Source organism: Pyrgilauda ruficollis, unplaced genomic scaffold, assembly GCF_017590135.1.
Source record: "Pyrgilauda ruficollis isolate IOZ18807 unplaced genomic scaffold, ASM1759013v1 scaffold80, whole genome shotgun sequence".
In the NCBI taxonomy this organism is placed as follows: domain Eukaryota; kingdom Metazoa; phylum Chordata; class Aves; order Passeriformes; family Passeridae; genus Pyrgilauda; species Pyrgilauda ruficollis.
In genome coordinates, this window is record NW_024529933.1 from 2,779,790 (window position 1) to 2,851,878 (window position 72,089).

The 72,089-nt window shown below is 39.1% G+C and overlaps 1 protein-coding gene across 3 annotated transcripts; it reads right to left on the bottom strand.

Moving 5' to 3' along the window:
* Positions 1-5,436: 5,436 nt before the first annotated feature.
* On the bottom strand, positions 5,437-55,177 carry LOC121364333 (protein bicaudal D homolog 1). Of its 3 annotated transcripts, XM_041487517.1 has the most exons (7): positions 55,051-55,177; positions 51,493-51,930; positions 44,062-45,156; positions 38,811-38,962; positions 31,815-32,132; positions 30,651-30,841; positions 5,437-11,222 (listed from the first exon to the last, which is right to left on the bottom strand). In XM_041487517.1, the coding sequence occupies exons 1-7, from the start codon at positions 55,168-55,170 to the stop codon at positions 10,990-10,992; spliced, it is 2,547 nt and encodes an 848-aa protein (XP_041343451.1). In that variant the 5' UTR covers positions 55,171-55,177; the 3' UTR covers positions 5,437-10,989. The 3 variants fall into 3 exon arrangements, with proteins under 3 accessions (XP_041343451.1, XP_041343452.1, XP_041343453.1); XM_041487518.1 differs by lacking the exon at positions 30,651-30,841 and having other exon boundaries at positions 11,017-11,222; XM_041487519.1 differs by lacking the exon at positions 30,651-30,841 and having other exon boundaries at positions 11,093-11,222; positions 31,925-32,132.
* Between the last annotated feature and the right edge of the window lie 16,912 nt (positions 55,178-72,089).

Sequence of the window (72,089 nt, forward strand, 5' to 3'; positions counted from 1 at the left end):
ATGCATGAACTCAGCACCCAACACAAGAAGATTTCTAAAACTTTCTAAACATTAAAAACATTGAATAGTTTATAGCTTATTTTGAACTGATTTAGACAGTAACTTCTCAGAGGTCTGAGAAAACGCTGCCTTTCTAATAGGTATGAAACTCCAAATAAAAACTGAATTAGAATATAGGCTATAATATAGAAAATTCACATTAGATACATAGGTAACCAAGCCAAGTCCTGCCTAAGTTATTCTTTAATTCATCAGACAGTTTGAATCTTCTGTGAACTGCATTTAAGCCAACAAACCAGTTCTGCCAGCAGGGAAGCATAATGAAGAACAAGAACCGGTAGAGCAGAAGATTGAGTAGGAGACTAATTAGAGAAGAATTTCACTCATCTCAGACCCTCATGCACATTCCAGATGAAAAGTCTCTTCCAATAGCAGCAGCAGCTACAATGCACAAAGCCACTGCAGTGTGTAACATTGATACTCAGGCTAAGCAATCGCATTTGAGGCAGATACTCGACCTCCCCCAAACCCTGATGCAGGCAAACGCAGCACCCAGCACACAAAGCCACAATGTGACTTTCAGCCGGAGGCTGCAGGCTCTGCTTCTTAGCCTGGGGAGTGGCTTGCTCAGAGGAAAGGGACTGAGACCTTGTATTTGTTCCCTGCACAGCACCCAGTGTGTGTGTGTGTCAGAGGCTCAGTATGTGGCATTATGCTGGTTTCCAGCAAAAAATGCATTTGGGCTATTTTGTGACTTACTGCCATATCTTAGGAAGGAGCTGCGGGGTCAACAGGAATTGGGGTTAAACATCAGAAGTAACCCACGACAAGCAATCTCAGAGGGGTCAGACAAATCCCAAGTATTAACTGCTGGAACAAAACTGGATGGGTAGATAGGCCTCAGAAGAAAATCCATGGCAGGCTTCTTTCATCCAAACCATGCATCTCATACAATATAATACAATACAAATCTCTGTTCTGCATTGCTTGACTGGGAAAGAGGGAACAATATTATGTTTAATCTCTTTCTCCCTGTTGTCGTTTTGGGCCCCATTGAAGATAATGATGGGCACTATCCAGCAGCAGTTTTTGTCCACTCTCAGCTACTGCAATAAAGAATCCTATTTATATCCCCCTAGAACAAAGATTTCTCCCTCTGTCACACAGATGGGTGCTAACATGTAGCTTTGCAAGAACAGCAGTATGAGAATTAAAGGAAGAAACATCCCTGCTACACATTGCTTTGTTGGTAATTTTGTCTCACCCCTTTTTTCACAGCACAGAAGCATTTGGTATATTGCAAGCAAATTTACTGAAAATAGGTTGAGATACACATCCCTTGAGTTTTACTAAGGATTGCTGCTTAGGGGGAGTAATTGCTCCCTCTAATCAGTTTTGTTAGATAAGCCTTGCAGAGCAGCACTCATTTAACAGAGACTGATTGCTTTCAGAAGTTGGAATATTCTTCATTATCATCGCCACAGATTAATGAAATGTGTCTCACTATCCAGTTGATGTCAGTCATTTAGATACCATTAGCAACAGTGCTTTAGCTTTGACTTGCATTAACTACAGGCAACAACAAACTTCCATAAGGTCATGTTAGAAGAAAGGAGAAAGAAAGCAAGCTATGCTCCAGAAAATGTTATACTTTTCAATTTCATCTTTTATTCTGTAGTGACAATCAACAGCCAGGTTGGAAAAAAAAGTTAAAAAAATTAAAAGGCCTGGTCATTTGAGACACTTTAAGTGGGGTTTAGGGGGAAGATGCTCTAGGATTTCCTTGGAGCCTTCACTCCTCCAGGCTGAACATCCCCAACTCCCTCTGTCTGTCTCCATACGAGAGGTGCTTTGTTTGAAGAGTTATGTACTGCTAAGGTGCTGGATACATTAAATATTAACCATTGTCCCTCTGTGAATGCTTACCTAAACAGTAAAGCAAAATGTTTTGGTTCTCTGCTTAACAAATCAGAGATAGAGCATATGGCTGATAAAACATGTGACAATAAAGGCCTAATTATAACTTCCAACTCTGGAAGAAAATATACCAGTCTCAATATTGTAATACTGCCCTTTGTTTTTTTTCCTTGTTGTAAAAACCAAGCTTTCAGGTACTTCATATTACTTCTAAAAAGGCATATGGTACATGCACAGGAGTTTCAGCATACTTCTTCTTAATAATTTATGGTGACTGAAAACAGAAAGACTTCAAAGCTGTTGCTGCATTTGCATACTCCTCTTAAGTTTTCCTCCCTTGCTTTCCTCCATTCTGTTCTGCATTCCACACACTCCCTTGGATGTTTCTGGGATAAAATGCTATTATATGACTGTGAAAAGGGTATAAATGTTGCTCATATTCAACTTCAACTTGCTGCTTTAACCTGAATCTAAAAAGAAATAACATTCTATTCATACTTATAATTTTTAAAACTTATTTTTAACCCCAGATATCTAATGCTGTCTAATTTTGGAACTTAGTACTTCAAACTATCTTTATAGCGTGTATCTATGCTTGACTTCATGCACTGCAAATGTCTGTACCTTTCCATAATGAAATGTGCCATGTGTTTATATTCCAGCAGAGATAAACTAGGCATAATTGCACAGATGAGGGGTCTGAAACTCCAGAACCTCCAGAATCTCCATTTGTGCTTTGTTACCGATTTATACTCATGGTTTTGAACACCCTTTTAATGGGTCATAGTCACTTAAAAGGAAATTAATGTTCTTTACCAGAATAAGAGCATCTATATTTTACTGAGCTATCATTGTTGGGGAAAGAAAATTTTCCCATGTTCAAGCATTATTTTTGTCTTGGATCTGGTGAGTCAAATTGCCATTTTGGTTTGCAAGCCTGGCAGACAGTCAGAAGGAGGGCATAGGTCTACAGAAATTAAAACCAGCAAGAGGATGTTAAACTCCAGCTATTTATAGTGAATCTCTATCAATACTAAGCACTGCAGAAATAGGAATAAAAGCCCTGAACCAACTCCAGCCCTAGAGCAATGCAGCTTCTGGGGCAGTGTATGTACCACATAATTAACTCACCTTCCTGCCCACATCTAAAACCACTTTGGTATTTAGTGTGTGCAGGGTGAGGTATGTGGAGAGGTGAAGGATTACACGTAATCACTTCATTGAGTCTTGATGTTTTCCCATCACACACTCTTAATTTGCCTATCTGCAGGTGAGAGATAACAGCACCCAACTTGCAGAGATGTTTTGGGAAAGAATTAATATGCATAGAGTGCTCTGAAGATAAAAAGAGTTACCCTGCATTTGTCTAAGATAACAAAAACCTTTGAAAGCCATGGTGGCTTTACAGAGGCATTTTCCTTTTCAATAGTGTAGGAATTCAAGATTGTTGGTATTTTTATAGAGTGCATTTATGTAAATTCTAATGTTATGGTTTGCAAGGCTGAAGTTGAATCACCAAATATTGGGCTCACATCCTCTACATTCAGAATTTGCTCTTCAAGGAAGCTCTGCAATGTCGCCTTCCATAACATGTTTCCAATCTGAGTAAATAGCTTCAGTTTTAGTACTTCAACCATTATGACAGCATTGAATAGCAAAAATCAATTTCCTTGAGAGACATAATCAATGCTTAAAAATATTAAAACCCTCCACAGGTAGAAAATCCTATGCATTAATGTAAATGGAAACAACTGTCTCATTATTTATTTCCAAAGTTCCCTTACAACTCAGTTAAAGGATATGAAAGTCGTTCTTTCCCCCCCTCATAGAGAGCTTTCTCACAAATAATATTTTCTCAATCATAAATTGTTATTACAATAAATTAAACTTTTTTTCTCTAAAACCAGCCAAGAAATCATATTCCTGAAGTTGGATACTTCCACTGTGATACAAGAGAATATATAAATAATAATGAAGTAAATACATGTTTTCTAATATACCACTCTAGTCAAGAAGGATAGAAAATCCGTCTTGCAAAGGTCAATATTTTTTATTGGTTTATTAAGCTTCTGCTGAGTTGACAACTATAGAACTGAGCCTTATTTTTGTGCAAAGTTAAGACTTTTTTCTTCCATCCAGGCAATCGCTCAAACATTCTACTGAAAAGAAAGCAGTTGTGCCTGTGCCTTTACCATAAACAACTAGATGAGAACTGGCTTTATTCCAAATAACTTTTCCCAGGATGCACATAATTATGACTATCTATTTTAGCTCCATTTCCCCCCTCCATCTTGTTCTCTATAAAAATCTTCCATGTTTGTCATTCATGGGCTGTCAGGCCCTCTCCATAATTAGTATCTCTGTTCTTATTATTGGTCAAATGAAACCAAGGTTTCAACATTGTTTAAAATTATGCTGTAATTTTTTTTTTCCTGCACACCTCACTTGCCAGTGCCCTGTCAGTGTTTTATTAGTGTTAGGAGAGTCAAACCACAGCTCCTGCTGCCTTTAGGTACAACTGGAAGTGCTCTGCATTTCTTTATGCATAACTGCAGGATTTATTAAGGCAGGTAGCTAGAAACAAGAATTCCTGCAACAGTCATTGTAAACTTTAGCTTCAGGATCTTTCCCACTAAAATCTGCTGTGTATATAGCACAAAACCAACAGTTCAATGGTCAGAAGTTACCTCCTGCTCCAGAATATGGAGTAATACTTCTTCCCAAGGCAGAAATTACCTAGACGTTTTCTGCTAGGTGAGAAAAAGGAAAAAAATAGACAAGTGGGAAGAACCCAGACAAATACAGCTCTTGGACTCCATTTCTGTCACCATGCACAATTTGTGTTTCTATCCAAAGCACCTCCCCAGCCAGCCAAAAACCAACCCAGCTGTCCAACAGCTCCCGTTGAGTCAAACACCACAGCAAGCTTGGAGATGCAATGCTTCCTCCACAATCTTCCTGACCCACTTGTAAAAGCTGGACATTTTCTACCCCTCAGGGACCCTAAGAGCAGCAAGGTTCACTGGAGGAGCTGCAGCAGCCACCTTCCTGCCAGGGCCGAGCTCCTGGATCAATGTGGGGTGATTTTCACCTCTCTGCTTTCAGAGCATGGCTCTTCTGCAAGGGAAAAGGACATTTTTTTACTGTAAAAAAGCACGTATGGTACAGCATTCCCAAGCCAAATTTATGTTGACTTCAGGTCTCTTGCTTCCACATCCCCAGAGGATGGAGATCTGCATCTTACAGAGCGTCCTTGTGCTGAAAGTTTATGCAGGTGTTGCAGCATTTCAGAGATCACTCAAATTGCTGGAAACACTACATGGGGAAACCGTATCTGCCACAAACTCAGAAAACAGAGGAAGCATCTTGGCTTTAATTCTGATTCCCTTTTCCTTTAATGTGGATTTTCCTTCTTAATTTCCTTTTTGATACCTTTGATTGATCTCTAAGAATAAAATGATTGTGAAATTCTAAGCACTGCAAAGTGCTGTAAATAGAAGTAGACCAGACAGAATGGTGTTAAATGAACAAAAATGGCCAGTTTATTCACTGGAACAGTTATGCATTACACTGTAATTTTAATTGGAACATAAAGATGTAAGAACCAGTATATCAGCTTCTTTTAATTATTTTCTTCAGCACTAGAGTGTTTTTCCCAACCATTTGACTGCATGATCATATTACACATGTACAAGCACAGACTTTATGAATCCCTCACAAGGTATTAATCTAGGATTGTCTACTAGGACAAGGAAAAGTTAACATGAGAATTACTTCAATTTTAAAAAATAAATGATGCATTTTTGGAAACAAGAATTATTTAACTTTTTTGCTTTTAGCATAAAGTAGCAACAAGAAGAGTTTCCAATATTCAGTTTTTAGCAAATGAACATACATACTTTTGTATTCTTCACCACCTAGAAACACTTCATCATTTAACCCCAAGAAGGCAGGACAACATAATGTCAATTCAACATAGGAGTAGCTGAGTTATTACAGCAGTAAACATACAGTATACAAATTTGTGTTTGTCACACACTCCACCAATGCCAAAACTCTTTTGAAAGGAACACAGCAATCTGTATGGTTCATTAAATACAGAACATCATGCAAATGGAAACATTCAATAGATTACAAAAATCACAAAACATCAGTTTTCTTTTTTTTTTAAATTGTTTACAAAGGATCAAGTTAATTAACCCTTTAACAGTCAAACCACAGGGCTGAAAATCAATAGGGAAATAAGTAATAAAATGGACTTAATTTAACCACTGGCATAGCACACATAGCCATATCTGTGAACAGGAGAAATAATAATAAAATAAGCTAGATTACTCTTATTTCTTGTTCATAGCTGATAAAATACCAACTAGATAGCAAGCCAGTCTACTTGAAACTTTTATCAAATGCTTCTCTTTATTGATTTTCCAAAATATTTTTGAAATTAAGCAATCACATATTCAATAAAAACTCAGATTACTAACACTGAGAAAAAACATACACGCTTATCCACTCTTTTACAGCAAATCATGATAATCAAAACAAATAGCTTTGTAGAAAGACATTTTTGAAATACAAGGCTCTATCACCCAGAGTCTGCCCACACATTAACTCCAGTAATGAAATATTGGATTTTTCCTTTACCTTTTGTCACTTTGTCACTTGGTTGCCATTACACTTCACAAAGGGGATTTTCAAGAACTCCACAGGAAACAGATTAAAAACCAATGATTTAAGCTGTGCACCTCCAAATGAAAGATACAGACTCTCTGTGATAGTTCTCTTGCCCTCCTAGCAAGAGGAATATGCATATCACACAAGAAATAAGAATTTTCTAGCTTAGTTATGGATATGTAGAAGCTACACGATGTTAACAATGTCATGCACACATTTTCCATTGCATATTTTGATGTATTTGTGCCTGAAGGCGAAAGGCAATTACTTTGTTATTTCTTTTCCATAGGATGCTTAATTACACTAAAAAAAAAAAACAAAAAAAAACCAACCCCTTAATGGTTAAAAAACGTCTGAATAGTATCTATCCCTTTCAGACTCACTGCACACACAGCAAAGGAAAACTGAAGAAGAGATGACTGGAATTTTTAAAGAGGTAACTATAGCAATTATCATACTTCAAAGGTAAAACATCAGTCCCTGCCATTCTCAAATGAAGATTTCCAAGGAACAAAAGAAAGAAATTTACTGTAACTTCAGTGGATATGCATCTTCTGCCAAAGAAAGGAACAGACCTCAGAAAGGCTGATGTAATCTATGCCTTATGATGATGATGGTCAGTCCAGCTGTAAGTGGAGCTGGCAGCACAGCTACTGACTTTGGCAATGCAGGATGAATGATCAGATTGGTACCAAAATTAGGGCCCGGACTCTGGGTGCCGTTCCCAGTGGGATAAGGATTGGGTCAGGATTGGATTTTACCAACAGCTTGCTTAAGTAAATCCAACATGATTATGGTGAGCAGCCTTCATAGGTGAGATCATATTTCCTAAATGAGGTTGTATTTCATAACATAATCTCCTTTACGTACACACATTAATATGGTAAATGGCTTAAACAACTTCGTCATTGCTTTTAAAACAAAAAACAAACTGAAAATTCACTTGGCATTAAAACTTGCAGCGTTAATTACAGTTTCATTCTATGAACTCTGCTATATAGCTATGATTACATTAATTTACGGTGAAAAATGTGGATAGAGAAAGCACAGAGATGCCAACCTGTCAATCAGATCAATCAGAAAGAATATCATTACTGCCCCTATTTAGAAGGCAGAAAATTCTATACCATTAGCATGAAAAACAGGTATGTCCTCTTTCTTTAAAACCTCCATATACGTTCTGACTGATAGAAAATATATTTTTACATACTATTACATTTTACAATTTATTTTTCATCTTTTTCTCCCATTGTATTTGTGGGTTTTCTTTCCTTTTCTTCTTTTCCTCACACATTTCCTATAAACTGGATTTCCACAAGCAGATAATTTCACTGAACAAGGAATAATTTTTCACTACATCAGAAAATAAAACCCAAACCAAAATGCTCCTGTTTTGACCTAAATTACTCTATTTTGAGTATGCTATTTCAAATCCAAAGAAATTTCAAGGCCATCATAGGGAACAAAAGCTGTGTTTCAGACACAAAAGTCAGAGCAGGATTTGAATTCCTCCTTACTGAGTAGTAGTGTTTCTAAGTATACTAAGACATAGTAGTGTTTCTAAGTATACTCAACCATCACAAATATATGTATCATTTTTTCTTAATCCTTAAAAATCAGAATAGATATCAACACAACAGAAACTGATTTTAAATGGGCAAAATGTAATATTTTGCAACCCTTTAAAAACCCCAGGCTTTTGTTTCTGGTTTTGTCTGCATGTAAATATTTCCTACAAAATCTCTCATGAAGTTTTATATTATCAATCAATATATAACAAAGAAGAGGTTTTCATCTTAAGTTCAAGGTATGTATTTTATTTTATTTTATACTGGTTAACTGACAAAAGTTGTCCCAGGGACCTACAGAGTTTTGTAACTTACAATGCAATAACTACAACCATTTGTACATCAAAGTTGGTTTGTTTCTAGTTCTCTCACATTTCCAACAATTACATTTTATTACATATTAAAAAAATGTAAATTGAAAACTTAAGAATTAAAAATTTAAAACTTAAGAGAATAAAAACATTTATTTATATAAAACAGGGCCACAACTTCTGTACCACTGGATGTTCTTTCATAAGTCTTGATCCACATGGACATGCATATGTTTTTAAACTGTCTTGATACCTTTTCTTTTCTCCAATAAATTTGTATCTATATAGAAAGGAAATGTATTTCACTGAATTACTGCTTAACTAAAGTTTAGGAAAATGCCTTTGATTTGGATACAAAAATAGGAAAAACTATTCCAAGTGCAGTCAGTGGTAACTGCATTCAAAGTGCTATGCAAACTCCTTCTCTTATTAACAATATACAGTACCTGTTTTTGTTGGACACAGATATTCTTACACCAGTCAGACAATGTCAGGAATCTGGAGATGCTTTTTGAAAGCTGAATTTGCTTCAGACAAAATACTGTGGGGATTTTTTAAAAAATCAAAATCGCAGCTAAACTCAGTGTCAGACATCATGGTGGAGCTGAACAAGGTTTCACTTGAGCTTTCTATGACAAGACAACAGGCAGTTTAATTATGATACTGAATAGTGATGTAAAGGTATATGAGAAGAATCACATGAACCCCATGGAAACCAAAGTTAAAACACTGACAAGTGTTACCTGTTTGATCTGATCAGGACTGGGTATCAGTTTGTTCCTATTTTCTCTATCTCTGTTTTGTTATTATAGCTCAGCTGCTTTGCCAAGGTTACACGACAGACGTTGTTGATGACATAAAATATTTCTATTTACAGCACCTTTGTTCTTGGTACTACGGTAATAATGATTTGTTAGGCACACTGAGTGGTCACCGATTCTTTCCTCTGCTGATGTTTTCTGTATTGTAACATTTGGTAAGCACTGTTACTAAAAAGCTGACTTCATTTTCTCAGATTCAGGCAGAATTTGAAAGAATTGTTTCAGCCACGCCCGCAGCATTTTTTTTTTCCCCAGCTGCCCCATACCTTAGGCTGTTCTGCGTTTCCCACTTGTTGGTCAAACATGTGCTGCAGAGAAGGAATAAAGGCATGTGAAATATCCAAGCCTCTCTTCTGTAAATAAATTAAGGCCACCTAACAAAACAAGGAGCCTGCTAGTTACCAACAAGTAGGCAGCACTGCAGACTTGTTTCTCCAGCTGATGACCAGATAGGAAACCCACAGATGCTGAACCACAACCCTCTGTTTAGCCATTTCCCTTGCTGCCAGGTACTGTGCAAAATAAATTCCCCTATCCTTGATTTTCTTCTGAAACTCACTGTTTTCAAGAAAAAAACCAGGCTTACTCAGCTTTTACAGGAAAGAATCTTTAACTAGGAACACTGTGCACTGTTGCGATAGAGTCTGCGTAGTGTTGATCACCTGAGTATTTGTCATAAACTGACATGAGCTAAGGTTCTGTGTCTGTGATTTTTGGCAAGGAAAAAATGCACTACAGCAAAGTCCTGCTGACTTTGATCCACACCATCAACCCTACCTGCATGAGTTCTTTCTGCACAGAACACTTCACTCGAAATGCACACGACTTCCCCACTCAAACTAGTCTTTCCTGGTAAGGCCTCGAGCTAGGATCCTGAATATGGGAGTGGGAGGAAAGAATGTTTTCAATTAGCACACAGCATTTTACTTATTTTAGATTTTCTTTCTCAGATACCAAATAGAAAGTAATCCCAAAAAACAGCACCAATACACGATGCAAGAAGTATAATTACAATGCAAGCAAACAACTGAAAACAAATCAGTACATTATCCTTTAATTTCTTTCTTAGGCTTAATAATTATCTTTCAGTGAAGAGCTAGAACAAAACCAGAAGCTAGTGTAATAGGAATTAAAAAACAAGTGCATAAACAATATCAGTGCAGCAGCAAAATATACAGTCATTGTTAACATTCCAATTCAACCCATTTCCAACATTTTTGTGCAATAAAAATTGGCCATATGCTGGCCAATACAACAAGCCTTTTTTTAATATTAACACAGTCATTCTTTACTGCAGCTATTTCTGCTTGGATTTAAAAAATAAAATTAGTTAAATACAACTGTCACAAAAAAAAAAAAAAAAGGGATTGTATTTCATAAACACAAAATTCTGGTGCAAATAAAGTAAGAAATAAATATCACACCCTTGAAGACAAAAAGAAATTTGAACTGGTTCCTATGGCTGAACTTAGAGGATGTGAGGGTAGGATTTTTGTAACATATTTTTTTAACATTGGCTTCAGTCTCTCATTATTTCAGAGGTAAAGCCAAGCAGCTGGGAGGAACATTTTTGTTGAGATGTTAAATTTCACTACACTTCAGTTGTGATAGCACAGTTTGAGTACAATCAGAGGAACCACAAAAAGTCTTCTTGATAGGTTGGGCTCTGTGCTTTGTGTTCTTCTTCTCAACCTTCCCTCAGTAGCCAGAGCAGGGGACATGAATCCAGACTTGCCAATGCAGCAACAAGGCAGGATTGTCTACCCACTTGCTGGGAACAACCCCAACCTTTGTTGCATGAGCTCCACTCTGTTTGCATTTTCTCTTACGTTGCATATGAAGATTAGGGGTAAGGAGGAGGCTTAGAGAGACAGTTGAGAGGGGCACACTGAGAGCTGGAATGTGGCTGCTCTTCTGGAAGAGCATTAGGACTGAAAATTAAAAAGAAAAGAGAAAAAGTGCTTAAAATACGAGGCAAACTTTTTACAAGCATGTAAATAGTACAGAGCTGGAAATGAACTTTAAAAGGGGGTGAAGCCTCATCTCTAAATCTATATCCTCAGATACACAGTATACATACAGAAAACTCTCAGTGCACAGAGAGGCAGTGAGACCTGGATGCATTTGTGAGGTAGACCAGATATCCCACTTCACAATTCCTGTACACAATTGCTGTTTGCATGCTGGGATGACAAAGACTGTGAGGAGAAAAAAATGCATCCGTGAAATGGGAGAGCAAATTTGAAGGACAAGATGCAGGTGTCATGTCAACATGGGTATTAAAGATTTTCTATATGCAGCTGATTCACTTTTTGAAATTAAGGACTGTGCCAGGCTGGAAATCAGGTTTCATAGCTCTTTGAAAATGTGATGTCTTACTGAATTTGACCTATTTACTAGTTCATTTGTACAAATACAGTGTAGCCTTCTTCATCAGGCCCCTTAACCATTACATATTATGGAATTTACACTCCCAAAGTGTGAGGATTTCTTATGTTTTGCTTTCTTCGGGGTTTTGTGCTGTTCGAATCCTTTTCATTCTGTCATATATTTCTGTCATTTGACTGTTTTTCATGTACAATTTGTCTGATAACTGCATTCACCTGTTAATTTACCTGTCTAGAGTGCATTTATAGCACTCACTGGCACATAGTGCAGAGAGGTCTGAACCAGCTTACAGGGACTGGTGTAGCAACAAAGAAAAGGTGCAGCTAACACAACCACACCCCACTTCTTGGTGCAGAGCTGCAGAAAAACAAGATATCAAAACAAAATGCAGGAAAATTTTGTTTATAAAGAGAAGGAAAAGGAAAAAAAAAGGAGAAACAGACTCCCAGTTCTTTAATGTGTCTGGGAAGACTTTTTTCCTCTAATGCTTCAAATGTTTTACAGTGTTGAAGTTATTCCAAGCTCAACACTGTGATGTATGATAAAGCACCATCATTTATGGCTCTGTCTTCAAGAGAATTTGCCTTTTCTGTTTTCCTTCTTTAGAAACCATGCTTTTACATATTATCTCTGCAGCACAGACTATTGGAATTCTGGCTGAAGGAATGCAATTAGCCTATTGCTGGAAATTAATCAATTTGAAATGCCAGAGGTGTTTGGAAAAATGCTACTGGAAATGCCAGTGGTACTGAAAATGTCCTTAGTTTTCACACACAGCATTTACTTAAGGAAACAAAGAGATGACATTGTGTTTGACTGAAGAAAGAACGAAGTGTGCACCACCACCATTAAGTAACTTGATGGCAATGTCCACATTTTCAAATCAGACAATCTGGGAGGCTTTGACCACAAATACACAGGTATTCCACGGGAGCTACAGTCCTTGCACCTCTGGGCTGATTTGAAGATCATATAATTGCATGTTTTAAGTTAGATCCTGTTTCCCATCAGTGCTCCTGAAGATGAGTTTCCTGACTGCAAAATTGGTTGTGAGAGGAGGTTATAGAAGCTCACGATCCCACAAGCTTTGTTTTATGCTCAGCTGTCTAACAGTTCAGTCCCAAAGTGCGCAGTGTTATGGACTATGACCCCTCAGAAGAAGTAATTCTTTCCATGGCTATATCCATCCTTTCCTTCTGTCATATTCTGTCAAATGCAGATGCAGATACAGCATCCACAGAGAGATCTTATTGAGATCTTTACCTGCTCCACACCAATGACTGTGTCAGGAGTGACTGCAATTGATCAAAAGCTTTGTATTTACTCTCAAACTTAGCCACTCATCAAGAGCCAGCTCCTGGCTTCAGCACCTCCTAAGTTTTCAAGATAGGCTTAGGAGAAGCACTAGCTTTAATTCCTCCAGAGACAGAAAACTGAATTAGAATCTAAACATGCCATTTGGGGAAGACAAACAAGGAGGTGATTACACAACCCTACAAACACTGGCTTACTCTTCTCCCTTGCTGCCTTGCTTCTTTTTAAACAGGACTCCTATAATTGCCAGAGAGGAACAGAAACTCAACGCACACACCTTGCTCGTTAGCAGAGATGTGTTTGTCTTTTGGGGCTTCCTTCCTAACTTTAAAAATAAGCAACAAAAGATGCTCATGCTCCAAGGAAGAGGGCTGGTGAGGAAATGGCTGTAGTTGCAACTAGTTATGTACACCATCAGTGGCCTGAAAAAACCTCCTTGAGACACATAAGATTCTCCTCTACATAAATATAAACCATAACAACTTTATGGAGTGACCTTCAGTACAAAGCCAGTCATGACTGTAAAAGCTGTACTACAGACTATCCCACGCTATGCTCAGATTAGCAATTCTAAGCACTGTGCTTGGAGTTATATTAATTTTCTTTTCCTGGTAATTCTGCATTGCTTCTTACTTTGAAATACAAGCATACTTTGTGCACAGAAGAAATAGAAAAATTTGTCTCGCTATTTCCTTTTCAACCAATAATAAATATTAAGGGCACTAGGAAGAGAAAAAAAATGTCAAGGCTATCAGGAACATTTATAACAGCATATATAACCACATCACCTGCAGCTCCAACAGATTCAAATCTTTTTCTAAAACTCTGCTGTTATACCTTCCTCTCTTCAGAAACACAATTCATCCAGTTCATTAATGCAGATTGTTGTAGCAGTACATGAACAAAAAATGCATCAGAATCAGCAAGTGACACGTGGCATTCAATGTGCTTTTTATGGCAGGAGAGGTGCTGGTGGCAGCAGGTCCTGGAGCTGAGCTATCAGACACATTGGCAGTCACAGACAGCAGAGGATGGCAGGGCAGATTAATAACACAAAGCAACACAGAGACATGGAAGAACTTGAGTTTTTGACTATAAACAGAGAATAAGGAAGAACACTGTTACATTCACCCAATGGGATATGTGTAGTTTTAAAAATATTTGGTTTTTACAGACTTTTTGTGAACATCTCTTTAAATGCTGATATCATTTGGGGATGTATTCATTGAATTGATGAATAAAGCCTGTGCAATTTTTTTGTGTTAGTATTATTGTCTGGCTTTATGCAGCTCTTTTATTTTTTTCCCTGGCACTCAAAATACTAATCACGTATTTCTAAAATTAACTGGGAAATGGTGTGCAAAGCCCTTCAGTGTTTGCAAGTACTCTGTTGTGGCTTAGAGATGTCATTCACATGCAACATTGCCTGGCATTGATTGTAACTGTAACAAATCAGCAAAGGAAAATAAACAGACCAATGATATTTTCAGAATGCAGAAATTTTGCATGTGTTAAGTTGCATATTTTACCCTTTTTAAAATTTATTTCCTGCTTTATAAAAATAAAAGTATTATTTCATATTAAAAGGCAATATTAATTTAATTTGAGGTATGAGGGAGTTGTGGCCTTTTTTTTTATTAATAGATAATTTGGGCCTAGAGTTTTGGCATCTGATAATGAAAATTAGGTTTTCAGTGCATTCAACAGAAACTTGAATATAATCCAAACATGGACATGCTCTTTTTAATATTGGATAATGGCAATATTTTAGTCTTGTCCAATATAGTCCATCAGACAGGTGCAGGGAAGGGGGAACAGCATCCAGTAATTGTCAGGGCAGGCCTGGATTTGGTTGCTTGCTCCATATCCCTAGACCTAGAAACTGAGGTGATACATGGAAGGCAGAGTGAGACTTTTGTGAACTGTTGCATTAGTTTAATTTAAAAAAATCTCTTAAGGAAAGTTCACACAGATCCTCCTATCAAGTTTCAGTTGAAACATGCAGATTCAAGCAAAAAGACCAGTGTAAAGCTAAAATGAATTGACTACATCTACCCTGGAGTCTCATTTGGCTTGAAACTGTGCTGCTTATCTAGAGAGATTTACCAAAGCCTGTGAGCTGGAATCACAATTACTAAAGATGCCAGAGTTATAGAAGTACCACTTAAAAACCATAGTATAGCTAACGAATGAGGGAAAGCTCTCTGTGAATCTACTGTGCTATGGTCAGGTGTATTAACTGGTTTGAACACAACTGGACATTGCAGGATGTGGAAAATCTTCATTTGTGTGAAGCACAAGCCTTAACCCGCTCTTGTTTAGTCCTGGGTGAAATGCCACTGAGAGGTCACATTACTGCAAAAATTGTGTTGGAGACTTTAAAAACCAAGCACAGCTCTCTCTTAAAATGGGTGACTTTGGGGACAGTCAGAGGACAAGGAATGGTGGGACAAACTCCTGGCTTTCTTCTCTGCTGCATTTAGAAAATCCAAACCTCACTAAGTCTAATTGGTCCTTAAACGCCCTCGAACTTTATTCCAGATTCCAATTACTTTATTTAAACAACTCAACAATTTATGTCATCATACTGACTTGCATTAAATCTATTGTTATGCTTCACTGCTTTACAGAGCTGGGCAGGTAATGTGGCTGAGGCAAGCAAGGCAGCAGTGTGAATATATCAAAATCAGTTTTGTTCTACTTCACCAGATGAGTACAAATCTAGTGGTAAAAAACAATAGCCACCTGAAAGTCAATTTTTCAGCTAAGTGTGTAAGGTGTGTGCTGTTTGTAGGATGACTGATCTGAAGTTGTTAAAATATTAACCATATTTTAAATTATCAGAACAAGGTAATGTTTGCAGATTTCTGAGAAGATATTTTAAAATTACAGAAGTAATTGTTGGTTCACATCTAGAGAGGGATGGTTATTTGAGCATATTCATCACTAAGAGAGTAGCTCTGGAAGGAACTGAATAGCCTTTAATTAAATTAAGTATGGTTAAAATAAGACTTGTTGATGTTAACCTTCCGTGTCTCCAAAACACCTATTGCTAATCTCAAATTGCTCTAACATCTAAAATACAGCAGCATCACTTTACTGGCATATTAAGGATTTTAAATGTAACTTGTAGAACTCCAAACTGCAAATCAGTAAATTATACTTTCCAGTTATAATGAGTTTACACGAACTTCTTTGTAAAATTTTCATATTGCTCTTGCATAATAAAGAAGATAATAGTACTTCCAATTTGTAAGCAGTAAAAGAGAGGCACAAACTTGGTCACTGCAGTTTGAGGTAAAGGCCTAAAAACAATGTAAATTATTTCCAATGACAGCATAGACATAAGTGAATATTAGCACAGAATGTACCATGAACAGATAAAATTATTGTAATGTCCTTTTGCTTTGCTTAGGTTTGGGGTTGTGCCTTGATTAACCCAGCCATCCCAGAAGCACGATGTGGCCTTTGCACCACCTGTGAGCAAGGACACCAGGAGTTTACTTTTAAAAACAAGATTAAAAACTGATTGCTTTAGGTCTGAGTTTCCAAGTCAGGGAGAACTTATAAGTGCCTGCTAAAATCTCACAAATGCCTTTAAAATGCCACCTTACAAGAGAGAAGTCTGCACCTACCCTTGAAATTAAAAGTAAATTTAATTTAAGTAAATCTTTCTAGCAACAAAATAAATTCATTACTGCTTTGGCATCATAGAGAAACTGCATCAAAATACCAAATGAGGGCTGCAAGATCCAGCTTGGCATTTTTTCCATATTTTTACAGGGAAACAAGTGCATGAATGCTGTGACTCATGTTGGTACTGTCACTGCAGAAATTACCACTGTTCCTCAAGCTGTTAAAGGTTTGCTGTTAGAGAAAAAGTGAAGAGCTTTTGTCCGAGGAGGAGGAGGAGGGGGTGGCAGGCATGCATGCAGCTGTGTGCAAAGAGAGGAGAGTTAGTGGAGTTTACCTGACAGTCTGGCAATCTGGCCCCCTGGCTAGTTGTGAGCCGTGTGGCGGTATGGAGGCAGCAGGCTGCTGACAATCTACAAGAAACTGATAAATTAGACATATATACAGAGAGATTACAGAGCAAGGGGTTAGTAACAGCACTACACAGGCTAGGCATCTCAGGGAGAGATTTAGTGAGGAATGTGCTCTTGGTGCCTTATCTGACAGAAACACCTTTTTTCTGATAGCAGTGACATTGGCTGCTGCCTTCTTCTCCTTTTCAGAAGAAGCACTGGAAACATTTTTGTTTGTTTTCCCTTAGCACTGACAAATTTTTGTTCAAACAGACAGCAGTAATGGGCTGTATTCAGGATCTGGGTTTAAACCTTGTATTTCTCATTCTTCTGCTCATCATCTTGTTTTGCTCACATCTAATATGAAAAGTGTCAATAAAGCTAAACAAAATTTATCAAAAAAACCTCATATACATATAAAAACAATTATGTCATCTCATTACCACATAAAAGAAAAAGCGGTAAGAAAGTCTTTCCAATTTCTGAACAATGCTTGTGAGATTAAGGTTTTTTGTAGGAAAAAGGGAGAACTTGATACAGTCAGTTTCACTGTTTTGTCTCAATTATTTTATCTATTCCCTGTCAAAGAAGTTTCCACATTAATCACTTGCAAAGCTGTATTATGGTTCTTAATTTATTAAATAACAGTAAAGCCAAATAATCCTTCATTGCTATGTTTTCCTGTGACATTCAAAATATGAAGACAGCTTTAGACTGGATAATACTTGTGGGGCTTCGTGGAAGTAGTTGAACAAGGCAACACTGCTTTTTAAATCAGTAGTGTTTACTGAGATTTCCAGATCTCAAGATTTGCTCTTTTTCCCTGCAGCATTCTGGCCTTTCATTCCACTGTCTTTGTGATTCAGATTGTCACACAACAGAGACATCAGGATGTTTTCAAACATTAGAATCTATGGATGAAACTCTGACCCTATGAAAAATTACTGGAGATTATTTTTTGTCTCCAGTAAGACTTGCAGACCTATCATCCTTCCTGACTGCTTCAACCTGATTCTCAATCTGTTTGATGGAACGGGGTTATTCTCCCCTAAACCTTAAAAACAAGACAAGGGAACTCCACACACTTGGAAAGAATTTGATTTTTTTTTTTCAAGTGGTTGCTACTTAAAGCTCAATGCCAATATTCATTTCTCTTTACAATGCAGATGTGTCTCAAAACCCCCTTCTATCCTTTGCCTCAATCAGTGGAAGGACATGCAAGTGATTTGCTGTTAAGAGTGTTGAGATGACATCAGGTACTGCAGAGCAACACATCTTCATAGCACACTGAGCATCATATCCACTGTTACAACATTTCCCCTCCATAGCAGCCCACAGGGCCTCTCCCTAGTTCCTGTGAAGATCTGTGCTGACCTCCAGTGGGTAAGAAGCAAGTGGCTTCTTCCTGCTTCAGCAAAGAAGCAAGTGGCTTCTTCCTGCTTCAGCAAAGAGAGGAAGGTTTGGACCTATTTTCTAGAAAAATAAGTGCAGAGTTTGTGCTGGCACCATAGTATATGGAAGCAGAAATGAAGAAAGAATAATCTGCCACTCTCATTTACCAGGATTATCACTATAGTCCTCACTGCATCTTTTAGCAGAGGAATGCAGGAATTGGCAATGTGTTTGAGTCACGAATAGAAGGGCCTGTCATTTCAGCACAAAGCTCAACTAAAATAAGAGGTGTCTGAAGAACAGCCAGATCAGGCTAACTGCAGACAGAAAATTATGGCAAAAAAAAGTAATTAATGCTTTATTCTATACAAAATAGTTTGCAGAAGTCCAAAGTAAAGTCATGCCTGATAGGGTATACAAGGTCATCAGTGAGGAAAGAAATACAGAATAGAATGCTGTGTGATGAAAAGGTGCAGAAAGGTTTCACTAATACAGAAGAAATTGTTCTGACAAGCTTTTCCAGAACAACACAAATGCCTGATTTATGATCCTGTTCTAATATCTCAAACATGGTGCAAATATTTTATGATGCATCTTGATCTGCTACATTTGGCAGAATACTTGAATAGTGAGCCAGGTTCTGGGAGGATTACGCAAGCTGGGTAATAACTATTTCACTGAGCATACTCCCTTGACTTTGTGTGAAACACTATTCTAGCTGGTGTCAGCAAAGCTCTTGCAATCTGGCTCACGTTCACATCAGGACCAGATCTAGTGATCCACATGTCTTAAGATGACTGAATCCTCCTCCCACATCCTCCAGGAGTGAAGTTTCTGAGGATTATGCTAGGAAAGAACTAAGCAGAATGCATATGGCTTACATAGACACATTTCAAATTCAAAGGAGCTTCTTATCTACTTATGTCCAACTAGCTATGCGAGAGCTAACTTTATTCCTTCTATATTAAATCCTTTTAAGTATTTTGGAGGATTTATAACACCCTTCTCTAATGTCATAACAATCATAAAATTACTTTCTACTAAGAAACTCCTGCCTGTATTAAGTAAATGTTTGTTTCTTTCTGAAATACTCTGATGAAGGTTAAAAGTCTCAAAAAAGTTTTTACTAATTCTAATGTCACATGCCATAAAGACAAGGTAAGAAAGACATGCTTGTTTTTACTAAAAAAAAGTAAAAATAAATTTTAAAATCACATTGAAAGAACTCTGTTGCTTGTACTTTTCAAATATCAGGGCCTGTCAGTCAAGCTACAGAGTGCAAGGACAGTCTGTCATTTATGTAGAAGGTACTTGGGGTACAGACACAGATTATACTTTTTGCTGTGTCTTCTGACACTACCACCAAGAAAATTATAATCAATAAAGTTATTAAATACAGGCTATCTTATTTCTCCACACCTTCACTTGCTATTAGGAAATAAACCACTTTGGGGCAGGGGATGAGCTGATGTCAAGTCCTTTTACAATTCCATGAACCTACAACAAAGAAATTAATTTTAGTGCTCATTTCAGCCAGAGATGGCAAAGAGGAGCTACTGTACACAGAAATTCACATGCCAGTTTTCACTGAATTCAGCAGGACTTGTGCCTGCAGAGTCTTGTGACGCTATCCAACAACACCTACCACTGGCTCTATTGGAAATGTGAGGTTTGATTTGTGCTATATGTCAGTCCTGATTCAATTTTTCAGTTCCTGATATTTTAGCCACTTGCACAGTGATGATGTAAAGGGCTCCGAGATTTCCTCTCTCACAGATTAGCCACTGCTGGTTTTCCTTTGGAAACTAATGCCTAGTCCTAATCAGGCTAATCAGCTCCTGATGTAAGAGCATTTAAAAAAAAAACAGGCTCAGAGAAACTACATCTGCTCACATGAACACTGAATGTGCTGCCATGAATTATCTGCTGAGAGCAAATCTCACCAAAAAGAGAGTATTTTCCTATGTTTCCCTTTGGCTCAGCCACAAAAACAACATGTTTCTCTGGTGTCACAAGATGTGCTCTGCCCTCCAGTCTGTGACCTGGGTGACTCTAGCCAACACAGGTCTGCTTTATTGGGTTATTTGTGTCTGAGATGGGCTTGCCTTCTGTTGACATCAGCAATGTCCTCAGTGAAAAATCTACATGCAAGCATTTCCAGTCCCACCTGCTCAGGACCCAGCACACTGCAATGAACATTTCAGCACATTTTGACTCTCAGTAAATTCCTAATCTCTATACAGTGCTCTCAAACAGCTAGACTACTCAGAATCCCAAGATAAGCATAAAAGAATTTTAACTGCACTATGTTCAGTTAATCAATTAATTTTTTTAATCTCTTTTATCTGAAAGGGTAAAATTGAGAGCCAAACAGCAAACCAATCAACAGGTACTGTTACATATTTTGTATTTCTGATATGAAAACATTGGGAAAAATCTGTTCTTGATAAATGAAAATCTGTCAATAAATGTTTATGATGAAATGTTAGACTGAGGCTTTTTCAGTCTGTTAAAACAAACCTTTCCTAGTATCCCATTGATCACTTCAGGCCAACAGAAACTCCTTCTTTCCTAGGTAGAAGTTTTTAGGCTGACTTTGTGTTAAGCTACCCAATGTCAATTGAACTTGCTCCACCAAGTCTGAGGAATTTGATAACATGTCTAAGAAGCTGTTATTGAAAATCTACTTGCAAAGAGAAGTCATCTCCTTTAATATGGCCATGAATTTTTTTCATCCCTGAAATGTCAATTTAATGGGAAAGAATGAAGGGGTAATAGCATGAGTTGAAAGTACTGGGCAAAGAACTGATCAGTAGCCTTCTAGTTGTGCAGATGTAAAAACGTGTCACATCACAGAGCAAGACCTACAAAGACAATAAATCAATCCTCTCTGCTCAGAGGTGAGAAACAAGGAAAATTTCCAGACCAAAAGACAAATGTGAGATGTCAAGAAGAATGGAGCAGAGGGTACTAAGATGCTTGCCCTCCTTGCTGAGATTTGTAGAGATGCTTTCAAGCTGCAATCTGACAGGATGAGAAAAGTCCTCAAACTGTTTATATACAGGAGTGACAAGGACATAAATTTATACAATTATTTGACAGCTATTTTCACTTATAATTTATCTTCATTTTTTCAAATTAATGCCAAGAAAACTTTGATGTTCCTCAAGGCCAAGAGGAACTTTAAGACGCAATAGTTATCACAAAGAACAGCTGGTGAGAGGACAGCTGTGACTTAGCTTCAGAAAAAGCCACAAACAATGGCACAGGTCAAAGATTAGAAGAGTCTCTCCCTTCTGCTTCCAGGGTCAGTTTGAGTCTGTAAATAACACAGTTACTTCTGCCCTACACACAGCCCCAGCAGATCAGTCTGCCAGCTGAAAACTGGACACAGCTCCATGTTTCTGCAGGCTGCCCTGGAAGGAGAGGGCTCTGGTGGAGCAGCCACTGGGGAGCCTGGCTGGCCTAACTACCTCCAGTTTGCTCAGAGCAGGATTGACTCAGCTTGTCCTGTGAGCAAAAGGAGAAGTGCAGGAGGACTGTGCAGAGCCATTCTACCACTCCATGAGGGCCAGCCCCATCCTGGCACAGCTGCACATTGGCAGCCAAATCAACTTCACCAGGTGCTGCTTAGCTCCTGCACACTTTCTAGCACCCACATTATCTGTGATTTCCTACCATCTCAAGTCTACCTCAGTTCCATTAAACTGCATAATGCATCACTGCTTGGAGATAGAGAAATGTGTCAACCGAGTGTCTTTTTCAGCTTTCTTCATGCTAAAGATAATCTACTATGAAATTCCCATGTTGAGAGTGCAAGTACACAGGTAACCCACATTTTAAGCTTGCTATTCAGGAATCTTAATAGCTTACATTACTTCTAATTGGAGAAGTTACAATAACAATTAATTCTTCCTCTACTTATTTCTTAGTCTTCTTAAAAACTATTTGAAGAATAGGAGATGTGAGCATGCTGCTGAACTCCCATTAACTACCAGTATCTATACATTGCCCTAAGATGCAGTAGACCAGCAGTAGGATGCATCTAAAATCCTCATCTCCTATCATCTCCCCATGCCCATCTTTTTCTTGCAAAGCAGGCTCAGGAAGGTCCCACTGTTTCTACAGTCTCCTGACACAAGGTCCTGACACAGGTCCTCCTTCTGCTCCTCCTCCTCTGGACTTTAGGACAAGATCAGGCAGAGTTAAACTAACAGAGGGCTTGCTGTTAAATGCTTCTCAAGAGTAAGAGCAGGTAGAGAGTTTAACTTCTATTTTCTTCTGGCATTTAGGGAAATGCTGTCTGTCTTGGTGATTTCCACAGGCAGACTCATGGAGCATCACTAAACGCTTCATGCCCTGCTTGGCACACAGCACAGACAGCCATGGTTTAGCAGGTCACTGATTCAGGGGCTTTCCACAACACATCAGGTTTCTTGGCTATGTCCTAGTGAGTTCTTTCATCTATACAGCAGCTATGCTATATGGAGTGCTTTCACCCTTAATTTCCTTATTCTGCATGACTTCACCTATATTTTCCTTTTAGACCTGAATTATCCAAAATCTGGAGAGCTGTTCCCCCATCACTTCACTTGTTTCAGAGGTAATGTGCCTGCTAGCTCAAAGTATAGTGACAAAGCCATATCCCAGCCTTGCCTTTTCTTGTAGCTCATATTAAGAATAGCTTTTAAAAAAGAAATAATATCTCATTGTTAACAAAATTAGTGAAATGCATTTTTCTCCAGTTACAGGCTCAGAACATTAAGAGGTTTCATGTCAGCTCTGTACCCCTTTTCACACTTTCTATATCACGACGTGATTATGTTATTTCTCAAATGGTTTCTGTGAATGCTTTAAATAATTCCTCATTAAATCTACTGAGAAGCTAAATAATGGGTTAGTAAAAGAGCAGAAATGGAAATGGCATAAGCTGAAAAATATATCTTCAGTTCCTTTCTTTCATATACAGTTCATAAAAAGCACATTTAGAAAGGTCTGATGATTCATGAAACACTTACTAAAAGACACACACATTTTAAACATTTCAAAAGAGGAAAAGAAAGGTCTTAATATTACATAAATCATCACATTTCAATCTTGTTGTTTACCATGGAAACATAAGGATTCATTTCAGGTCACAAAATCATCCAGAGTAAAAATACTTGCACTATTATATGGATAAAGAAGGGCCTGATCCAAAGTTTGAAGTCAGTGGGAACAGTAACTTTAGTAGGCTTTGGAAGAAACAACATAAGTTACATTTATAAGGTTCTTATACCCTCAAAAATGCAGACAGGGAGATACTTACAATCAAGGACACTAGTCTTGTTTAAAGAATTGCTGTGAGCTTCCTCCAAACCCCACAACATCCCAAAGAACTTCTCTATTAGAGAGCTAAAATGTCAGCATGTCTAATTTAAACAGAGACTCACTTCTCTTTTGCCTAATTTATGAGGTAAAGAGCACAATATTGAATATTCCTGTGTATTTGATGGCAAAATTCAGCAAGTCATGAAACTACTTCAAACCTTGTAATACAAGAAAATAAAGATGGATGATTTTTGTCATCAACATTGTAAGGATATTTCAATCTCTGTTTTAGTTAAATGATAGGACTGGATTCCTAAAATTTTCAGAGAAAGCAACAAATATCTGGTAAAATGCCTTAAAGATTTTATGTGTCATCTGTATACCTGTTTAGCTAAATAAAAAAAAAAAAAAAAAAAAAACAAAACAAAAACAACAATGCAGAAGTCTAAATAAGACTTCACTGGAGACTTCACTTCAACAAATGATGCCAGTGTAAACCATTCCATCCAGCAATGATGTCATAGCTTAGATAGAGACAGAAATGTCAACAACCTTTTAATGAAAATATACAGCAGTAAGGCATGGATTTCACTGCAGTCTTTTTTCTTCTTATTATTATTTAATGTCTTATCAAACAAATTAGGTCTTCTATGAAAAACAGATTTTATTTCAGGATTACATTCTTTATAAAGTGAAAAAACATGAATAAAAAATAAACTAACCTTGTAGAACTGCAGTGAATTCATGCCATAATAGCTAAATCATATTGAAGTAGCTAAATTATATTGATCAGCATGAAATGTATGGGTTTGGTCTCATCAGTGGCAACTGGAAAGCTAAATGCAAGAGAGGAAAAGCAGAGTGAAAAGGTCCTGTTCACAGTGGCACCAAGAGGTAAAAGTACATTTAGCCAGCTGAATTCTTTATCAGTTACAGCCAACCAAAGTCCTTGGCAAGGACACTGTTCCTCAAATTCAAAATGGCCTCCACAGGGACAACACACCATGCTTGAAGTGGCATAAATATGCAGTGCTCATTAAGCTGAGCTAAATGAGCATTTCAGATGCAGGACATGACCCCGAGAGCAGGAAGATATATACATGGATCTGTATATATGCACTGACACCACTCATCAAACAATGAACACACAGAGACACAAATATGGCATGTTCACAGAACCCACAGAAAACAGGACAATGCAGAACAAAAAAAGAGAACACAGATAATAAGTAAATAATGATTGAGTTATCCCTTTTGTGAAGAGCATCATATTCAGGTTTAAAAAGAAAACCCTTACACATGACTTTTTAAAAAACCTACTAGAAACATATTAAATCCATTTTTCATGAAGAACAGAGACAAATGAAACCAATATTGCATGAGTCTCAGAACAGCCGGTGGCCTGTCTGATTGCACAAGCTCAGAGAAATCTTGCAGGTGCAGGATCATCATCAACACAAGTACATTCCCAGTAGATAAAAATACAACATACTTTCTTAGAAGAATCGTCCATGGATCTCTAATGAAGCAAAGGACAATTTGTACTCAAACTAAATTTGTTACCAGAATAAAGCTGTGTGGTTTGTTTGTTTGTTTTTAAATAATGGTTGTGAAGAAATTCCATGCTTTGGATTGCTTGGATTAAGGAAATCAAACTTTCCTGAGAGAACAATTCAGAACAGACCAGCCTGACTAGTTAAATATTATATGGCTGCATAGCTTATATAATAGTGGTGCCTTGGTTAACCGCCTGTCCTGCTTTTCAAGAATAAACTTTTTCACTTAATGTACAGAAAAATCCACATTGTTAAGAGGTCAGTATAAAATTATCTGACTTAAAATCAGCACAGAAAGGAGTATCTAGATCCTAACCATGTTGATTTTTCCTCTTCATCAACCTATAAAATTCATTCTCAAAAGAGAAGTAAGAAATATTTAAAACTCTTCACTGTGTGACCTGAGCAATCATAAATATCTACAAAGCATCCCCCTGGCAAAATTCATTTCTGAGCTGACAGTGCTCCTCAAAGGACTTCCTCCACAACCGCTGATAAAAGAAGCTGTGCTTTCTGTGTTCAGATTTCTGACAGTCCTGCTGTTTCAAAATTGAGACATGCATAAAAAAAGCAAAGTTGAGATATTGCAGTAATGCCTACAGCAGCAAGACTTAGAAATCTGTGAGGCACTTCCATTGGTACTTCAGCTTAAAAGCAAAGCTGAAACTGTTTGGTAAAATATTCCTAAGCAAACAAAAAATGTGCACAGCTAAAGACCTTGAACATAAACCCTTTTCACCACACAAGGAAAGTAGACACAAACCTGCTATCAAAAATGTATTTCCCTGACCTTTACACAGGCACACCTCTCCAGACAGCCTCCTCTGTGCAGAGAGGTCTCAAACTGAACATCTCTGCTCATTTTCCCAACCCCTGCATCCAAAAGGGGAGGGAAAGGGAGCTTCTACTCACAACACACCTTTTGAAGAGGATTTCCCATATCTTCACACTACTTAAACAAGATGAAGCAAGAAGGAGGGGCAAACCCAACAATCTTGCCCCACATGCCAAGTTCCACTTTAAGGTTATTTAAAGAAAAATACAGAAGGAACATGAGCTTCTGATTACACAAAGAATAATCTTTTACAGAGTATTTTGGAAAGTCACATCTAAAACACTGCACTTTAAAAAAGCTCAAAATCCAGAAAGAACAAATATTTTAAAATAGCATGAGAGTGTATTCCTCATCACTTGAGGCAAGAAGGGTTACTCAACACCTCACATGGCCAATCAAAAGTCCTTAATTCCCTATAACACTAAGTACCACCCTACTCAGAAAGACCCTCTGCTCCTTGTTGTGTTAAATTGTGTTTGTGCTACATCAAACAGATCAATGTATTCCTGGGTTTCTTACCTATTCTTTTCATTTTAAACCACTCTCAGTGTAAAGGTAAGTAGCAAAGACAACTCTTAAGCAATTTCCCTTGAGCTCCAGCTTAAAGATTTCATTATAAGACTTCCTAGGACCTCAACATTTGGGTCATTGAAATTTTTTATTTTCATTTTCCTTGTTAGCTTTAAAAAATACTTTCCACCTACAGATGCTGTAAGTTAGTTCTTGGTGACACTCGAGGAATTGCCTTTGGGATAGAGTTTTTACAAATGAAGGCAAATTTTATGGTAAGAATGCAAACCAACAAACAAGAGCTAGTTATTTTATATCATATTGTGATTCATATTTGATTTGCTGTAAGTACAGAGCTACATCAGAAATTAATCTTGGATTATTTTTTCAGTAAGAGTAACTATTACATACTCTTAATTATGTATGGTAGGTGGTGAGCTCAGTGCCTGAACAGTTGCTATATTATTATGTGGCATTCTTTGTGCTGTCTTTATCTTCCACATCAGTCTCTTCTTATGGGAATTAAATGCCAGGCTGTAAATCACTCTTGAAAGAGAGTTGCAAAACAAGCAGGCTTTCAGGTTGAATGTTCTTTCAGAAATGAGTGACCCTACAAAACCACCTAATTTTGCAGATTTGTTATTTTTTGGGGTTTTTTTAGAGGTTTTCAGAAGAGCCATTTTATGAAATGGTTTGTAACAATGAAAAACAATTAATCTAAACACTACAAAAATACAAAATTTTGATCATAGCAAACTAGCACAGTTCTGTTGAAATCCATGGGTCTATCCTGGCTTGGGTCAAGCAAATATCTGACCTCAGCTGGGCTTGGAATTTGAGGGAAATGTGTTACATTTAAGGCTGCTACGTTCCTTTTTACTATTGTGATAAAATAAAATAGATACGACTGTACAGATTTCTCTAAAAGGAAGGTTTGCTCATTATGATCTCATGATCTGTATTCCTTCAAAATACAAAATACTTTACTTTTTACAGTGTTTTCCTGTGTGGGATTTTAAATACTAAGCATAAACAATAGGAGAAAGAAGCATCCACTACATTTTGTTTGGAGAGTGCTCCAACAAAGGAGATTCTCAGGTGGTTTGTTGTTGCCCCTGAGTGAAAACTGCAGCCATGGGTAACTGTCCTTCTCATAACCTGTTGGGAAACCTTTTACTTCAGGTACATCTTCTACATAAGGATCTTGATTTCATTTTAAGCTAAAATAGCAGAACGTTATATTCAACTTTTGGAACTACCATGCTAAAGTACCTGACAGAGAAAAGAATGCTGTCAAGGCAGATACTACAGGAGACCTTTTTAGTCTTGTTCTTTCCTTGAAGAGGTTGAGAGAACCATACTTCATATTTGGGACTGTGGTATATTAAGAGTCACCTAGTGACTTCATATTCAAGGAGTTTGAACACAACTGCAAAGGAAAGGTCATTTTTCAGTGTTACACACTGCCAAACCTAGCATTAGGCTTTCTGTATGCCCTGACGTTTCCATGTAGTCAGGAAAACAAATACAAACACATCCAAAGGTGGGCTGGAATTGTGCTTGGCACATACTGGCTGTTATCAGAAGAATAAAGACTTGAAAGAGTAAAAATACATGTCAGCAGAACAGAAGCAAAGAAGAAACAAACAACAAAGTCAAATGCATGCCATTACCTAGGAGAAACAGAACATGATACTCTGGAAAAGCACCGAGTGGTATTTTTAGCCCCTGCGGGCAGTTAAGAGCCATTAGTTCAATCAGAAAGCCCAGATCAAGTCGTGCTGTCACAGCTTTGTGTCAGAGGTACCTGTATGCCGATCTAAAGACAAAGGCATTCAAGTGGAAATGGAGCAGCACATGACAATCTCTTGCTTAAGAGGTCTTCAGTTCAGCTGGTCTTCCTCTGAAGAAGGCTGTCAAAAGCAGCCCAGCTTTCCCTCTCCAGGTATCCAGCAGCAGACAAAGTAAAGGCAGCCTTTTGTGCCAAGCACCAAGCAAAGAAGAAGAAGCAAGAGAAACACGGGGCTCATGGGGCAGTGGAACCTGTCCTGTTTGTCCTGCCACTAACTTCAGCTATTTTGACTCTTGGTCTCCATCTCCAACCAAACACATTGGCAGTTAAAGCCTCCCAGTCCCCACATCCCTGGGAGCTCATGAAAGGACAGGGAAGCTCTCACATCACACGGGTGAAAAATTCTTGTGAAGGAAATAGTTCACAAATTTAAAAGAACAAAACTGTTTCTGTTTAATGTAGGTTTGATTCATTCTTACTCCGCTCCTGGGGACTCAGCCTCCAGCCAAGCTACACTTTGCTCCACAGTGTTTGAGTTTGGATGCTACTTTTCTGCACCCTCTCTGATGAAGCAGGTGTGGGTTGCTACAGTTTTTGCTGCCTTGCTTGACTGCAAAAATCATCTGACAACAGAAACTCTTTGTGAGACAAGGCTTTTAAACATTCTTAGTAAAAGCAGCAGAATAACATTCTTCACTGTTCCTTACTTTCAGGAAACAGATAATTAGACAGATGGTGAAAAAATCCTACTTGGTGCATCATTCCTTTCATCTGTTAACAACAGTAAGAAATCTTCCAGAAACTGGTAAAAACAATGATGAATAATTCCCTGCTTAATCCTGAACTTGGTACTAACCTGGTCCTGCCAACACTGGAATCTGAAAGCTCAGAAAAATCTTGGGTTTGGACCTGTCAGTTTCACAGGCTGAGACTAAAGCCATGTGATGGTACAAAATTCTGACAAATGCATTCAGAAAGCTGAGATTGTTGCAGATTCATAAGGACAACTATAACATAAATCAGTGACCCTGTCTCAAGACCCTTACACTTTAAATATGTAGAGATGCACCTAAAGTGACAGGTAAGACTCCAGACAAACAATTTTCTGAACAATTCTACCACTCAGGCTGCTTCATCCTTTGGTCTCTGTTACTGGACAAAAAGACTGTGTCAGCATTTCTCAATCTGTGGTCCACGCATCTGTGACGTTCCATAAGATATCAGATGCTTCTTTACCCCCACTCCCATGCTTTTCTCATCAGGATATAGCTCTTTGATTTATTTACTCCAACACACTCTAGAAGAAAGTCTTGTTTAGATTCTCTGCAGTTTTACACTTGTCCTCTGAGTGGGTGTTACTTGCATGGCACTACTGAAAGGCAGCTCTGACACTGATGGCACTAGGTGTGAAATATAACCTACTACAAGGTACTGCTCAGCTTCCCAGAATAAACATTTACTTGAGCAGAAAGTACTTTTATGGGTTTTAGCTTTCATATTTTCTACTTATGCTTTTTGTGTATAACGTATTTCAAAACAAAGAATTAACAAAATTACCACCAGACAAGACTGTGCCCAGTTAAAGGCTAAAGGTCCTGCTCAGGTGCAGAAGATAAGAAATTATTAGCTGTTCTCTCAGGAGAAGAAAGCTATCACACCTTTGAAATGTCATCCTAGTTTGCATTTTCTTTCTACGCCTCATTCGAAGCCGATGCTACATTTTGGCAGGAAATTAAGAGCAAAACCTTCCTGCACAGATTAACTTCGTGGCTCAATTTGTATAAAATAAACCTTCTGTGAGTTGAACACCACCCTTTGGAAAAACCTGACTGAATCCTCCAGGGTGAGAAGAGGGACGCTGCGGAGGCTCCTGTACATTGCCAGCCGCTCCCTCGCTGGTCCTCAGACATCTGACTCCTCTATCCTGTGGGATTTATGCCTTCCAGGGGGACTACCAATGCCACCACCAGGCTAAGCTCCACCCAGGCATAGGGGTGCAACCTCTGTGGATGCCAGTGGGACGCACTCACATATACCACAGCAGGACTTTCCCCACTGCATCTGAAACCAGTTTGGGCCGCTGCCGGCAGAATGTCATCTCCTGCCACCCGTGACACAGGAGGAGACATTTTGCTTTTCAAGAAGGTGCCCAAATTAAATTGCATCTGCAGTGCTGGGAGGGTCCCCTGCTCTGCTAACCACTCAGCACCACATGCACCCAAGGAAAAAATGTTTACCTGGTATGGCCACGGTTAACCTTTTTTCCTTGCTGAGACGGTGCCCATGGATGAATTCACTCATGGAAGGGGGGCCCCTCAGAAGATATGATTCTGTGGAGGCGGGATGAGGGGGGGCTCTTAATAATTTCTGGAGGTAGGTCCCTGAAGTCCTGGGATGGTTCTGATCACAAAGGGAAGGTGAGAATAGTCTTGCAGGAGATCCAAGAAAAATACACATGGAAACAAAAGAGTTTTACTTTAATTACCTTTCAAAGCCTCATGAATGACAATATCATCTTAACTTGCTTAACAGGTAAAAATCAACTATCTTTAACACCCCATGCCATTTCCAGAGCAGGACACCTTGCCTGCATTGGAAATCCTCCTTCACCTTAGGGAAGGAGGAGATGAGGTTCGGTTGTATCTCAGATTCCTCAAGCCACCTTGTACAAGGTTCCCTGATTGTTTTCTTGATTTTGCATTGTGATTAGAGCATACAAGAAAAGAGGATGATTATCTAGGACTTCTCTAACAGAGTCCTCTTCATTTTCAAAACCATGGAGATGCCCACACCTAGAGAGTTTTGGCAGGGGCAGGCACAACACATGAGCTCACTGCTTGAACAGCAAAATATTTGCATTAGGTTATGAATGGCAGCCATCCCCTTCAAAAGGTTTCTTGCTCCCATGTAGAAAAATTGATCTGAGTGAACACATCCATATTCTTTTCACACTGATAAAGAACAAGTGAGCACCAGAGCTTAACAGAGAAATGTAGCTTCTTTCATGTTAAGCACTAAAATGCTCATAGAGCACAATCCTTCTTTTATTTCAGATGCTCATTACGGAAAACCACAGGGAAAACTTAAAGAAAACTTGTTAAAGAAAATACATTCACACTTAATAGTAAAGACATACAAGATGCACCGAGACACTGACAGAATATAGTTCAAAACACTGCATTCAGAAGGAGGAAATAACAGTGAGTAGGTGGATCAGAACCACATGTTACCAGGCTTTGAATTTCATACTCATATCCTCCCCACCTCCTTCTCCCCAGTCAAAGAACAGAAAGAAAAAAAAATAAAAGTAAAAAAAGGCATCATTATGTTTATAATTCAGTGAACAACTTTAATGCAAGTCTGGCTACTGCACTGTACTGTAAAGATCACTGCATGCATACCTTTTCCTCTGAGTGCCACTGCTGACCAGAAAGTTTGGTTGCTGTGGGCCCTGACTATGCAGGAGGAAAGTGTCTATGCTTGGCACGGTGGCTGATGCCTCCTCACTTACTTTAGGGCTGCCGATCTTGCTCTTTCCCAGCTTGCCTTTGCTGCGTCGCGATTGCTCGTGGTCGAACTCTAAATCCTCCAGTCGCTGGGTCAGGGCAAGTTTTTGCTGGATAGCCATGCGCAGCAGAGAGTTCAGGGTCTTCTTCTCATCCTCCGCAGCCGCCAGCTGCCTCTGCATCTCATCCAGCTGTGTGACGTACTCATCACACCTGCGGAGAAACAGGGCAGAAAACTGGGAAACAGCCCAAGAACCGACTCTACCAGTGGGCACATTCCTGGGCTTCTATTACAGAGCCGGACTCAGATCCCAGCTTTTCTGCTCCTAATCCTGGCAGCAGGTAGCCTGAAGTCTTCTGCTCCCACTCCGAATCATTTTGGACTTGGATCTGAATGTCAGCACTTCCCATTCAGCGAGACAACCTGTGCCTATATTAACATAGTCTATGACAATGTAACATGTTTCTGATGCAGATAAAAAGCAATTGGAGGGGAGGTATGGGATTATTTCCAGTTCAGACCACAAATAACAATTTTGGGTGCTGCTTCTACCAGTAAGTAACCATGGATAATAATGCTACCAATTAGAAAATATTATTTTACACAGGCAGTAATATCCACTTCAAGAAAGTATTACAAAAGAAGACTGCAAGTAGTTTGAACACTTGTACATCAGATTTTGTGAAATGCGAAACCTTCTGTTATTTACCCTTGTTAACCACTTATTACCATGATTACCATTAGTTACCATTGATTAAAAGGATACTATTAGGAAACACCACACCTAGAAGATATTTCACATTTACTGTTGAATTTCTTGGAGGTGTGTTCATCGCTACTCCTTTTTAATCCTCAGCCTTTTTTACCCACATGAAAAATTATATTGTCATTTGCTTTAGATCTCTGAGAACTAAAACCACCTTTCTTATGATTTTGATTTAAGACCAAGTTAAATTTATTTCTGCTCTTAGCAAAACTTCCCAAAGTTAATAGGAAAAGCAAGGCATTTCAAAATTGTCTTGAAGCACTTTTTGAAGTGAAATAGCTTCAGTTTGATAGCAATAGACCATCTAATCAGTAAGAACCAAGAGCAATAAAACTAAACGTATCCCAGCAGTGATATGCTTCACAGACAGCAGTACTGCCTGACCATCAGACATTTATGGAAACACACAAGGATTTTTCATGTTGATTATGCAGCTTTCACCAGATCTCCTTCCCACAAGATCTGGGTGAATATAAGTATCTTTGCTGTGTAATTGCAATTGTGTAATGGATGAGGATGTAATTTTATCAGTATCACTTACAGAAAGCAAGCACAGAAAACTATTTTAGTCTTCCTTATCAAAATGTGTGATGCAATAAACCCTTGAATTATTGCAAACTGAGGTATGAAAGTAATTTCTCTGAAATTTCAATCTTCCTCTTGGGAAAGAGAAATAAAAGTATACTTGAAAATGCGTAGTTAGTTACTCTTCACACACAAATACATATATATATATATATATATATATATATATTGCACTTCCCTTTTGAACAATTCAGGCACTGCAAGCAAAAGTACTGTGTCAGATACAGCTTCATCTACAGTTTCAGTATTATCTTTCTTCCACAGTACCTTAATAAGCATGATTGTTGCTACCCAAGCCTTGAGGAAAAGAGGAATTTATGAAATGCCAATTGGCTTAAAGCCAACTTGCACACCTATTTTTACTCCAAGCTGTGAGATGTATGTTGATGCTTAAGTCAGTTTCCTTGACAGAAACATAAAATCAGTATTCTGAATATTACAGTAATTCCTATTTGAAATTAATTTACTTTAATGTCTGTGTTATCAGAGTTTTAAAGCCTCATTCTTGTAACCAGATGGGTCTTCTGTCCTTGTCCTTCATTCTCTCCTGCTTTCCTCTTAGTCCAGGAGACCTCATTTGTTTCCAAATATGTTTCCTGTTGAAAATTTTTAGATGTAACACCTGCAGCAACACCTGTGGCACACTGCCACTAGAGCAATGAATTGCCTTCCATTATTGTGCCAATACATAAATTTCGGTTTTGGAAAAATATTGATTTTTCTCAGGCATTAGAAGGTGGTTTTGGTATTTGCACATCTGATTTGTAAAACAGCCCAACCAAACAGTTAAGAAACATGTGCCATGAAGGTGGATATTAGTGATGCAGTCTTAGATGAACTTGCTATAAAGTATATCAAGCTGTCCTGAGAAATCTGCATATACTAGACGCTATTAGCTGGTCTCATACTTGAGACAAAACCAATCTCATGAATACATTTTCCAGCTGTTCTGATTAATTACATGTCTTCATGCCCTTCTTAGAAGTGTCCCCATAAGAGCAAGCCTGCTTTTTTCTTTTTTTTTTTTTTTTTTTTAAGAAAGTTTAAAAGAAAGGTTAAACCTAAATCATGCAAGTAAAGGCCTCAATTAACTTTAGAAATTGCTGAATTAGCAGCCTCGGATGTCCTGGAATTTTGCAGCAGAGAACGTTATTCCGTGTAGCAGGAGATAATGACTGCCTGCAGCCATAGCATTTCCCTTGACTGAGATATTCCCAGCTATGTGCAAGTGTGGGATAAAAGGAGAAGTGTTTCCAATTAAAAAATAAAAAAGCATTGCACCCATCTATATTGCCTTTCACCCACACATTTGATAAACATCCACCAAGTCTCACAGAAGAAAGAAAAAGGTTAAGGATCTCCTAAGAGAAAAAGGTAAAGAGCTCCTAGGAAAAAAGACTTCTAGCATGGCAGAGACCATTTCAGGGCTCCAGGATGCTCCAGGGCTCTGAATGGGTGTTTCAGGAGGGTTCCAACAGTGATAGCAAAAGTTAGGTTATGTCCTCCTGAGTCAGAACTCTTCCCCAGTTTCCCTCTTGCCCCAGGACAGGCTGTAAGCTGCAAGTGATTATTAAATAAACAGCACTGTTTTCTTGCTGTCTGCTGGTGTACTTAGAGCAAAAGTCAAGGTTTCACCTATTTTTCATTTCTCTCATCTCAGAAAGGAAGCAGACAGACACATAAGCCCACTTATTTTTTATGAACTGATCCAAGAAGCTTATAGAGGATTTTAAGGGATTTCTGGTTCCATCTATCCCTCTTGTCTAGGAACATAAACCAAATACCAAATCAGGCTTATGTGTAATTTAGGTAACATAAATCATAGCAGAGCTTGAGCTAAAACCCAGTGACATTGACAGTGACAGGTCCCTGCTCTAACTAGATAATCATAATTCTCGTCTGTTCAAAAACGTTTTTCAGCTCCGGGATCTGTTCAATCTTCCTACTCAGTCTCTTCAGCACACATTTTTCTTTTAAAATTATCATAAGAAAATATTTTGATGGATAAAGAATAAAATCCATGCATGCAGTGTCAGGACTATGGCAATATTTCCTGCTCTCTCCTGTTACACATCTCTATTTAGGCTGGGAAAGCAAGCAGTGTAGGGACTCAGCGAAATTTGCTTCCTGAATAGCTTAAGGATCTTGTTTAAAAGTAGTTCCTTCTCTCCTTCAGCTCAGGACTTCCTCTGTCAGGACAACACCTACTCTAGATTGGAAACCTAAAGTTTTAAATAATTATTTATTGTTCCTCTGGATGAGTGTTGCTCACTGCTTCACAAACACACACCGCTCTTACCCTGGGTCAGCAACTCAGGGTGGGAGTGAGGGGAAACAACAGGAGGGGCAGGAAAAGCTTCTTTGGGAATTCCTCATTTTCTCTGGGAATACCAGAAGCAGCCCATGACAAAATAAGCAGGCTGAAGGCTGCACATGGCACTGGCATCTAACAGAAGCTTCAGCTCTGATTTGCCAACCCCTTGAATCCTACAAAAGAGGCTTAATATGCTGTAGCTTTCTTTTTCTAAGAGAGGTGTTCCAGGAAATATTCTTGACAGGTGTGAAGCACATAAATCCCAGAAAGGGATCACAAGGCTAATGAAAAGGGAAGGAGGAAGCTGTAGAGATGAGAATCTCAGAGATTTTTGGGTCAGATAAGCTGCTCCAGAAGGAAAAAGGGCAGAAGTAGAGTGACAAGCAAGACAGAAAGACTTTTGAGACAAAGAACTGAAAAAAAAAAGAGCTTAAGGAGTGAAGAATGAACAAGTGTCAGAAAAAACACAGAAAAAGAAGGCTCTTGCTTTCTGCACAGGGGAGCTTTGGAGAAAAGTATTAACTTTGCTGTTCAGACCAGAAACAGAGGTGCTGTGCTCTCCTTATGATGTGTGCTGTGACCTTTATCCAGTGTATTTGAGGAAGGAAAGATACAGTTCCATACAGCACCAGATGAACATCCACTTGGGGACCAAAATGATGCTTTATGGAAAGAGAAAGGCTATTGTTCTATCAAACAGTATAAGCAACCATTTTCAGAGCTATAATACAATTCTACTATCGGAAGGATGATCTTCCTATGGTACAAATTCAGGGGTAAATACCATGTGATGCACTATGACCATGGAAACCACTGTTTTATTCAACTAAAGACTAAACAATTGCTTTTTTTATATGCTGAGGGTTGCTACTGCATCTAATGTTACTGCACAAAAATCTTACAGCCTTGTATTTTCAAACAGATTTCTCCTCTTCAAAAGACTTGTAGAGTATATCAAACTCTCTGTCATTTAAACAAATGCTCTTCCAAATGTACTATTTGGAATGAGTCAATGATTCGACCATTTAGGAAGATTGATTTAATTATAAAGGCCATTAAACGCCATGCTAGGGAAGAAAAATTAATATTTTACAACAGAAAAATCTATAGGAGTATAATGATGTGTAAGACCTTGTAATGAATAATTTTTTATAACTGTGCTCAGAGAATACTGGGCAAAACTTAGGATGTCAAGGGCAGGGATACGTCCCACAGGCCATACACTGAGTGTTTAGTCACTAATACATGGAGTTTGCCAACAACAGTAAATTCTTTGGGTGGGATTTATTGCTACTAGCATTAGAGATTTTTAAACTGAAAATGTGTAGCTTAGCAGGTGACACAGACTCCTTTTATAGCTCACAAAGAGGAACAGAAGTTTCTTTACATCTTACACACAAGGCATCTAGAAAAGATATCTGGATGAGTGGCATCACTAAAGCATAATTCTCATGGAGGGGATGCTGCTGCCTCCCATCAGTTCCAGGATATGCCTTGAACCCAACTGAAGTCTGCACTCAGGATGCCCAAATTGGGTAAGGAGCATTCAGTACACCAACAATCTAACATTCCCTTTAGCTTCTAAAACTTTGCAAACTACTTTTATCTCATATGTTAATGACTTATGGGCCATTCTAGACCCTTGTTTTGCTTTATGCTCACAATGCCACTCATGTGCTGCGGAGTTACCTGCCTTCCACAAGCTCTTACAGCGTTAGAACGTTCCTGTGTCTCCTAGAGTAAGGGAGCTTGCACAGAAAGGTCAACACATGCATCTCCAACACACACACACACAACTCTCCTTTCTGGAAGAAAACCTTTAGATGCCAATGAAATCAATCAGGCTACCTTGGTTCACACCACCTGCTGAGCTGGGTCTTCGTTTCCATTATGCCGCTACACGCACTCCTCTGATGATGGACCTATGATGAATTTGTACACAGCACCAATGTCACGACATATAAATGCCCCTTTTCTCCTTCCTTCCCACTTCTCCCAGCTGCTGCTGCCACTGTCACTAAGCAAAAAAGCACCTTAGAAGGCTGAAAGTGGTGAGATGTCACTGCCAGCAGCACTGAAGAGATGTTGGCAGAAGGAACAAAGATGTGTTATCTTTTATGGACTAAAGCACAAACAAGAAATCTCTATTGTGTTTGACCAGAAGAGGGAAAAAAAGTCTTTGTGTATTTCCAAAATAAGAATTTATTGATGAAAATGCTGGAGCTTTAAAAATATATATATTTTTAGGTAACCTTTTAAAAAGCAGCTAAGATGAAAAGACACAGTCTTAAGCTGTGCCAGGGGAGGTCTAGGTGGTCATTAGGAAGAATTTCTTCACAAAAAGGGCTATTAGACATTGGAGTGAATTGCCCAGGGAGGTGGTGGAGTAACGTCCCCGGGGGTGTTTAAGGAAAGCCTGGAGTTGACTCAGTGCCATGGTCTGGATACAAGGTGGTGTTGGGTCATAGGCTGTACTCAATCTCAGAAGTACTTTCCAACCTAGTTGATTCTGTGATTCCATGTAAAAGCAAAAGTTCTTCTGAAGAAGATGTGGGAGAAGGAAAGATGAAAGTTGGTTAATTACTGTCATGCCAGCAGGAACTATGTTACAGAAGATAAGTGAAGCCTTTAGCCTGTGAAGGAGAAGATAATAAATTGAACATCACAGTGGAAGAAAATAAGAATTTATGCTAGAGTGGGAAATTACAGTGGCCTTACAATTATTAGTACTGGATTACAGCATAGGCTGGTTGATTAAATAGATTTTACTACTGGTAAGTAATAAATCTCACTGTAATGAAAATGTGGGGTTCTGGAGATCATCATTAACCATACGATAGCTTTACATGACAGAATCACTGCATACTTCTGAATGGAAAAATCAGCCACATAAATCCACTATTTGATTTCCACTTTAAAAAACCCTATAAATGCAAATATTCTGTAGGCATATACTGTCATTTATAACACTTTATTCAAGGTTGTATTGACATTGCTATTCTTCAGCTTTAGTTTCCAAGACACATGTCTCAGCAGCACTTGAAAGCCTGCAAGTTTTGCACAGTGTGCATTCTAGGACTCATTCACCTTCATCCAAGAAACCCCTGACCATGCAAAAAATAATTTCTCTATCCTCCTAAGCACCCAATACACACAGCTAAGTGTGTTCTCACTTAGCACACATGTTTGCAGTACTGAGCCAGATGGTGACACCGTTTCCCTTACCTGGTTGCAAACATTGCTCTCAAGGATGAGAAAGTTGCTGCATCTTCCTTCAGAGCCTTCAGTTCATTCCGTAGCTTGGTCATGGTCTCAGTCACCATTGCTTTTTCATTTTCGTATTTGTTCTTCAAATTGGCCAGTGCCACTTCAGCTGTCTAAAAACACAAACAAGGATAGGTGCTTATGAGACAGAGATCTAAGAACAGCTAAAATTCCATGCCTGATTTTGGTTTTGATGTCCTTCATTCACACAGTAAAAGAAATTAAATCTGATCTTCACTGGACTGCACACTTTAACTTCTTCTTTTAAGTTGTACTCTATGAAAGCAGGAAAAGGAGAAAGCAGCTGAAAGGACAAAGCCTATTTCAATGGCAACTGGCAACAACTCAGCACCTCAAGTATCTCTGCAAAAACTGGGCAGCTGTATGTGGAGGGCTCAGGCAAGTGAGTAAACTTACTACAGGAGCTGCTACCACGTTGTTTGTCTGCAATAAACAACCAAGTGTGTCCCCTGGCACTCTACAAACAGGACACAGAGCACATGAGGCTCAGCCTCTGCAGCCAAGTTGTGAATCACCGTGTTTGGCCTCAAGCCTCCTGCTGGCTGAGGCTTTCCTTGGGCACAGGGATGGCCAGGACCTGGCAGCTTGATTTATGCCTGAGAACTGGCAATGTTCACTGCTGTGCAAACCAGCATTATTTTAGCAGTTTTAAGCAATAAAAAAAAAATAAAAATAAAAAAAAAAGTGTAAATAACAGATTTCATTTAACAGGAAAGCAAAGCTTTGTATTTGTCCCATTCCTAAATTTTTGCTGCTCCCTTCTTTCTGCTTCCAGTTTCATCCATTAAATTTCTTTAATATACTACTGTACTGTTTTCAATAGTTACATTTGTCTTATCTCTGCAAGACTTGAACATTCTGCTTTACTTATGAATTTAGTACCATTTTGAAGTTATTCAAAATACATAGTTTTATAGAGGCTTTATATCTGCTGCTGCTGGAGACATTTAAAAATATTGCCTTTGAATGAAATGAAGAAAAATCTGCTTCCTTTTACATTTATTCAGAGGGTGTTATGGTTGTTTTTTGCACTTCATTTAGTGCATAATGAGTTGCAGCAATTCACACAGGCAATCAATTTCCTCTGTTTATCTTATGGGCTCTTAAGGGGAGAGAAGGTTAGAAGAACATTAGGTTGAAGCAACTAGCAAGGGAACAGGACAAAAGTTGGTAATGACCAAACAGCTGGAAACCTATTTCAAGCCCAGTTTTCCAAAACTCAATACATTTCCCACTAACGATGTCTCTTAACAAAAGGGCACATTAAAATCACCTATAAATTACAACATTATTCATTTGTGTCTTGTTAAATAACAGCACTAAAATAATTAATTTTTTAATTGTATACTTACCAATAATATTTTCTTACTTTCACACCAATTTACATTAAGAGGACAGATTTTTAAAGGGAAGTAGTAACCACCTATCATTTTAAATAGATGCATTTTTTCAATCCAGATTTGAAATCATCAGCAATACATGTTAAAATTATCAATCACTTAGGGAACTATTTACATCAATTCTGCTTTTTTCAACCTTGCTGATATATGCTTTGGTGCAGTGTAGGATGGTGGACACCAGCCTAGGTCTTGGCACGATAAAGCAGAAATAATCAGCTTTTTGCCTGTTTTCAGCTGTGACCAAAAATGTGCACTCATAAATTACAGTAGTTTACACATCACTGAAACTGTGCACAATGATCAGACATGATCCCCATGTTTTAGTTTGGGTGTCAGGGTAAGTTAATGGACATGCAACACTGAAGGATGAAAATATAGTTTGCTTATGGAATAAAAGTAACAGAGGAAGGACTGTGTCAAATCTTCAAACATTTTTTCTTCTTATTAAAGTTTCCTATAAAATAACGTAGAGAAAACAAAGGATAAGTTTCAAATCCTATAGGAAATACTTCATGTCTCTCCATGCACCAGCCAAACTGCTGAGCTAAGTCTCCTAAGTGAAGAACAAACGGGCACAAGTGCTCTGCTAGAGAAGAAAATAAAACTTAAAAAAAGGGTGGGTTTAGTAGCAAAAGAAAGAAGGAGAGCACAAGATGAGGAAGCTTCTCTTGGAAATCTGGGGAGCCTGAAGAGACAGGAAACTTGCCTGAATCTTGAGAACACCCTGAAGCCTGAATGTGTAATGGAGAGTGAGACAGGGAATAGAAGAGGAATATTCTTCAGTGAAGTAAATAATCCAATAAGACAGCAGAGGTGCTCATGACACTCTCTTGTCAGACAAGTCATGCTGAGGAACTGGGCAAGTGAAGGACCCAGGCTCTCAGCCAGCCGCCTGCAGACACGGGATTGATGGCTCACTGTGCATTTACTGTGGAGAAATCACCTGGAATTGACAGCAACGCCAGGAGGGAGCAGAGCACTCCAAAGCCTGGACTCCAGCAGGGTGTGAAATAGCAGGGAGGAAAAGAGCTGGGGAACACACAGCTCAGCTCCCTCTCCATCCCCAAAGCCCAGCCCTGGAGGTGAATAGGCTGAGGTCGGCCCAGGACCTCAAGCACTGCCAGAACTAACAGGGTCCTTTCCATCCTCCTCTGTATCCTTACAGAAGAGATGTTTGCCCAAATTCAACCCAAAGGTTGCTATCTTCATCCTGAAATCTTTGATGCACCAATGATGAACAAATCTCATTTTCTAAGACAGCTTTGTATCCCATTCACTTTTTATCAGCAGTGTGAGAAGCAGGCCATTTAAAATAATTTTTAATAAATATTAAATCCTACACTGGTAGGATTTTTATGTCACACACGAAAGCAGAAAACTAGCCTGCATTTTTAGAGCAGAAGTTGTACATGGTACCTTGTCTTTTCATCAAGCCTCTCTTTCACAGCAGAAATTCTACTGTGCTCTGTCCATATAGTATCAGCATTAGTTTATAGATAAAATTCTGTATGTCTGGGGCTACCAAGGTATTTTTTCTGAAGAACTTTTATGGGTATTGCAGTTATGGAAGCTGTAGACACCAGAGTTACTCCTAATGCAGACATGAAAGTCTTGCTGACTCAATTCTGTCTCACTGAACTATTTACCTATGAAAACAACTGATCAGTTTTCCATCAGAACTTCAGGGTATAAAATTCCCCTCACAGGCAGTTTTGCTTTCTGATTGCTATTAGCAATCAAAACCAAACCCATTATTGAACCATTCCTAAAAGTTGCTGCATCATTAATTTGATTTTACTTTCTCATTTATGCTGCTTGTTAATGTTTATTCCACCAGTCAGGTGCAGACACAGTAATTTGGGCTATGAACAAATGGATATATAAATCAAGACAAGGTAAGCAAGCAAGCCAGCAAGATCTATGTGCCCTGCTTTCTTGGGCAATTGATTTAATAATCCATTTTCATGGACTTAAGTTTGCATCTTCTTACACCAAATCTTGCTCTCTTTCTCCTGTTAGAGCTTTGTGGTAATAAAATAATATTTATAAATAATATTTATTTTAAAAATAAAAATGCTTATTTAGAAATACTACTGACCAACACTACCAACTGTGCTTCCCTAGTTAAGGGTGTTTTTTCACTAAAGTGCAGTCCAAAATACCAGACCCAAGGAAGGGTCCCATAAGGGAAAAACATCCCCAGTCTTTTGCTCCTTAGAAACTTAGTCTTTTGAAGGGGAAAACCTCAAGAGAATAAACCTTAACTCCTGTTTTTTTGAACATGAATCAAAACATGAATCTGGGTTCTGGGATACACCCACTACTTGAGGCTGGCACATAATAAATGACTCTTCCCCTCTTCAACATTAAATTTCTCCTTGCCTTTACATTATTATGTCTTTTAGCTTGAAAGTTTGAGGAAGCTGATATCAGGTTTGCAGGAACAAGTATTGCAAGTTTCTGTACCCAGTTGTACAGTTACCAATATCTATGCTACTATCTAATAAATAAAAAATTAGTTAATAGCAGCTCCTTAGTCAGCAAATCTATCTTTTCCATTTCAGTGAGCATGCCTTAGGATAATGCATTATTTCTGACAGCAATAAAAGAGTGAGACTGAGATAGATCTTCCGGTATCAGCAAAAAATAAATGACAGCTCTATGATAATGGGAAAAATCTTTAATTTGGAATCACAGAATGTATACCCACATATATCAATTCCATCTAAATCACATTTTAATTACATGGAAAATCTACATATAATTGCTCAGAGCTATTATTGCTTAGCTAGAGATGGTATTTAATTACTTTAGTTAATATTTAACATGTGTTGTATCAGGGAGGGGGGGAATGCTATAAAAGACTCGATATATGTTGAAACATTGCTGCAATTTAAAAATCCCCAGTACCCTATGCAGTTAAAGATACACCAATCAATTAAACTTGAAATTGTAACTTCAGAATAGTTGACTATTGGGAATTTTAGCACTGAAATCCCATCACTGTCAACAGCTAATAGAGTGCCAAGCTGTTAACCAGGATTCAAGCCCCCATGTGGTGATCACTTCACTGTTTTCAGATGGGGAAAGTGCCAGGCAACCTAGAACAAAACCACTGCACAAGGCCACTGGAGTCTTTTGCATTCAGATTTAATTCTGGGCAAAAGGAGATGCATCAAAGTAAATAAAACTATTTGCATGTTTGAATTTAGATGTTTTTTTACAGTGTTTTCAAACCTGGAATCTAATGGATGCCAAGGGCTTGGTAGATATACTACACAAAGAAAATTGACAGTACTCTTGAAAAACACAGCAATGAGATGGATTTCTTTTGGCATTTGATATCAAGTACTATAATTTTTGACTTTTCATTGGTAAAACATCAAAAATAAAGTGGTTGGATGAATTCCTCTTAAGATTTGAAAAAAACTCGAAATAATTCCTTGAAGATTTTTATTTTCCTAAATAGAAGAGCATACCACTGAGAGCCTTTCCAGGGATGTTCTATTTTGTTTTCCAACCAACACTTTGAGATAATACCAGCATCATGCCTGGGCAGTAGCTGGTCCCTGCCCACACCTCTGATGAGTGAATGGTGGGTGCTGAGAAAAGCAGAACTGAAGTGTTTAAAGAGGAGGCTGAGAGGGGAGGGAACAAAGGTGTTGTCCTTGCTGTGAGTGAGAGGCTAAATAACCTGTGAGTAAAACCTCTCCTCCAAAACACCCCTAGGAAAGCTTGTAAGTGATCTGTATAAATAACAGCCTTCCCTGAGTGCTTTAGGAGCACCTTACCTGCTTGTTGGCTTTCAGCACTGCCCTCAAGGTCGCGATCTGCTCTCGCTTTGTACTCAGGAGCGACTTCAGCTTCAGGATCTCCTCCATTAAGGCCTCCTTGTCCTTGTCGATCATGGGCGCCAGCTCGCGGGCCGCGGCCCGCTGGCGCGACAGTTGCAGCGACCGATCCACAGCCTTCTGCAAGTGCTTGATTTGGTCCCTTATTATGGCATTGAGGTTGTAGATGTTCATGGGCTCTTTGCGGATGTCACTGGTGTCAGAGACGGGGGAGGAAGGAGGGGCTGTGATGACAGGAGAAATGGAAGGTGTTTTTGTTGGGCTCTGTTCCTTGCCGGGCTCTGCGGACTCTTTTGTCACCTGCTCGGTCGGGGTCCTGGCTTCTACGGGCGATGCCACCCCCCGCCTGGCAAGTTGTGGGGAAAGGAGACCTCGAGGGTCATCGGGCCCCTTCAGGCTCCCGCTGCGGGTGACTCTGCTCTGCCTGTAATAGTCCAACATGACCCTGTTGGGAGTCTCATTGTTGCACAGGCAGACGTGGTGGTAAAGCTGAGCCAGCTCCTCACTAAATGTCACCAGCTCGTCCTGGGCAGTGTTAAGGGTATTGTGGTTTTCGTTTGCAATGCTTGTCATCCTTTGTAACTCCTTCTCCATGTGGACCATTTTTTCCTGGCTTTCCTTGGTCGACTTCTCCAGGCTTGTCACCTGCTCATCATATGTCTGGATTCTGCTCTCATACTTGGCCTTCTCTTCAGTGTAGTTTTCCACATACTTATTATATTTCTCCTTTAAGGCTTTGATTTCTGCTTTAAGGTCTATCACCTCAGTAACAGCTACTTTGTATTTACATTCCAGGATCTCCAAACCATTGATGTCCACTTCATAGTCGTGTGCCTCCTCGCCAGAATCTCGGCCCTTCTCACAGTCAAGCTCAACTTTCAGCTCCTTGTTGCTCTGCAGGCCCCTCATGGCGTTGACGTGCTCCGTGAGCCTGTGTACGCGCTCATGCTGCTCTGTCAGGGCTCCCTTGGTGTGCTCCAGCTGCGTCTGGGACTCCTGGAGATTGGCCAGGAGAATGGCTTTCTCCCGCTCCACCTGCAACAGAGTCAGAGTGAGAAACCCAGGATCTCATCCTACCCATACTGAGCACCAAACTCTGCAGTCGCAGTCACCTCTTCCACCCCACCATTGCTTGCAGCTTGAGGGCTTCCGAGAGATTTTAGCCAAGTACACTGAAACCATAAAATTAATTTATAGAGCACCATGTGACTCTCAGAGGTTTAGGAAGTCCCAGCCTCTGTTACAACTTCCAATACCAGTAGATCACAATTTTTTTGTTGCCCACTGAAGAATTACCAAGTGCCCAAGCACTGTCCCATCAGCTAGAGTGATGATACAGGATTTATTGGGACATATGTTCTCTGAACACAGAAACTGCATCACTGTCAGCTGTAAGGCATTTCTCAATAGAATTTGAATTTACATTTCCCTTGAACAGTTCTATCAATCTTTCACAATATTAATTTATATCTTTGAACTGCTGCACACTTTCACTTTAAGGCAAATGCAGTAGAAAACTAGAAAGCTGTGTAGATTTCCACAGACTGAATAACCTACCGTGTGGAAATGTAGCACAGATCACACAGTTAACACTGAGCACATGCAACTCCCAGGACTGCCCATCCCCAGCACTTATCTGTAAGCAAAATCCATCTGTTTAAATTCGAGCCAGAAAAAAGTAGGACTTGTAGTGTAAGTAACAACCCACTGGTTGTGAACTAGTAAGTTTTTTTCTAAATATTCACATAGAAAAATGGACATTGAACAACAGAAGACATCATGAAGGACACCTCTAGAAGTTTTAATGCACAGCAATTTTAAAGCAAGTGAACAAGACAAACTTACAAGTTTGATCTGCTCAGGTATTTGCTACTCATCATAACACCCCGGAAAGACTTCTAAGTTTTAAATGTAATGCTCCAACTTTATCCTATGCCTTTGTCCTCTTCTGAGATGTCAACTGGGAAGCAGAGGAATGCTTACAGAGATCCTTTTTCCTGTCATGACTTCTACAATAAGACCTGAGCCTACCAGGTTTACTGATCTTCTCTCCCCCTGTTGCAGTATCTCAGCACATGCAGTGAAAATGGCACTTCCCTTCATAAGTGCTGGAATTATTAATTCTGAGAATTTAAAGTTTTCAGTTATGAAGAAACCTTAAAAAAAAAAAAATAAGCAAACACAAACTTTCCTTCCCTATCAGTAGTATGTGAAAGAGAATCCAATTAGCCACCACAAATCTTAGTAAATGAAAAGAAAAGCCTTTGAGAAACTGAGAAGATATTAATACCATCTCAAAAAAAAATGTTCTGAGCAGTGCTTCAAACCCTTGTTTCCTCTTAACCAGGTTTTTGAGCCATGGCTGCTGCTCAGAAGTACTAAGACGCTGGAGCACACAGAGATCCCTTGGTTTCACAGACAAGCTCTCAAAACGTGGCCTCCACTAGGATCTGCAATCAATTGCAGGCAGAAATGTACAAATAAAAATAGAAGCCATGATAAAACATCCAAAAAATCAGCCTACTTTTCTTGTATACAGGGATATATATTCTTAAGGACTGAGGCCTTAAGAATTAAAAAAACAGGGCCAAACATCATCATTATTTTATGATCCAGGAAGAGTTTTTCTCTTTAGATATGAAGTGCTCCACTTTTGGCACTACATCATCAGTGCAGAAGAGGACAGCCAAGAACTACAAGTATTTTGGTATCCTTCTCCATTTTTCATTCCCCCAGTATGTCTGCCACCCTAATTGTTGCTCAGCCTCCATGCCAGCCCACTCTTGTTGAGAAAATCCAAAATAGGGCAAACTTCCCTTTTGCCAAGTGCATCTTCCTAAAAGTGACCATTTTCCTACGGACCCCCAGAGATCAACCCAGTAGGAGTCTCTTTACCAGCTTTGCTCTTTTTTTTTTCACCAAGCTGCCTGCCCCAAGGCTGCTTTCCCTAGAAACCTTCAGCTGAACTCCAGTTGTTACCACTTGGTATCACAGGCTTCAGTGTTAGTTACACTGCCCTCAGCAGACGAAGGTATTTATTCCTTAAGGCTGGTAAGGTGAGCTATGCATATACACATGCACAAAATATCTGGGTTTTGGCTAATTAAAGGATCTTCTCACCTTATAGTGAGAAATTGTAGTGATAATAAAGAGCCACATATTATACACCAAGGGCAGTTAGTTGGCTTATTAAAGTGTTTGGGTCCACTGTGGGCATATTCACACCAAAGAAACCAATTCACTGTAGATTGCACCCATGTAAATATAAACATTTATTTTTAATAATATTTATTATAATAAAGCCTTTCCTTTGAGAAAACACCTGTGTGTTAAAGCAGTACAGTGCTTCAGTGCCTGCTTAAATTAATCAGACAGAATTGATCCTGCAGGACTACTGATCTGAGCCATTATACCCTATCATGAAGAAAAACTGTAGCAGAACTAATTTCGATCTTGATGATAATTTCTCTTCTGAACATAAATGTTCAGAATGAGTGTTCTGGAAACACTCATTTCAAACAGAAAGGATTCTTTCCAAAGAAAACATTTTAAACTTTTAAAACCCATATATCAACTTGCACAGCAAGCAAAAGGAAATACACAGACCTACTCAATTTTATTAATTCTGGACCAGCAATAATGGATTAAGCTAATCCCCTTCTGTTTAAAACCATAAATTCATGCTCCTACTGCCAAGGGAAAAACCCCAAAGCTCCAGCTCAGTCCTGAGCACACCTTTTGCACATTAATGACTCTGCTGTTCCCAAATGGGGTAATAATATTTCCTGTTCTAGAAAATACTATACTCTTATTTCCACCACAGCAAACTTATGGCAATTCCAGGTACTTTTCAGTCCAGTTGGTTCATTTTTTTTTGACACTGGAATTGGTAGCTGCAGTAAGGATTTTTAGGATCCTAAAATGAAAATAAAAGCAATTCAAAAGTAGCTGTCTCCTATTTTGCGATGCATCCTTCCCTTCAGAGATTTCAGCTTGAGGAGATTTTCTTCCCAATTTGCATCTACAGTTTGCAATTATGGAAAGCAATTTCACGATAGCCATCTATGTCCTCACCTTGTTCTTTTCCTTTTTTTTTCAACAACATCAGAATTTCAGTGAACAATTCCTGGGGGAGACTGGAGCAAATTAACAGGAGAACTCATCTCAAGAACCCTCAATCTCAGCTATAGCATATTTGCCACAAAAGTACAAGGCAGCTGAAGAAGAGTGTCAGAAACTGAGCCGCAGGGACTTTTTATTTTTCTGCCTTTTTAAAGAGAATTGTATCTAAGTTTTCCAAATATGATACTGGCCTCAGAAAAAGGGAAAGCATGACCATGGGAAGAAAAGAAGTCCTAGACTTCAAGGATAAGATAAAGATTTTTTTCCACTGGACAACAAACAGGAAGGAAGAGCTCAAATCCCTGAGCTGTTCTAGGAAAATCTCAGAATATGAAAATTTTCAGCAGGACATTTGTTACACAGCAGATATATATATGGAAAGGGAATAGGTGCAATTAAATCTCTCCAAGGACCAGCACAGCCCATGAAACAGCAGCATCCAAAAGCTGTAGAAAGAATTCTATTTGTCATGCTGTTTCAGTGAAGTCTTCTTTATGAGATAGAGGAGCAGAAACAATTTGCCAGACACCCTTACAAAATGGCAAATCTGAAGTTTACTTTTATCCTAGAAAGGAACCTGATGTCCTATAGTCATAAAAATAGTTCCCAATAAATTATCAGTTCCTTCAGAAACTCTATCCTAGTGCAGCCTCTTCAGAGAAAACAGGAGGAACTCACACTAAATATTGAGATACAGCTGAATGAACACCATATGGCAAAGACACTCTAGAGGAAAAAAAATACAATTTTGCTGATGATTTACCTTTTGTCAGCTTTTAAACCTGATTAAGTCTCACATCTACCACACAGAAAACTTTTGGCGGAATTTTTCACATTTAATCTGTATGATCCAAACTTAATTTGTGTGACGTGAACTGATGTAACTCAGCAAAGAAGGAGATCACTTTGTAAAACATCAGCATTTTGCAGTGACTCTTTATGGTATCTAAAGGAATTAAGCTTTCACTGAGGTCTAGCCTGTCTTTTTTAAACCATGAACCTTTTAACAGAATGCAAATGCCAAGCAATGGTGGCCACCATTGGCACAGATGTGCTAGGGCCCAGCACCAAAAAATGCTACGACCAAAAATAGTTATAATTTCTTTTATAGAGTCCTAAGTTTGTTCCTAGTGACTGTGAGAAGGCTGCTTCTTTGTTTAAAAGATACAAGTTTTTAACTCAGAGAAGACAAAGACAACTACAGTATCCTTCAAGCAGAATTTTGCTAACTCATTATGCTCAGTATTTAATTTAATAAAATCAAGAAAAAGCATACTCAAAGCAACCACTTTTTTTTCATTTCTAAGCAACTTTCACTCAAAATTTATATTGCATATATTTAATTGTAAATTAAATTGTATTGTTTAAAACACAGTGTGTATAAAATGTGAACATTTTAAAATGTGAACATTTTAAAATGCGAACATTTCAAAGCATTTCCTTTGAAACTGTGTTTTTAAAATTTTAACATTGTATTTCTAATCAAATTGGAAGCTATATAATGTATATATTATATATATGTATACACATATACCTATATGTGGTATTCACATTCTCTGAACAGAGAGACAAATAATTCTCTCTCCCAGGATTTTTTCCTGGGGAAGGAAGTGAGAAGTTCAGAGAAGAGAAATAATTCTTATCTGTACTTGCTGCTCCTGTTGTTTGACACATGTGGCATGTGTTCTGGAGACTGTTTACCAAGAGTGATTTGTTAATTGGATTCTGCTGATGGTTGTTTGGATTGATTGACCAATTAGGTAAAGCTGTGTCGTGACTGTCTGGAGACAGTCACAGGTTGCTCTTTAGTATCTCTTTAATATAGTGTAGTATTAGTATAATATAGTATAGCTTAATAAAGCAATTGTTCAGCCATCTGAAATCACTGGAGTCAGAGCACATTATTCCCTAAGTTGGGGTTGCCCTGCATTGAGATATATATATATATATAGATATAGATATAGATATAGATATAGATATATAATGTATATATTATGTGTATTCATGTATATGTTCTTCTTCCAGGTGCATATATACACAATATACACTCTGTGTTTACTTTAGAACTGGAAAAGTTTAACAGAATTTATCATGTAAATAAAATCCTGTATTTGAAGCTTGCACACTAAATGATGTATTCTTTGCGTCAAAGTTATTGGTGCAAAGCACTAGATATCACCCATGTTCACCATGTCACAGCTCAGATCAAAACATCCCACAGTGAATTTGGCAATCAGACAAATAAAACAATTAACTCTTCAGCAAACAGGACAGACCACATAGGGATTTGTTGTTCTCTAGCAAACACTGAAAACTGGTTTGGCTCTGCTTCACTTCCAAACAACCTTTCACATTTCAAGCAGTAAAGGTCTCATATTTCCTCTCTTTAGAAGAGGTGCTTTTCAGAAGCCTGAAGCTAGAAGATGCTGGGTGTTTCCTTGACGGTGCCAAAACCTTTCAAGCTACTGTGGCAGACGAGATGCTCAACAGCTTGGGCAGCAGGACCCTTTCTCTGCATGGCACTGCACCCCTTCTGAGATGATGGCAACACTGGGGCTGGCAGCTTGCATTTTCCTTTGGCGCGCATCCCAGACTCCTGTTCTGGCTGGGCACGGATGAGCAGGGAACAAGCGCTGGCTGTCCCAGCCCGAGGCACCCCCTGCAGCCCGTGCATCTGCCGGGATGCCAGCGGGACAAGGGCGCTCTGTGACAGCCCACACGCCACATGCTCCCAGGCCACGGCTGGGAGAGGAGCGCTCCCCTCCTTTTGTTCTCTCCTGACTGCCTGCCAAACCTTCCTCGAGCTGAATTTAACAGCAAAAACTCCTTCTGACTTGCAAGGGACCATAATCAAATCTCTAGATGCAGTTATTTTAATGAGGGTTTTTTACAGATAGCTTTAGTCATATTGAACAATACCTTATTTCATTGCAATTTCCATTTACCATTACATTTACCACTACGAAAGCAGGAAAAATGGAATCCAACCTTCCGTAACCCCAGCATCTATGTCCCTTTCTCCCCTTTGCACTAAATATCTGCTCAGGTCACACTGACCTTTGTGCAGGCATGAACTCTGTTTACTAGGGATATTTCTGGCAAAACCTGGATATAAAGAAACACCAAAGCAGAAGTCTGGAAAATGGACACATGGTCAAGAACATCACTAGGAATGATCACTGCAAAAACTGGCACGAGGGTTCATAGGATGTGTCTAAACATTCCAAGAACATTAAATTCAGCCCTTACCTGCATGAGCTGCTGCTTCAGTTTCTGTATCTCTGATATGTTGAGCTCACTGAAGAGGTCAGAGACAGGGTGCAGAGACTCTCCTTTCCTACTTGCGGGAGTTCTGTAGTCACCGTTGAGTTTCACGAGAGGCCCGTGGATGTGTCCGTTCATTTTGTCATCATTGTTGGGCTCACCCCCGTCCTCTGAAAACTTCAACCCATCTACTGATATATTAATATGGTTATTATACATACTATCATTGAGGTTGATATACTGGGACAGTTCCTTTCTCAGATTGTTCTTTTGCTCTCTTTCATTTTTTAAAGTTTCCAGAGCTTCCTCCAGCTGATGCTCAGCAATCTCCTTCAGCCGGATGGCATCTTCTAGCTGGCTATTAAGCAACACTGTCTCCTCCTCAAATCGTTTAATCTCATGCTTTAAGCCTTCGTATTCAACCTGAATTAGACAAGACAAAGAACATTCATAATACTAAAACTTGAGTTGTGGAAACCTGCCATTTATCAGCCCTGTTGAGATAAGTGTTAGAGAAACTATGGTTTGGAACACCAGACATTGCCTGCTGCTGCAAAGAACTGACTGAGCAAAAAGTGCAAGTGGAGCTCTCTCTGTTAAATACTCCAGTGCTCACTTTTTCAGCATGTGAGACTCAAGAAATAGAAAACCTCTTTCTGAATAACTTAAGATAAGCAATGAAATTTCATGGTAAGAAGGTATTAGCAGATGTCCTGGTAATAGCAGATTAACTATGAATTGACATAAGCAATGTTGGTATATCATGGTATTCTTAGGTCTCAGGTTAATATAGCCTGATATATGATTTACAAATATTCTGAAGATGACCTCATATCTCAATTCCTACTGGATGTGAAGTCACTCAGGCACAGGTACTCTCAAGTATCTTGGTAGTTTTCAAAACGATGGATGGAAGGTACAAAACCAGTAGAAGAGACTCAACTCTCCTCTCTGTAGTTTACAAGGCTCTCCATTACCTCAGAGGCATTTAATTTTAAAAATTAACAGGAATCTATTTGAACATTCAGTTTAAAATCTAAGATGCCCCAAAATTGCTGGAGATTTTTAAACTACCAGAAGAATGCAGCAAACAGCTCATTCAGTCCCCCACAGTCCCTGGACTGTGTGTAGGGCTGTCCCTCTGGAGCACACAGGAATCTGTTGCCCCATCCATGTGGCCCAGTGACACCCCTTGTCAGCACTGGAGGGGCTCACTGTTCTGTTCTGCCCCACACCAAGGTGTGTTGTTTTATCAAGGTATTTAAGGGCATTGTGAGCTGAGCTAAACAGCAGCTTCTCTGTCCTTTACAGGCAGAGAAAAAGAGTCCTTTTCCCTTGTTCAGTCCTCTCCATTTCACCTCACAAGAAACAAAGCCTGGAAAAACCCAGCCTAGCTCAAAACCAATTCATCAACAATACCTAGACAGTGCTGGAGTTCGCCACTGCAGAATACTTCCCCTTTGCTGTCCTTCCTCATCTTCCTTTTCATTGTTGGAAAACCCCACAGCAGTGAAAAGGAAGAGCTTTTTTTGTCAAGGTCCATATCTATGCTTGACCAGCATTCCTGGTAAAAATGATGACACTTTGATTTTTTTTAAAATTTAATTCCAATCATGTTAGTCATATGCATCTTAATTTCAAAATGAAAAAAAAAAAGTCCCATTATCAGGGGAAATAATTTAATAGCTCAGTGGAAGAGGGAAAAACATACCAAATTTTCATGTTTCCATAAAAAAACCCAATTTTTTGCAGTTGATGTTTTTATAATTCAAACAAATTATTAGCTGCAAGCTTAATGCATTGTATAGAATTTTTTTTATATTTGACATATGTGGATTTTTAATCAAACTAAAATAAGGTTCTGGCAAAAAAAAAATGCACCATTCCTATTGAAGTAGAGTATTTATCAACTGGTAAAAAGTCTTCAACTCATAAACCTTTGGAAAGGCAAACTTAAAAACCAAAGCACTAATCTTCAAACGCAGAAACTGGAAACATATCAAACAACAAAGAAAGTCCCAAAGTCATAGTGGGCATTCTTAAATAGAAAAGGAAAATCCATGAGAGTATCAAATCTACATTTGGCAATTTAATATCTTTCCTTATTGGAGGAACAGGTCCATCTGGAAAAATTGTGAAATGCAATCAAGTAGCTATGTTTATAACTTAAGTACATGAAAAAAAGCCAAACCCAACAAAAAACCACCACTTTTTCAATCTTAAATACACATAAAAGCTAAAGGTCTATATCTCTATGGTTACCTTCTCATAGACTCTTACTTTAAAAAGCTACAAAAAACCCCAACATGTAGATAATGACATTTTAGCACACCAAGATTTATAACATATGATTTTGTAAACTCAACCATTAAAGTATAAAATGCTCTTAAAATTTTATCTTGTAGATTAAAGTAATTTTAGGAATCACTAGTGCAAGGATCTGGGATGCAAAATGACTGATTTTTAAAGCCCTTCAAAATACGGCAATGCTTTTTCTCTCCACAGACTGTTGACATTCGGTTTCAGTTAAAATGAAATATTATGACAAATATAAACACTTGCAAACAGATTTCATTTTTGGGGGAAACTAGGACAGTCTATAAAGGGGTCGTTTACTTCCTGAAAATGTGAAAATGTCTCCTATGAGGTTAATGAGAAAAAAAATCCATGCCTCAAAGGAGGAATTTGTCTGGGTAAATAACTCTGGCAACAAAGATGATCTGCTATAAATTCCATTTCAGGAGTGTGATGGACTAGGCATCTTCATAAATAAGGAAATTATGCACCCATTTCTATTACCTGTGTATTCTCTGCAGCACAGCTCTGTTGTTTTAAGTGTTTCAATCGCATTTGTGCTGCAGCAGTAAAAATAGCAGTAAAAGAGAGCTGAAATAGCACTGCTTACTCCTGCAGGAATAAGGCAGCTTTGTTCCCAGGCTTGCTTCAGAAAATGTGACAGGGCTGGCTCTTCCACAGAAGCCCCAAGAGCACCAGGCAATAGGTCAGGACACAACCAGGAGCTGCAGTGCAGAGCTGTGACCCTCTGAGGGCAGGTGAGGAGAGGGTGTTATGAAGTGCAATGTTATGATGGTCTAGACAGCATCTAAAAGGCAGGAAGTGTTATACCATCCAACCTGGATATTTAAATTTTCATCACTACAAGTTAACCCTTCTGACAGGAGACCAAATCTCTTTTGCTCACTTTAATGGACACCTGGCTGCTGGGCATTGAGTTCCTGAGAGACAGGAAAAGCATGAAGCAAAAATAGATATCTTTTAATAATTCCCCTCTGATTCCATAGCTATGCAATGAAGTATTCCAATTTTTCAGTTTTTCAAAACTGAGATAAGAGCCTGCCCATATTTCAAAAATGGGCAGCAACACCATTTTAGAATAAGTGATTAGCAAAACCCAACTGGAAAAAAAAAAACCCCAAACATAAAAAGAAACTTCTATCAAACTGCCCTACTCAATCACATAATGGAAATTGGAGAAAATAGTGACAATTTACAGTACAGTGCCTTGAATCTTTCGAGGCTTACTTGATTCTGCTTCAGTGTGGACACCAGTTTCTGTAAAGTAATGTTTTCCTCTTCCAGCTCAGTGTAGTCCTGCAGCAGCCTCGCCTCTCGGAACTTGTACTCTCGAATCTCATCTTTCATCCGTATCCTCTGCAGCTCCACCATTTCGTTATTCTGACAGGAGATAACACAAGGACATTACAATTCACACAAAGCCACTTTAATGCTGAATACTGCCTTCAGAAAAGGCCAAACAGAAATTAATCCTGAAATGGAAATTATTTAACAGTGCACATCAAAACACCATCACCTATTAATTTGAGGCCAAGCAATCATTTCAGGTGGGCTCTGGCAATGCAGAAATGAGAACGTCTGATAGAGAAGCCTGATTAAAACAGTTTCAAGATTAGCGGTTCATTGACATGGAAACCCTGGAAAGGCTGTAGCATATCTCATTAGTTTAATTGTTCTCCAATACAGGAGGATTTAAATAAAATTACCACCTGTTTTCCACTGTAGGATGTGTTTTACATTCACACAGAAAAGCAGTGAGCACTGACATCTGTTCTCCAAAGACATCTGCTAGGGAGCAAGGTACACTCACATTTGCATCTGCAGGCACTGGAGAGGCTCACAGGCAGGCACAGGGTGGAAAGCACTTGTCAAAAGCCTGACAAACGCCTGGCTGTGCTGAGCAGGATCACACCCAGCACTCTGGGAACACACAAGGTCACCGTTTTGTTTTTCCCATTAGCACATACAGAGCCCTGACAGCCTTATGAGAGAGAAGATGAGGGATCAGTTTCACCAAAAATAGATTCCATCAGATTCCAGCTCTGACTGAGTTTGTCATCAAGGGTCAGGTTCTTCTGGAAAGACTCTGCTGGCATACCCATGATGTAAAGGGCACTACAGGAAGGTGGAGTTTACACACAGCTGGAAGAGAACATTGACCAACACAGCTGGTTGGGAGGAACAACCTCTTACCCCGGTTTGAAGAGAAGCCTGCATTTGTCTGATTAAGAGAAATGGGCATGGTCAATCACATCTCCTTTCCTGCAGGAGGATCCTGAGCACTGCCACAGCAGCTCGTGGAGAGACCTTACTGATGGGGCAGAGTCCCCTCACTGCTGGGATGTCAGAGAGAGCACACCTGGGAAGCAGGAATGAGTTTCTGTCAAAGATTCCAGTTGTGAAGGGGGAGAACCACTGGCCAGATAGACACCTGAAAAAATGTCAAATGTTTAAGCATTTGACTGACTACAAGAAATTGTAGTCAGGGAGCTCTAAATCAATCAATCTGCACCACTCACTCTGTGGTACATGAAGGATAAAACCCCATATTCTGAACTAAGGATAAACAAAGCTTCACTTGGCATCTTGGTTAAATAAGTACAAACACCTGGAAAAGAACTTCGCAAAGCACGAAAAAAATATTTTGATCAAGACTTGACAAAAGAGTTTTCAAAAATGAAAACTTTTTGTTAGAGAAAACTAAAAACCACCACCCTCCCCCAGCAACTAATTAAGAAGCAAAGAAACTACCTGATTTCTGAACTGAAAATACCTGAAAAGATTCCCAGCAAAAGAGCCACAGAGCATTAGCTAAAAGTAAATATTCCTGCATCCATCACTGCCTAATAAACCTCTGAACAAATTGTAAGAGCAACACCACAGGTGATTTCAAAAGGTGAAGGCATTATATACCCCCAGGCTGCCTTTATACCTTTTGTTTCTGCCAGCCCAGCTGCGGCAGCTGTGAGGGTGTGTGCCACTCTGAGGCAGCATGGGGACAGCACCAAATGCTCAACTCTACTGTGTCAAGGGTAAATTAAGCTGCACTGCAACTCTCCCAGTGCTTGAGGCTGATCAGCCTAGGGAATGAGCTGTCTGACATCCATCCAACACTGCCAGGAGCCCTGGGAGAGGGAGCATCCTGACAGGATCCCAGAAGAGCTCAGCGAGCCGTTCCCAGAGGCACTGCCTGCACCTCACTGGGGTGAAACCACCAGCAGCAGCCAGGACAGATCTGCTCATGATCCAAAGTGCCTCTGCCATCAGCACTGCTGAGGGAAATGAGCACCTCCCCAAAAAGCCAGGCTGGATGGAGCCTTGAGCACCCTGGTCCAGCAGAAGGTGTCCCTGTTTGTGGTGGGGGGGTAGAACTATGCAATATTTAAGGTCCTTTTTAACACAATCCACTTTCTGATTCTGTGATTATAAAAGGGAAGAATGGAAGAGGTGGCCAGAAATGGAGGACATGAACAAGGTATTTTTACAGAATCCCGATACAGCAGTTCCCTGATAGACTACAAAGCAGGGTAGCTTGAAAAAGCCTTGAAAATTAATTCTGTAAGATAGGAGTACTCCTTTGTCCCTTTTGTCATAGCAAACTTCAACAGAAAACATGAGCTATCACCTTGCTGGAGCGCACCACTATTTCTTTAAAAGAGATACCACATTCCTCCACCATTTATAACTGCTACTTCCTGCGTAATCTTGGAGATATAAAAAGAACAATCTATCGTTCTCCTCTTCTTACACACAGAGAAACTCCTTCTGCAGTGCAGCCTCTATTTGTCCTTACTCATGGCATTTCATCAAGTGTGGGAACTCAACACATCACTCGGAATGCCCAGAGTCACCGAGAGAACCCTTGGGGGGGCTCAGAGACCTTGGAATGTTGCCAAAAGTGTCTGGTGGCTTAACTTTGATCCATCTAGAGATGAAACATCTGTGTATGAGGAAATGAGAAGTTCTAGGGTGTGAATAGTGTATTTACAGGGTGAAGTACAGATTTTAGAAATTAGGTACAGGGGGGTCATGAAGACAAGATGGAGGATTCAGGGCGTGGTCCTGGGTCCTTCCTTCTTCTTCATGTCTTCCATATTGTGTGATGATGTTGGCACATTTGGATTGGTTCATGGTGAAGGTACACTTGTCTATAAGGGTGAAAAGTATTGGGAATTAAAGGTAAATATGATAGACGTAATTTTCACTATAAAAGACACAACAGTCCCATGGGCGGGAGAGAGTGCACTTGACTGTCCCGCTGAACAAACTTCGGCTGGGCAGAGAGAAAATATTGTAGATAAGAATTAATAAACAAGACTGAAGACTGAAAAACCTGAGAGTCCAGACTCGTCCTTCGAAATCGCGGCCACCCAGAACCACTTTTCCCGTATCGGGGCAGAGACAAATAACAGCGAACCCCAATAATCAAGGAAGAAAGAGCAGGAAAAAGGAAGACTTGCCTGTTGGAGCATCCCATGTGCCATGTTCTGCCCAAACACTGCCTGCTACACTTCCCATGGCCAGGGCCAAGGCCTCTACTGGAAGCAATCCTGCTGCTCTAACACAGGGGCAAACTAACTCAGCACATTACAGAATAGGGCATCACCTTTTCAAAGCAATATAATTTATTTTTTTTGTCACTGCAAACACCCTGGAGTAATTCTCCACGCTTCGGATCCTTCTTCCTACTTGCAAACATCTGCATTATGCTGGCAAACACCCAGCTGCAAAGCACTCCAGTGCTCCCTATGGTTGCCAGGAAAGGCAGTGATTCCACTCCACAGGCTCAAAACCCAGTGTTTCTGAGGTTTACGAGTGAGTAGCCACAGGACAGGTGGAGGGCCATTCTGATTTCCTTTATGTAAGAGCTCTGTGTATTTTCTGAAAGTGAACTAGTCCTGAACCCATTAAAAAAAAAAAAAATCATGTTGAGTTTATTCTCTTTTACTGTTGGTATGAAGGATATATTTGTTTTCATCAAATGTTTTGATTAAATATATTAACTTCTCACAATCCTATTGTTATTTTTAACAATTCAAAATACACACTTATTAAGCAAAATATCTATAGTTATAGAGGAGAGATCTTGCTTTACTGATACAATGGCAAGAAGAAGGAAATTTTTTATTTGGTGGACTTGTATGAAAAGAATATCAGAGCACTTAAAAACAGAAGGCAAAAGGATTTTGCCAGCAGGGCCATTATCTACATGAGCCACTAGAGGACAATGTAACCCAAATTATTAGCAATGTAATTTGCATTTAAACTTTGTTACTCATCAAGCACTGAACTGGCAGGACAAAGCAATTGAGCGAGATGCTTTTACTAGGGCACTGCCGCAGGTCTTTTTATATTCCCAGAGAGAATTCTCCTCTTAAACTATGTACTGGGTCTGCAAAAGCCAAATTAATCCAAGAGGTGGAGCTGGTGACACATGAGCAAAGTTTTCATGCCTGAAAATTATTTTCAGTCCCAGCCACACAGCTGAACATGGTGCAACGGCTTTAATGGATTGGTGCCAAAGAAGAAGGAAAAGGCCTCTCAGTGAAACTATAGAAAACAAGAGAGTCCTTGTCAGCAATGCATCTCATTATACGTGAGCACTAATTGTGGAAGATGTCAGCCCCACAGCACCCCTAATGAACGTACACATCATAGAGCAGACCATGGCAAATGAAAAACAGGAGGCTCAGTTGAGACAAAGACTGTTCAGGTCACCTCACTGGTACTCAGATCTATTTTCAGAATTGCAATATATGAAAAATGAAAGACACCTCTAGGTTTTGCAGAGGCAGGGACCATGTCCATATACTACCAGCCATCAATCTCTGAGTATCAGCGGAATATTAAATAATAGAAGTTTGTACTTCTTAGCAAATTAAACATAATATCTGCTCAGAGAATATTAAATGTTTGTACTTCTCAGTAAATTAAATGTACTATATATTAATATATTATTCATTTTTATTTCAGCCTAGACTTTCAAAATGCTTTATTTCATATGCCACACACAGAGCACATTGGATTAATCACGTGTGGATACATTGCAATACATTGTGTAATATCAAATAATTGCAAGTGAGAAGGTACTTTAAAATGAAGGAATGGAAGTGGCTAATATTGAACAGTATGAAAAAATACACAATTTTCATGTCAGAGCACTCCCAAGTGCTGCCCTAGGAAGCCACTTGCACTCCTGTGGCCTATCAACTCACCTAAAAAAACCAAACTGGGCCAGGAAGGGACCCCTAAAGCTAAGTACCCGCATCTCCAAGGTGAGAAGTGAATTGTGAATTCCAATGGCTCCTGGTTTCCTGAACTGTGAAAAAATAGACTGAATTTCCTGGGAAAGTGGCAGCCTTCTTTTTTTTTCTTTTTTCAGCCTTTTTTTTTAAAGTGAATGCATTCTCATTAACTATTTTGGTTCCCTCCTATGCTGAAGTACATAAAGGACTTTTTTTTCATTATTTTTCTATTTTGTCTACTGCTTTTTACACTCCCAAAAAATTGTGGAAGTAGTGTTTGGCCTTTTTCCACCCACTCTGTTCAAACAAATCCACTCTGTTCAAACAAATGTTCAGAGACTTCAGGCCGTTACTGCAGTAAAACATACTATTTTTCACACTGAAAAACAGCCTCATAAATCATCAATTAATTATACACCCTGAACTACCCAGACTAAATCCCTATTTATATGTGGGAACACGCAAGCCATAGCATCATGCTGTACATAACTTTTTAATTTTTGTAACTCACAAGAGAGCAATGGTATATGGTATACACCCAAATTGTACCCTTCCAATTTAATGGCATTGTTTTCTAGCTGATGCCGAATAAAACCCCATTTGATCTGATGACAGTTTTATTGCACAAGTAAATTGAATATAAGAGAATAAGAATAGTAAATTGAATATAAGAGAAAGTTTATGCTCAGCCTAATATCCATGATCTTATGTGTTTGTTGACAAGTCTCACTGCAAATTTATCTGCCATGTTTACTTTATTCTGCACAGGAAATGAAATATGTATTTTTTATGAAGAACAACTATAGTGATAGAAAATTTAATTTAACAGGGGTTGAGGGAAGAGAGAATGAAAGTGACAACAGAAGAGTAAAAACATTTTTTTGTCATCAAGCATTTTAAGTCCCCAGAGTCCTCTACAATAGCCTTTAAGTTTCCCTCCTTCATATACAGGAACACTCAACTTGAACTCAAAGAATGGCATTTTCCATGCTTCCAGGTATATTTAAAACCTAAAGGGATTTTGTGGATGACCTAAAGTGACCTTATCTGACCCTTCTACAGAATTTGCACCCCAGTCCTCCTGATTCATATGTGCAGATGTCCAGCTAAGCAGGGCTGGACCATCTCTTACAGAACTAACTTTGCTATTTCAATACATAGATATCTCTACATCCCAAAATAAATTATTTTAAAGACATTTTCATGACTGTCAGAAGTCTGCATCCTCCTTTTTAACCTGAATTTTTCTGGTCTCATCCTTCAAAAAGCTTCATTCGGGTGGCTTTGTTAGACTTCATGATATTGTATCTGCTCTAAGCAGCTGTATTGGCATCCTACTTTAAGAAAACAAATTCAGTTCCTATTGTCCAAACCCAGAAATCACTAACTTCTGAAATTATGTATGATTCTGACATTCCTTGGCTTTAGATATACATCACTCGCTGTCTAAAAACCAGGAAACAAAAAACGCTATTGTTCACAAGGTATTTTTGAAAATGTAAATGTGGCATAGCATAAGTACTTACAGTCTTTCCCTTCTGTGGATATTCTTACAGAATGACAGCACTATCAATGGGAAGGATGAAAAAAAGCCATGTATTTGTTGGCTATAGCAAACAGATTAGAAACCAGATTATGATAATATATGTTTCAAGTTCCTTCACCAGCAACGGATCTCAAATAAATCATTTACAATACATCTAATAATTTAATCATCTGAAATGCTCAGTGCATTTAATTGGAATAGCTAAATCTAAAGAAGTAGGGTGAATTTGTATCAAGGGCAATTAAATGGCCCATTTATGCACTTATCACAAGAGTTTGAAACCCATCATATTTAACATTGTACATCCTGCCCCATATAAATCTCTACAATGTAGCTATTTTATTGACTTCCATGTATAATTATATATAAAAAGATAGCAATGCTCTGCTGGTTCAGGTATTAAATTTTCCTTCTGAGTATCATGGCCACATAATATTATGATGACTTCTTTATAAGATGGTATGAACCACAAATCTCTAATCATGCATATTATCTGAAAAATAATGCTTTGATTTGACTGCATTTATAGCAATTAATGCATTACTATTAGTGCATTAATTATACATAAATTATCTCTTAATGAATCAATTATACTTAATAATTAATATCAGCACTCTGTAACAAACACTGCTATAATATTCTTCACCCCTTCAAAGAATGAGAAACTTCACCAAATTAAACTTTATTAAAACAGTGTGAGAGAAAATTCAGACTCTAGAGTTACAGCACTGTTCAGTTAATCTGACTCTTCTACATCTCTGTGGAATGGCTTCATGCATGAATATATGATCATTGCAAACAGCAAAATATCAATTAGCTGGAACAAATTTTGCCATGAGGAGGACATTGTGGATGCTATGTGAGCGCCCAGACAGGTCCTCCTTCAATTCCCACCTGGTGTACTTGTCTTAGGATAAACCACATTGCCTGTCACGGATGGCAAAGGAGAGAGCATGCTGGAGGAGGGAGGATGCACATGAAGACCACAGATCTGACAAGATCATGTTCTATCACCATCACATCAAGCGCTGCCAAGGCCACTGCTAAACCACCTCCATAAGTGCAACATTCACAGATCTTTTAATTTCCTCCAGCATTTGCAACTCAACCACTTCCCTAAGCAGTGTGTTCCAGTGCTTGACAACCCTTTGGTGAAGAAATTTTTTCCTAATATCTAATCTCAACTTGAGGCCCTTTCTTCTTATTCTGTCAATCTTTAATTGGGAGATGAGCCTGACCCTCACCTGGCTACAACCTCCTTTCAGGCAGTTCTGGATCGCAATGAGGTCTCCCCTGAGCCTCCTTTTCTTCAGGTTTGCACTCTCTGAAGCAGGGGTTGTTGCTCACTCCACATCACCTTACAGCAGGATGAGTAGTAGTATAAAAATACCAAAACTAAATTGCTCTTGACAGATTATTAAAAAAAAAAAAAAAAAAAAAAAAAAAAAAAAGAAGAAAGAAAGAAAGAAAAAGAAAAAGAGGTGGATCTGGGGCATTTTGGACTGAATGGATTTCCCCCCCCTCCCCCCCCCCCCCCCAATCAGTTTTAAGTTCTCCAAGTAGACCTGAGTGAGAATTCAGAAATTTCCTATATTGTCACTTTCTATATACAATTTAAGAAACCAACAGCAGTGATTCTACTTGACAATGCCTCAAGGCAGGCTTTTTGATGGAGAAGCTGCACAGGCCTTTTCAAGCTCATCAAGAGGCCAAGAGCTGGTTTTAAAGCCTAACTGATCACTTAGGAGAAGCATCTGCCAGTTATATGTATCTCTTTGAGAGGCCATCTGTCAGGTCCAAAACGCCAAATCTCCTTCCCGACCCAAAAGGGGAACTGGCTAACCAACAAAAGAAAAGTTGTGCTAACAGGGTGTGGGGCTGCGATCAGTTTAAGCTCATCCGTCCCACAGCTGCTGTTCCCAGGTCCTGACCCGCCCTTGGGCCAGTGCTACCTTCCACATCACCAGCCAGATCAGGAGCAGCAAGCCACTCCAGAAAACAAACAAAGATAGTTTTAATGGTGCTTATACTCCCTGAGTTTGCTGACAGGCTGGATACAAAGGCACTGGTGCTAGCAGGAGGTAGGGAATAGGAAAACATGTCATTTCTAATTTGGGTATGCTTGCTGCTCAGCAACAACTGTATGACCTGTTCCAAGTTCCAGAGGTGGAAACCCAGCCCTATTGCTATAGATTATAAAATTAAATATAGCCTTCAGCAGGACTAAGATTTCACTGTATGCACTGAAACGTTGAGGAGCCAGGAGCAGTGAAGTGAATGCCTGAAGGTAAAAAGGAGGAAAGAGACAAAACACCAAAGCACCCAAATAAGAGGGGTGAGCTCTACTATTTTAGGTTTCATTATGCTTGGCTGGTGTGGAAAAAGACATCCTTGTTTACTGGCTCCTTGCTTTCACATTGCTTTCTTCTGTCTTTCCCTACAGGATGGTCTCAGAGCTCTGGTGGTAACCGGTCTCCACATGTGAGAAACAGGGCTCACTCTTTATAATTTTTAAAAGCTTAATAAGGGATAAAAGGGACGGTAAACAGCATGCTGGGTGCTTGGCAACAGCCAGAGGCACATCAGTTAGCTTAAAACAATTTTCATATCTTTTTTTTCATTACATTGGTTTGATGCCTATTCATGCAGACTGTACATATTCAAGCATTCTTTTGAGTTTATACGTTCCGGGAATTCTTTTGCTTGGTTCAACCTTTGACTTGTCTTCTTAAAGTACATGCCATACAGTAGATTAATTTTATATATTTTATTTCTTCATGAGGCCTTGTTCTGTGGTCTGACAGTTCTTGACGACCAGAGGGAAAGTGGTAAATTCCTCCTTACAATCTTTCTTTCCAAGTTTATTTTCCTGGTTCTTTTCAATGTTATCTTATCATACAGATAAGATACTTCACAAGTACATTAATTTAATGTAAATTGTAATTTACAAGTACATTAAATTAATATTATCTAATTTATTCTTACCATTGTCAGTTAATTACACAAATAAAAGCATTAGCTACTTCTGCAAAAGTTAACATTACAATGCACAACACATTGTCTCTATTTTAGTATTTTGCAAAAGCCTAAACTATAATATGTGCTTATCACACTAATATATTGGCCACAAGAGCTGACTAATTGTACTATATTAAAGCAGTTAAAAGTGATTACAAAGTGTACTATATCAAAATTACTGTGATTAATGATAATTTGCAAAAGCCAATACATAATAGCAAAAGCCAACAACTCCGGAGTTATTTATAACACAGGCATGCTGGGCAGTGGCTCCACTGTCCCACGTTTCAGGCACAGAGCTCTGCTCCTTGTAAGTTCTCCATTCCCCACGGTGACTGCCTCTCCTCCTCAGGACTTGGAGCTGTTTTAGTTACAGCTGGCTGCCAGCTCAGTCCTGCCCTCCCTCTGTTCCTCACACCAGTAACCAAACTGTGCTGCCGAGGGATGCACGTGCCAGGTTGGGGCTCTCAGCTCAGCCTCCCCACCCTGCCCTGCCTTGAAGTACTACCCAGGCTCTGCTTTTTCCAATTTACACACCAAGCCAATCTTTGCTCTTGTAAACACCAGCTAGCATGTCTGAGAGCAAGTGCCTGTGCTCTCCCCTGCTGTGGGCAGGCTGTGCTGCAGGACTGGGTGGGAGAACAGAAAGATGAGAGGCAACAGGCAGACCCAGAGCTGGCCAGCAGTACCTACACATCTGGTCCCTGGGTCAGTACAGTTAAATTAGTAGAGGGCTCAGTTCAAATTAATGAGACATGCAACTAGTCCTGATCCTCAGCTTACCAAAGATCATAAAAGTAATAAAAACTGGATCTCAAAGGGGCCCCTGGGCAGCACCTAGTAGTCCGTTTATCTTTCCCAGGATAAGAGCAACTACATCTATGCCATTCCTGATATCCATCTACTCTCTTGTTAAAGACTTCTAACAATCCCATCGCCTTTCCCAGACATCTGCTTCCTGGCTTTATTTTTGCTTTTGTCACAGATCTACTTTTGTGAAATACAAAGCTGTGTTTTGTGTCAGGTACATACAGGCAACGTGTGTATTTGTGATTGTGATATGTGTGGAAACTGATCATGGGACAGTTATAAAGACAAATTCCAATAAATAACTGAGGAAATAAAGCATGGAAGAAGGCCTTTGAACCTATCCTTTGTTCGCAGTTAACCTTTCTAAGTCTTAAGTTGATTTAGGCGCATTTGAATTAAAGCTTTAAGGATGTTGCTGTTTGACAGGAACTTTCTGCTTGTAGCTAAGCCTTAAAGAGTTTTGCAATAATAACCTTTTGAAGTATAATTTTAGAATATTGCTTGTAGTAAGGAACCATAACTTTAGAATACATTAAAAGGAAATATGCTTATCTCGACATCTTAACAAAACAGTGAAAAGCAGCTTGAGAAAGGAAGATGAACATCAACTCAAGGATTGATAGTTTCGATCAAGGAAAGCTGGACATCACTGTTATGAGATTTATAGTCCTTGCAATTAAAAGGTGGACCCACATCTGGAATCTGGACCTCACCAGCTGGGAGACTTCTTTTGGAAGCCGGACCCCCACCATCTGGGGATACTCCTTTCTGGGATACATCCTGAGAAAAACTAAATCACAATAGTGTATAGAATTGTGACGTAAAAACTGGGAATCAAAACTGCTGAGAAAGCTTATGAGTACCCCTATAAATACCTGTCAGCCTCAACTATCAGTGTGCAGTTGGAGGGAAGACTTCCCCCATGTACCCAGCGCTGTATTGCTCATACTTTACCATATTAATTAATAAATTGATTGCTGCTTGAATATCAGCCTAGTCAAGCTTCTCATTTATAACATTTTGAATGTTGAATCTGAAGTAGAGTCTTTCATAGTGAAAGACAAAAACAATATTTTTTTATCTTACCCACAGAAGGCAAGAAACTAATGCATCTGCTCCTCTCTGCAGGAGACTTCCATTTACCTACTCTATTCATCTTCAGCCATCCCTCTGTCCTCTACAACCAGAAGAGCAGGTAAGAAATGAGGCTTCCAGATAGTTCCCACCATAGAGCAAACTCTTTTGATGTCCTTGCATGACATGCAGGGAGATGGGCAATGATCTACAACAAAAAGTAGATATTGGAGGGGGGAAAGGAGACCCCAAATAACAGAGTATTTCTTCACTGTTCCTCACACTGGAGAAGAAATACATTGAAAGAAAGAAGAAATCTTCAATACTTTCTAGAAAGTGGAGTGGAAAAGTGACTAAAGGAGATAAAAACCTCTTCACAGGTACAAATCTATTTCAAGGGGTCATCTGCTGGCATATTCTCTATTGTGCTGCAGAGGAACTGTGAGAGCTCAACATCAAAGGAGCTCTCTAAGCCCGTGCTCATAGCAGAGCGTCCCTCAACCAAATTATTCCTGCAGATCATCAGCTGCAGAGGTGTTTTAAAAGCTCTGTGAATCAACACCCACCACCCTCCCAATGACAACAGGCTCTTTCAAGTTCCCCTTGAAAAATATCAATAGGGTTGCTATAAAAACAGGAACAACTAAAAAGTTAAACTTCACTAATTATTCTTCTCCAGATGGGCAAAGGCATGGCATCTTTAAACAAACACATCTGAGCCACAAAATTTAAATACAATTATGTGGCCAAATCTGTCATTATTAAGGGAGAGTACTTCCTCAAAGTCAGCAGCAATTGCAGTAATTAAAATCCATGTAACATTACCCATCTGCTGCAAAAAGCAGCACAGCATTCTGCAGCCTATTTGACCTTGTGTGCAGAGCACCCACTCACCCACCCCCACTAATTCTTCTGTGGCATGAGCAGAAACATCAATTCAGAAACAGCAGCTGATTAATATTAAAAAGATGAACATGGCTTGATGACTAATTTTATTTTTCCATCAGAGGCTTAGGGTTTTTATTTTAGAGCATATATTTGAATGACCTAGGTAGCAAATAAAGTCAAAGGTAAGTACCTCATCTGACTGTAAACCACAACTTTTAGGACCGAATTTTACACATATTTTTTACTCAATACAACACACATGGTGATTCATGAATACAAATGACCACATAAAAGATTTAGTAAAGTAAATTGCACTGAAGGTTACTTGAATTTTTTTTACGGTCAGTAAAAATACCTGTACTCAGGAAGTGTGGCTGTAACAGTGTAGTACTCTTCACTGTTCAATATAAAATGGTTTGAAACCCGATCTTGGCTTTTATAATCTGCCCTTTTTTAAATTCTAATACAGACCATAAGTTTCACACACTTATTTATACATATGCACATGTATATATATCTTACAGTCAACAGTAATAATTTTCATGCTGACGGTTTTTTATCTTTTCCTTTAAAAGCTGCACAAACAAGGTTCTTGCTGCTCAGCATGCAGGACAAATACAGATGTAATACATGCCATAAGAACACAGTGCAAGGACTGACTATTAATGCTGCAGTTCTCACACAGATTATTGAAGCATGTTGCCTATGGCTGCACAGCCTTAGAATCAAATCATTCCTTTGGGAATTGACTAAACACTGAGTATCATTGACTGCCTGCAGTGCATCAAAACGGAAAAAATAAAAGCCATAAATTCTGTATTTGTTCAGGGGGTAAAATATCAAGCAAGTAATGGGATTGTTTAGCAATGGGTACAAAAATTATGTTTAAATCTATTTTTTTCTACTCTCTTGTGCTCCCTCTTAAAACCACTGCTGTTTTCCTTTCACCATTTGTTTCTACTGGACTTTCACCCAGCTCAGGATGGGTGTTAGTGTGACAGCAGAAGCCTCCTGCTAAAACAGATCATTGATACAGTAATAAAATACAGATAAAAGAACTAACTGGGAACACCCACAAAAAACCCCTGTAAACAGCCCTTCAGAAATCTAATGATAAATCCACCTAAAGCATTGATCATTTTCTATAAACACCTAGTGGCACAAGGAGGACAGTGGCAAATTCCAAGTAATCTTGATGATCATTATAGCACATGTGAGCCAAGGGACTCGGCAGCTCTGGGGGATCAGCTGCAGCAAGAAAAGGAAGGATTTTTCTTGTCCTTGCTGAAGCTGTGGCTCAATGACCTTGATAAATGAAGAACTACGTTATTTCCAGATTTATGGAAGTCTAGAAAAACACATCCATGTGAAAAGTAGAGGGGAAAACATTGAATTTCAAAGACATGTTCACCTAAGCCTCATCTATGTCAATATCAGTGTTTCCAAATTCTGAACTGAGCCTTCTCTCAAGCCTTCCAGCCTGTCAGTGACAGATGGGTGAAATGGGGGTGCCAGACCGGCCCCTCTGATGGCCCTGGCAGCTTGGTGGCCTGGGGAGATGAGGGCAGTGTGACAGCCTGCCCATCCAGCCCTCAGCCATGCCCCCAAGGTACAAGGGCATCCATGGATAACAGGGGAGTACTGGACTGTAAATCTCCAGGTATTGCTCAGAAACTTGCTTGGCAGTGCAGGATTGCAGTCCAAAGTCTTAATAGCTCCCTCTGCTTCCTACCCTCCCATTAGAGCACTGCTGATTGAAAGCTTAAGCTCCCTTTGTTTTGTTTTTTGTTTAACTTATGTTTAATATAAACCACAACAAAACATTAGAGGATGGCCCCAAATTCATCAGTGCTCTTAAATTTTCTCTGAGTTCTTAAAGCTCTCAACCATGGCCTCAACATGCCATCATTACTAATGAAATTCAGTATCAGTTTTAGCAAATAACCATTTAAATGCAAGTTTTTTAGTTCTGATTCTGTTGTATGCCCAATGGCCTGATATGGCACAACTGAACTCAGAATAATCAATCTAAAAATGACAGCCAGCTTCAGGGAGAAAAAACAGTATCACACTTGAACCAGGTCAGAATTCAGACAAGCAACAGGAATAAGATGAAATTTATGAACTCCCCTTTGTTAACTGATCAATATATTCTATGTCATACCTACACAATTGTGGACTATTGTCAAGTTTTTCATCACTGAAATACTGGTACCAGTGTCTACAGGGAAAACATCCAGGCTGCAAAAATTCCTTGGGCTCTTAATTATTATATTGAGGGTGAGTTTACCCAGGCTATCAATCACAGAATTGACTTGGCATCTTCCTGACCCTGTGTGCCTCCCTACAAATGTATGCATGGATCATGGGATACACAGCACACCTGCACCATGCTCTCTGGGCAGGCTAATGTAGGACATAGCCAAATAAAAGAGCAGAATGCAAAAAAATCCCCCAAACAGAACTTCTAGTGTAGTCACAGCTTTTGGCAGTGCATTACTCCTTGTTTAATAGTCTCTGCCTTTGATCACATCAGAACTTCCATAACAGGTATTTTTTCTTCAGCCTGTGCAGTACCTCTTGTGAAAGACAGAAAACAACAAGGATAAGAAATTAATCCTGCAGCCACATCTTCTGCTCTTTTCCCTCATCCTCCCTCAATTAAAGGAGGCTCCTTAAGATCAAGTGGCCAAACTGCCCCAGCATATGAAAATAAAGTGCTACCCATTTTAATATTCCAGAGTAGGGTGGGCATTGCTTTGCAGCAGTTTGGTGTCTGCTGCAGGAGTGCTGTAGCTGCAGCAAGCACAGGGAAGAAAGCTGAACTGCTCTAGGAAAAGAAAATCCCCATTACAAACCGGAGACATTGATTATGCACCTTGAGAGGCACCAAGTCAAAATCCCTGCATTTCCATAAAGTAAGGAATTCTTTCTATGTGTGGTTCAAAGCTTCAGGTTTAAGCTAAAAATCCATTTCTGGCTTTGGTCCTCAGAAAGTGGGAACCATCACTTTCCCTGAGGACCTTCCCAGCTATCATCATTAAATGGGAAGCTTTTGAAGACAGCTCTCACAGAGCAACAAAAGGAGAAGACATGAGCCTTTGAATCCTAAATTATTTCCCTCCACACTCTTGAGTCCCTCAGAGATCAGCTGAGATTCAGGAGTATCTGGACGGAATGCAGATGTGCTCTTGTTAATTGGCCCAGCACACTATGGTATCACAACCCCTTCTACCAGAACCATTTTTGTAAAGAAATGCAGCATAAAGCCTAACTATTTTCCTCAGTCCATCCCATTAAGGGATTGGAGCTGCTGTTCTGGCTTTAATTTTCTTTTTTCTCATTCTCTCAGGGATGTGTTTGGGTGACCCAGAGAAATTCCAGTAAAACTTTTCTTAAATCTAAACATTGTACTGAAAGCTTTTCCTGCCCTGTTTTGTTCTAAACTCAGTAATAAAAACCTACCACCCTGTCCAACATCACCAATTCAATTTTTGCTCTCACTACCATTTCTGGTCCTTTTACCTCCTACTAAAGACTGACAAAACGTTTTCTTCTTTTGCCCCTCCAACCTCTACTTCTTATTCACCATTTTTTCAACAGAGGCATCAGTGTGCTGAACGTGCATCAAATACTAATTTCTCCCCAATATCTGACATTTGAGTTAAACAGGGGTTTAGTGGAAAACATACAAATAAAGTTTAATAGCTAAATTCAAAGTTGCAAGGAAATAAAAAAATTTTGCTAATCTTGCAGGCTGATCCTTTGCCAAACGTGATCAACAAAATGCATTAATATCTCAGTATTGACAAATGTTTTATTTATTTCCTAAAACAGAAGAAAATATCATGCCTAATAACAAAAACCAGTAGCAGCAGTCTGTGTCACTATTTTCTGTCCCATGGGCAGAGAGACAAACCAGTCTCTTATAATCTCAGTGAGCCTGAGGATATCTTGTGGCAATCAAATGCCTTTTTTTTAAATTAAAATTTTCTCCCAAGTTCTCCCTTCATTTTAAGATCATGGGTGAGAATACACGTTTTTAACATATACCAGCCAGTGTGTGTTAATCAACCCACATTAAAAGCATACAGTGGAAACAGTCAATCATAATATCATACATATGACATATGACAGATATTCTGTTATATATATATTGTAACAGGGTTGGGGTTTTTTATGAGGCCCTGAATGTTTGCTTCAGATGAAGGGTAATAAATCAAAACTAGTCAGAACTTGACTAATCACAAACAAATCTTATTTTCCCCTTACTATAGAACTCCCTTCACACATTTTGCTTAGGTGTAATCAGCTGAGGTAAGAGATACCCCATGCCACAAGCAGCCACAGCATCACCCCCTTTCTTCTACACAGAAATCCTAAGTCTGACCCAAATCCAGGACAATCAGGAGAGGAATTCATATAGGAAACTTTCACACACTGTCAGTTTGGTGAGCTTTGAACAGGATCCTGTGTTTCTGATAAATGCAAGACTGGAAGGGAAGGGTAAAGAGGGCAGCAGGTCTCAAAGCCTACACCAGCCTGGGCACAGCAATTTTCTGCACTGGCCCAGAGGTCAAGAACCAGCTCTGTGCCAGGCTCTGCACAAAGCCCGAGGGCTTCTCCCAGCCCTGGCCAGTGGCTCAGAGATGCCCCCACTCGTGGCAGTGCCATTTATTTCATCA

Coding starts and splice junctions, on each gene's coding strand:
- LOC121364333 (XM_041487517.1), bottom strand. CDS start 55,170: ATGAAAGATGAGATTCGAGAGTACAAGTTCCGAGAGGCGAGGCTGCTG. Junction 38,963..44,061: donor TGCTGAAAGCCAACAAGCAG/GTAAGGTGCTCC, acceptor TTGTGTTTTTAG/ACAGCTGAAGTGGCACTGGC. Junction 32,133..38,810: donor AGAGCAATGTTTGCAACCAG/GTAAGGGAAACG, acceptor GTTTCTCCGCAG/GTGTGATGAGTACGTCACAC.